Genomic DNA, 72,089 nt, shown 5'->3' on the forward strand with positions numbered 1-72,089 from the left:
CAGCCAGTGGCGTTTTTATATGTACAAAAGTGGTGGGGCACAAAAAACTTAGATGTCTATATATAAGCTTCTGCAGTGACGTGCAGTGAGGTTCATGGCTGGTGAGGCACTGGCACTGACTCTTCAGGTTTACAAATATTATATTTTGACCTAAACCAAAATATAATATTATTTTCAAAAGCTTTTTTTGTCTGATGCTTCGATTAATTTTAAACAGACAGTTCAACAAAAGGATACCCAAAAAATGTAATTTTATCATTTAAATATTGAATTGTTCTCTCTTAGTAAGATCCCATTTTCAATAAAATGGCGGTCTTACCTTGACTTGAAGATGAAGTCCATTTTCCTATCCTTCTGGACAAACATTTCTATTACTTTTTTGTAAAAGTCCTCCTTTCTTTGTAGTTTCAAAAGTCTATCATAAATCTAATCCATAGATTTATGATAAAAAATTATAAAAGTAGGGTAGACATGTGGATGTTATCCGGCTAATCAAAACGTGCATTTATCTAACAGGTACGTTTCCCACAGATCTTATTTGAGCTATTTTCTAAAATCCTCTGGAGAAATCTCATTGCTTTTTTGTGCTTACTTCCTGGTTTTAGGACGCGCCACTGCAGCTCTCTCGTCTCCTCTTCACACAGCACACTTTTCGCGGCACACGTACTTACAGCCAATCAGCTCTGAATGATTTGAGATGACGTATGGTGGGGATGGTAGCTCCGTGCCCCTCTGGTCATTATTTTTTTGCCACACACATTACATTACAAATACTCTGAGCATGCGCAGTGTGTTGTTTACAGTCACGTTCACTTCACAGCGAGAGGAAGGGGCATAATCAGGTTTTTGTCCACATGGCTCTAAACAGCTCAATAGGCACACCCACTGTGACTGTAGACACACTAATTAGAAGAACAACGACTAAAACAGCAATGTACAGACGAATCAAGATGATTAACCTGATCTTAAAATATATTTTATATATATATCTTTTTTTTTTTTGCATTGTTGTAATCATTATTTGGTAATACTTTTCTGCTGACACTAGGTGGGGCTGTGCCCCACCTGCCCTAATGACCAGTCGCCCACTGTCCCCAGCCATGGTCTCTGTTTCCACTCCTATGCCGACGACACCCAACTGTACATCAGCACAAAACCTTCTGCCCATCTCCCCCCTCAGTCACTAATCAACTGCCCTACACAAAATTAAAACCTGGATGATCACCAACCTACTCAAACTAAACAGGTGATAAAACTGAGCTCATGGTTGTGGCCCCCAAGGGCAACTGCTCGGGAAGGTTGGAGATCTGCTCCTCAACATCGAAGGTTTCCATCATCTCCCCATCCCCTCAGGTCCGCAACCTTGGTGTTGTCTTGGATTCAACCCTCTCATTTCAAAACCACATCAAATCCGTTTCAAAATCAACCTTCTTCCACCTCAGAAATATTTCAAGACTCCGGCCATCACTGTCCGACTCTGTTGCAGAGAAGCTGATACATTGTTTCATTACCTCACGCCTGGACTATTGTAACGGACTCCTGTCCGGGGTTCCCAGCAAAACCCTGAACAGGCTCCAGTACATACAGAACTCAGCTGCCAGGGTTCTCACACGCACCAAGCCCTGGCAGAACATCACCCCACTCTCTTCAACCCTCCACTGGCTCCCGGTCTAAGTCCCGCATCACTTACAAACTCCTCCCTCCTCACCTACAAATCCCACCATGCCCTCTCCCCTCAGTCACCTCACAGATCTCCTCCACCCATACATCCCGTCCCGCACCCTCGATCCTCATGACTCTGGCCTGCTCTACATTCCCCCATTCACGCCTCCGCACCTTCGGGGACCGTGCCTTCAGTGTCGCTGCCCACACCCTCTGGAACTCCCTCCCTCCAGAAATCCGCAACGCCCCCTTCTCTCAACATCTTCCCAAATCAACCGCTTAACCTGTTAAGCACCAAGCCTGTTTTCATGTTTCAGGCTCGAAAATGACATGCCCCAAAACAAATGAACTTACAACTAACTTCTAAAAGGGTATATGAATAATTTATTTTATCAAAGCAAGGTTACATCTGTGAGTTGGATGTAGAAGTGTCAGAATCAATATTTTTTTTTTTTTTATTTTAAAGAAAATTCAGATTTTACATAGTAAAAAAACTGTAAATTATAGTGTCCGTCCAAAAATTATTTTTTACAGATAGTGAAAACTGGAAATTGGATGATGGGTAAGTAGACTAAAAGCTTTAGGAATCCAAAGTACAACATATAATAAGTACCCTATATCAAGATTGATGCAAAACAAGTGACATTTGACCTTTTTAGAGAGGTTTAGCCAAAACCACCCCACCTCTGAGGTGATTTGGGTGAAAATGTTTTTTTTCCATATCTCTGGCCCCCCTTGGTCGATTTGGATGGTTGACACCTCTTTCTGACCGTTAGAGCCAATAGAATCGAAGGGGGAGGCCCACACACACACTCATTGTGAAGAGAAAAGGTGGGGGCTGCGCACATGTAAATGTCCAGCAGAGTGAAGCTATTTCTAGCTCTGGCATTTGGAAACGAAAAAGCAGTTTTATTGCTTATGGATTATCAGAAATAATTTCAAAGAGGACACAGACACATTGGATTAACCTATGGATTAACTGCAGCATCGTTTTTTATCGTTTTAATGCCATTGAAGACCAGTTTTGACCAAGGTAAGCCATGTTAGCGTTTTCTAGCTACTTAGCTCACATGTTATGATGTACGCTTTCGTTTTATAGCGTCGCAAATGTGTTGTTGAGGTGGGCACCCCTAGATTCAGTGTCTCCAGGACACCAAAAACGAGTGGTTGGCTGTGCATCTAGGTTAAGTAATAAGGGAGTTATTGTGAGTTTAAGTGCCGTTTTAGGTTACATTTTTTCGCTCGTGGCTAATTCAGAGGCTGAGAGTGTTAGCATTGTGGGTTTTTTTTGGAGAAAAAAAAATTAAAAAGATCAGTTAGCTGAGTTTCTTCCCGTTACATGGATATAAAACATTCATAGTTTATTAAATACTAAGATTCCTTTAGACGTGTTTCCTGCAAATGACGCGTTTATCCGCCCGGTACCGGGCGGATGGTGCGTAACAGGTTAAGCCCCGAGCCTGTTTTTCAGTGATAAACATTTGCGACGCTATAAACGAAAACGTACATCAAAACATGTGGCGCTAGGTAGCTACAAATGCTAACATGGCTTTATCTTGGTCAAAACTGGTCTTCAATGGCATTAAAACGATAAAAAAAAACGATGCTGCAGTTAATCCATAGGTTAATCCAATGTGTCTGTGTCCTCTTTGAAATGATTTCTGATAATCCATAAGCAATAAAACTGCTTTTTCGTTTCCAAATGTCAGAGTGAGAGATTGCTTCACTCTGGTGCAAACCTGCATGCGGGGAAGCCCCCACCGTTTGTTTTCACAACGAGTGTGTGTGGGGGACTCCCCCTTCGATTCTATTGGCTCTAACGGTCAGAAAGAGGTGTCAACCATCCAAATCGACCAAGGGGGGCCAGAGATATGAAAAACATTCATTAAACCTCTCTAAAAAGGTCCAATGGCACTTGTTTTGCATCAATCTTGATACAGGGTACTTATTATATGTTGTACTTTGGATTCCTGAAGCTTTTAGTCTACTAACCCATCATCCAAGGGTAGTTTTCACGATAAGTAAAAAAGAATCTTTGGACGGACACTATAATTTACAGTTTTTTACTAAGTAAAATCTGAATTTTCTTTAAAATAAAAAACATCTATATTAATTCTGACACTTCTACATCCAACTCAAAGATGTAACCTTGCTTTGATAAAATAAATTATTCATATAACCCCTTTAGAAGTTAAGTTGTAGTCATTTGTTTTGGGCATGTCATTTTCGAGCCTGAAACATGAAAAACAGGCTTGGTGCTTAACAGGTTAACAGGTAAATTGGGGGGGTCCGGATCGGTTCGGGTGAAATGCCCATTGGACGAATGGCAAGTGGACAAAGTTGCTCGAAGTGGATACCAGCGGTGTGGATGTAGCGCCTCCAACACTCGGATGTCAGACGGCGCGCACGCCATGGCACTGCCGAGTTAGCGAAGTGTACGTTGCTTGTCCATCGCTAGTTTGTACACTGCCAAAGATTTTACCATTCTACCAGCGTCCATGAGGTGGGAGGTTCCCTTCCTGCAGGTCCCTAAGTCAATGCAAACTAACCGTATTATTTCAAGGCTTGGGGGTATACCGTTGAAACACTGGCAACTTCAATCCTTGGGACAGACCTCTTGATGTACCAAGTTTTAAGCAAATCGCAAGAACTCTAATTTATCAGTTAAAACCGTTTGGTGGGCTGAAAGCTTGTAGATCATCTTGTTTGTCACCAGTGAAGTCCCTATTTTAGACAATGGCATAGTCCAAATCCATGCAGCGAAGGCATTGTGAAGATATGACCCTATCAATGTACTTCTCTATGACCTCCTCAAACTCCTTCCGTTTTTGCTTTGGTAGTAACTGCAGCCCTTCTGACACCACACTCCATGTGTACAGTTTTACGACTTCCCATGGCCCACCAAGACTCAAAGGTTCAGGCCTCTAGAGTTTGATTAATGTGTTTACATGGGAGGAGCTCTTTCTTTGGAGATTTTAGATCCACAGAGGGTACATTGTGTGTTAAAAATATCCCAACGATTCAAACAGATCAAGGTCCAGTTTCTGTTTCTCTGTGTTTGACGGACCACAAGATAATAAAGAAGAATCCACAGAGCGGAGCTGTTCACTTTCTGAGGTGCAGGTTACTTTACATGTAACATTTTCAAACAGGTTGTATGTTTTCATATCTTAATTCATGTATACTGTTAACATAATCTGCCTTGTTTTATACAAACTATTAATGGCTGGTGAATATAATGTGACATATATAACTCTTGATGGGCATGTGGAAGTGCAGAGATATAGATATCTTTATTTTGTGATCATGTTTACTGCATATGTTCTGATCATCTGCAGTAATTCCACTATTGTGTGCATCATTGTTTTACACAGAAACCTCCATGAGCCCATGTACATGTTCATTGCAGCTTTGTTGATTAACTCTGTTCTGTTCAGCTCTGCTATCTATCCAAAGCTTCTGATTGACTTTTTATCAGAGAAACAGATCATATCTCATTCAGCCTGTCTGTTTCAGTGGTTTATTTACTACTCTCTATGCTGTTCAGAATTCCTCCTGTTGGCAGCAATGGCCTATGACAGATATGTGTCTATATGTAAACCTCTGCAATATCCAAATATCATGAGAAAAACAACTGTTAAAATGTTCCTGATCCTAGCTTGGCTTCTGCCTGCTTGTCAGGTTTCAGTACCGATGATAGTGTTTGCTAACAAAAAACTCTGTAAATTGAATTTGAAGGAATAATTTGCAACAGCACAGTTCAAAAACTGTATTGTGTGACATCAAGACTGCTGAATATATACGGCTTGGCTGTTCTCGTAACTGCAGTAATTTGTCCCGTGCTCTTCATTCTTTTCACATACATCAGGATAGTTATAGTTTGCTATAGAAGCAGTCAGGAGGTCAGGAGGAAAGCTGCACAGACCTGTTTACCCCATCTGCTGGTTCTCATTAACTTCACTTGTTTGGGTGCTTATGATGTACTTTTACTTCGACTTGAAACTGATTTTCCTAAAACTGTACGTTTAATAATGTCTTTACAAACATTGTTGTATCATCCTCTCTTTAATCCCATCATATATGGTCTGAAAATGAAGGAAATTTATAAACAGCTGAAGAGATTGTTCTGCAAACGTGTCTAATGCGTCACAACTGATAACTGAGTTCAGTGATGCTGTTGTGTCATAATAATGCAGGGATGTGATTTATTTGATCATTGCACATTAGTTAATGTGAGGATTTGTTTCAGTAATGCAGATGCACACTTTAGAGCAAACTTAACTTCATCAAGGTAATAAAAGATAACGGAGCAATATTTAAGTTTTCAAAACTCCTGATGAGGTCAACACTCCAGCAGCTGTAACTAAATCATGCTTTTCTGCTTCTCTGTCCTTACTCACACCATAGCACACCTTATTTATTCTTTTGTTCACTGTGAAATTGTAGAAATGGAACCCTGTTCTTTCATATTTGAAATCTTATTTTCTGCCTTTATTGTCACATAATAAATGTCATCGTAACCTCTTAAAAGCAAGACGGTGTGCTTTAAACTTTAATTTAGTGCCCTGCCAGACAAAGCGGATTCAAATTGTTTCTAAATAAATCAATAAACAACAAAGATCATAGTGTTGTTGCCGTCAAATGACTGTTGTTTGCATGTGTTTCTATCATGCTCACATTAAGTATAGTTCACAATCTGTAAGTTATTTAAAGAGGATGATCATACTCATCGGCCTCAAGGTTTCAATCAACATTTGAAATATGTCTCTCGTTTCTATATTTGTTGTATTTTATCCGTATGTTTAAAAAACAGAAAAAAGTCTTGAACACTTAATTTCCAGCATTCATTTGTATGCATCAAAAGTCTTGCCAACTTTAAATGTAAAACAAAAAATGTAGGCAAAAGTTGACAGTTTCAACTATAACAATATAACAGAAATGTGGTTAGGCTCTTATATGTCCTCTTATGCTATCCAGCTATATTCATTTAAAACATTTGACTACTTGTGCATGTACGCATAGCTTGGTCCGCTTTTGGTAGTTTCTCCTATAATCTCTTGCAGGTAATGGGGGGATTCCTTTGCAAGGTGTAATTATCAACACCGCTCTCTTGTGTTCACTGTTTAGTATTGACACTGGACACCAGGCCTGGAAACATTCCCTTTCCCACTGCTTTAACTCGCAGTATGGTCACCGGCATGGTGTCACTTTGTGTGGAAAGGAGGTGGGGACACTTCTTTTCAGATAAAAACCAACTAGTGTATTGCGTGCTTATGGTGCATAGGCTTACTATTTGTTAGCAACACCATTATGAATCCTGAATACCTGTCTTCCCTCTTTAATGTTGCAAACCCGACTCAACTGATTGTTATGTACAAAGAGAGAACATGTAAAACTTGGACAAGAAGAGACTGTGTCAAGAGTTTGTTAACGTTTCTGATCAGCACATCATGTTTTGGGGTCATTTTGGAATAAGTAGGCTAAGGGGCAATTCTTTTGAGTTTACATTAATCTTTTGATGACTAGTGCAGTGCCTGTGCTCTACTGCTGCAAAGCTGAAGCAATGTTTGCTCTTTCTGTTTTCTATATCTCTGCAGATTACACCACTTTGGTCCCCAGAAATACAGCGACAGTGAGTGAATGGACGAACCGCTCTCCAGACTGTACATGTTCTCTTGTGCAAATGAACCACTGCTGTCTTCTCCAGTGTTCTGTGTCAGTTCATGGCAATGTTGTCTTGTTAAAGTTTCCATCAAAGTTACTCGTTAACGTTTCATGTACTAGCGATCCTTCGGTTCCCAGGCCAAGTCCCTAAAGACTGAGCTACTGATGCCCCCATGTTTCCCATATGTGTTTTCTGGATTATTTTTCAGCATTCCCTGAGGATTTGCTGCCTGATTCGCTCTGGCCAACTCCTATTACTCCCGTCCAGTCTGTGATCTGGGCTGACACCTGCTGCTGAAATATAAAAGGAATATGTTGACCAAGTTAGATTGTGTTTCCTATGTTTGTGAAGATTACAATTAGGATTGTGTAGTGTGGAAGGTGTTCGGGGACGTCACACATTGCCTGTATGACTCTGATATCATTAGAGACAATATTAAGAATTATGTTGGTAAATACAATCTTAAAGGGGACCTATCATGCAAAATGCACTTTTGTACGTCTTTTATACATGAATATGTGTCCCCGGTGTTCCAGGGAACTCACCAAGTGTCAGAAAACACAACCCTCTCTATTTTCCTCCATACCCAAATCTCTAGATTTGAACACTGTCCTGACGTCAGGACGGTGGCGCTACGGCTATTGGGCCAACTCCACCAATCAGGAGGAGACAGACACGGCCATTGCCATTCGAAAGCGCTGGAGACGCTGTAGTACATATGCCAGGCCTGTAAGTGGCGCTGTAGTCTGCCACAAAAGCAGCGAAGAAGACTTCCCGCCCATAGTTACCATGGTTACCCTTCTGTTTATTCTCCGCTGTGGCTTTCTTTCTCCCTCCCCGAGGCAACGTTTGCTCCCGCTGCTTTAATTCAATGCAATCCCTCCCCGTCGAGGCAAGCACTGTAATTCTCTCCGGTTAGTCCATCAGCAGATGACAAACACCCACCTCTCCGCCTCTTCCAAGGAACGAGGGGACCGTGCGGCAGAGATTCAGTTTCAGTTTGTTTCGCCGGTCAAGATGTCCGTTAAAGTTTAAATCTTCCGGACAAAATTAGAAAAGTGCCGGTCAAAGGTCTTCTTTGTTATTTATTGAGCTTTAAAACAAATGAATAACGACTATATAATAAAACACGGAGGACGGAGATCTCTTTTTCTCCCCCTCTTCTGACAGCCCAGCAGCTGATCAGAGCACGGCTCACCTCTCCTGCAGGGGGGCGTGGTCAGCAGAATCAGACCCGTAGACAGCAAACAGCACATAGAGCGAAATGAGGCATGGCTAAAATGCAGGATCTGTTTGGTATTTTGAAAACAGAAACGTATAAATATACCTTATATAGGTATGGCCCTACAATATATCATTTAAAGTGGACCTATCATGCTATATTTGAATAATATAGTGTAGGACCCTACCTATATAAGGCATATTTATACTTTTTTCTTTTCAAAATACCAAACAGATCATGCATTTTAGCCATGCCTCATTTCGCTCAATTTGCACTTTTTTTTAGCTCTGCTCTGCAAGGGCAGATTCAGTGAGAACAGCACCATCTACAGGCCTGGCATATGTACTACAGCGTCTCCAGCGCTTTCGAACGGCAATGGCCGTGGCTGTCTCCTCCTGATTGGTGGAGTTGGCCCAATAGCCGTAGCGCCACCGTCCTGATGTCAGGACAGTGTTCAAATCTGGATCAGTTTTTATCAGATCTGTTGCAGCCCCTTTTTTAGAGATTTGGGTATGGAGGAAAATAGAGAGGGTTGTGTTTTCTGACACTTGGTGAGTTCCCTGGAACACCGGGGACACATATTCATGTATAAAAGACGTACAAAAGTGCATTTTGCATGATAGGTCCCCTTTAAATATAGCATGATAGGTCCACTTTAAGTAAAAGCTATACAAGAACATCTGAACACAGAGAGGCAGGATTTTGTAATGTTGGCCTGTATATGTTTCTGCATTGAATAAAATCCCACTTTGGCTGCACTTGATCCACCTGTCTTCTTTCTTCTTGATCTGAGAGTTTTGTGTTTGGCCCCTCAATACAATTGTAATGTTTTACCATTTGCTGTTCTTACTGTATTAATTATGTGTTTTAAAAGTGTGCTGTGAACCATGTATCCTTTGTAACTATAAGAAAAATATAATGATGATATAAGACAGGGGTGTCCAAAGTGTTGGGCCCCCCACTAGAGGTGAGGTATATTGCCTCATAAGTTAAGTTATAAATTAGCTAAATCAATCAAATGTAGGTAAATTATGCTCGATAGTTTAATATGCTTTAAGAAAACAAGCAGTCTCATTTACTCAGCTCTCCAGAGGGTTTACTTTATTGTGTTGGTAGCTCATCCCTTAAAACAGAAGCCTCAGATTGCTGATAATAAGTCAAGTCAAGTTTGAAAGTGAGAAAAGGAAGGATCCCAATATGAAGCCCTGAGGCACCCCACAGCTCATAATAAGGGGAGATATGAAGGGTCTATTTCAAGCTTGTTCTGCAAATCAGTTATTGGGCTTTTTTTTCATCAACTAAGATTAGTTTGAAAATGTTTTCAACTTTAATTGACTGAATTTATTTGAAAATGTGGCTTATTAACACATGTAATATATTTAAGATGTAAAATATAAAACAAGCACAAGTTTCAGGTGGGGTCCAGATTCCATTATACTTTTAGAATTTGCTGCGGGCCAATACAAAATGGACTATGGGCCGCATTTGGCCCCCGGGCCGTAGTTTGTACACCCCTGCTTTAAGATATTCAATGGACAACACAGTCTACTGCCATGTGAGTCTTTGCTTTTTCAATATGTAATGAAATATCATCATGCTTACAATTTCAATCATCACCTACTGCCTGAATGTTCTGTTGTCCTGTACATAAACAAAGAGATTGTCACTGTAAATGAATGCATTAAGGCAACAATAATACAACAATAAACATAAACAAAGGCTGGTGAGATGTTTATCTCATGAGGGTTAGTTTATCTCATGAGACGGATGAGGAGTCCTCGTACAATTGCTAGCTACGTTTTGTAAGTGATATGTTAAGTGGGGATTATTACTCATTAAAATAATAATAATAATTTGACCACAAGGACAATATTGTTTATGTTGTTTATTTGTTTTCTTCAATAAAATGTAATCGACTCAGGGCACCAAATTACAATTAACATGTTCATTTTTGACCAATATTAAATGAAGACATAAACGAGAGACACAAAAACAAGTACATTTCAGAATGACCATATAATAAATAAGGTGTGTTATGTTGGTCAGGTCTGTTTACCCCATAAGTGACACCATGCATTTACATGTTCTCTCTTTGTACATAACAATCAGTTGAGTCGGGTTTGCAACATTAAAGAGGGAAGACAGGTATTCAGGATTCATAATGGTGTTGCTAACAAATAGTAAGCCTATGCACCATAAGCACGCAATACACTAGTTGTTTTTTATCTGAAAAGAAGTGTCCCCACCTCCTTTCCACACAAAGTGACACCATGCCGGTGACCATACTGCGAGTTAAAGCAGTGGGAAAGAGAATGTTTCCAGGCCTGGTGTCCAGTGTCAATACTAAACAGTGAACACAAGAGAGCAGTGTTGATAATTACACCTTGCAAAGGAATCCCCCCATTACCTGCAAGAGATTATAGGAGAAACTACCAAAAGCGGACCAAGCTATGCGTACATGCACAAGTAGTCAAATGTTTTAAATGAATATAGCTGGATAGCATAAGAGGACATATAAGAGCCTAACCACATTTCTGTTATATTGTTATAGTTGAAACTGTCAACTTTTGCCTACATATTTTGTTTTACATTTAAAGTTGGCAAGACTTTTGATGCATATATATGAATGCTGGAAATTAAGTTGTTTATTGATTTATTTAGAAACAATTTGAATCCGCTTTGTCTGGCAGGGCACTAAATTAAAGTTTAAAGCACACCGTCTTGCTTTTAAGAGGTTACGATGACATTTATTATGTGACAATAAAGGCAGAAAATAAGATTTAAAATATGAAAGAACAGGGTTCCATTTCTGCAATTTCACAGTGAACAAAAGAATACATAAGGTGTGCTATGTTGTGAGTAAGGACAGAAGCAGAAAAGCATGATTTAGTTACTGCTGCTGGAGTGTTGACCTCATCAGGAGTTTTGAAAAACTTAAATATTGCTCCGTTATCTTTTATTACCTTGATGAAGTTAAGTTTGCTCTAAAGTGTGCATCTGCATTACTGAAACAAATCCTCACATTAACTAATGTGCAATGATCAAATAAATCACATCCCTGCATTATTATGACACAACAGCATCACTGAACTCAGTTATCAGTTGTGACGCATTAGACACGTTTGCAGAACAATCTCTTCAGCTGTTTATAAATTTCCTTCATTTTCAGACCATATATGATGGGATTAAAGAGAGGATGATACAACAATGTTTGTAAAAACATGATTAAACGTACAGTTTTGGGAAAATCAGTTTCAAGTCGAAGTAAAAGTACATCATAAGCACACAAACAAGTAAAGTTAATGAGAACCAGCAGATGGGGTAAACAGGTCTGTGCAGCTTTCCTCCTGACCTCCTGACTGCTTCTATAGCAAACTATAACTATCCTGATGTATGTGAAAAGAATGAAAAGTACGGGACAAATTAATGTAGTTACGAGAACAGCCAAGCCGTATATATTCAGCAGTCTTGATGTCACACAGAGAAGTTTTTGAACCATGCTGTTGCAAATGATTCCTTTCAAATGAAAGTGACAGAGTTTTTTGTTAGCACTCACTAAAATAGGTACTGAAGACTGACAAGCAGGCAGAAGCCAAGTTAGGATCAGGAGTATTTTAACAGTTCTTTTTCTCATGATATTTGGATATTGCAGAGGTTTACATATAGACACATATCTGTCATAGGCCATTGCTGCCAACAGGAGGAATTCTGAACCGCCTAAAGAGTAATAAAGAAACCACTGAAACAGACAGGCTTGATAAGATATGATCTGTTTCTCTGATAAAAAGTCAATCAGAAGCTTTGGATAGATAGCAGAGCTGAACAGAACAGAGTTAATCAATAAAGCTGTAATGAATATGTACATAGGCTCATGGAGGTTTCTGTGTAAAACAATGATGCACACAATAGTGGAATTACTGCAGATGATCAGAACATATGCAGTAAACATGATCACAAAATAAAGATATCTATATCTCTGCACTTCCACATGCCCATCAAGAGTTATATATGTCACATTATATTCACCAGCCATTAATAGTTTGTATAAAACAAGGCAGATTATGTTAACAGTATACATGAATTAAGATATGAAAACATACAACCTGTTTGAAATGTTACATGTAAAGTAACCTGCACCTCAGAAAGTGAACAGCTCCGCTCTGTGGATTCTTCTTTATCAGATTCTTCACCCTCGACAGATCTCACTAAAACTTTTCACAAAGATCTGACCAACTTGTAAACAAATGAATGAAACTCTAGAGGCACGTGGACACCAACAGGGAGGGCGGGGGGGGGGGGGGGGGGGGGGGGGGGGGGGGGTTGTTTTTTGCGGGGTGGCAAAACAAATGCAGGTATGGAAGAATAAAATGCTAAAAGCAGTTAGAGATCAAGATTTTTATTATTTTATTTGTTACTTTTCACTTTATTTTTTCTGAGCAAATTTTCTGGAGACCCAAAGCTGTATCTACAAACGTTCCGTCTTCATACAGGTCAAAACTTATACAGCTAAATATTTCTGTGCATCTTTGATTTACACAAGATTTTTCCTTTTATATTTTCACACAACCCTCAAATTATTTTGCACATTTGTACACAGAGCTACCAGACTTCAAGTCACCTCCGCTAAGCTAGCCCCACACACATGGACTGGAACAGTGGCGGCCGCCCCACCTCTTCCCACATTCTAGTCATTAAAAAATACTTTAATTTTATTTAATTGCATACATTTTGAAGGTACATATCATGTAGTTGGTGTCAGTAAAATGTATAATCTACGATCAAATATAGATTACAATTGTTTTACGATGTCTAAAGTTACTTATGAGTGTTTCCTGCTTGGGGCGCAGAAATCTTTGCCCATTGACTCTCGTTATAAGTGGTGCATGCGCAGTCCGTACCTCTTCAATGCAACAGATAGGAGCAGCTCTTCAATGCAACAGATAGGAGCAGCTCTTCAATGCAACAGATAGGAGCAGCTCTTCAATGCAACAGATAGGAGCAGCTCTTCAGTACAACAGATAGGAGCAGCTCTTCAGTACAACAGATAGGAGCAGCTCTTCAACAGATAGGAGCAGCTCTTCAGTACAACAGATAGGAGCAGCTCTTCAACAGATAGGAGCAGCTCTTCAACAGATAGGAGCAGCTCTTCAACAGATAGGAGCAGCTCTTCAGTACAACAGATAGGAGCAGCTCTTCAACAGATAGGAGCAGCTCTTCAATGCAACAGATAGGAGCAGCTCTTCAATGCAACAGATAGGCTTCAGAAAGCAACATAGCACCATCACTGCCACAATGAAAGTGGTGAATGATGTGGCGAGCATTTTAGATAATAAGCAGAGTTGTGCAGCTCTATTTATTGACCTGTCCAAAGCGTTTGATACTGTCGATCATCGCATCTTAAAGCAGAGGCTACTCAGTATTGGCATATCCAGCCATGCAGTGGGGTGGTTTGTGAACTACCTCTCTGAAAGGTCCCAATGTGTTCATTTTGATGGGCTGTCTTCAGAGTGGTTAAACATTACTAATGGTGTTCCTCAAGGTTCGGTTTTAGGTCCACTTTTATTCTCCATCTACATCAATAGTTTAGGTGAAAATGTCGATGGAGCAACCTTACATTTTTATGCGGACGATACCGTGATGTACTGTGCAGGTCCCTCGATTAAGGAGGCTGTTGTTGAATTGCAAGCTGTTTTTAACATTATTCAGACTCAGCTCTCTGAACTAAAGCTTCTTTTAAATGTTGATAAAACCAAGGTAATGCTCTTTTCAAAAGCTAAAAAGACTCCAGAGACTGTTTTAGATATTGTAACTACGCAAGGAATAAAACTTGAAGTGGTTACCTGTTACAAATACCTTGGTATCTGGCTTGATGAATGTCTCACTTTTAAACGTCATGTCAATAACCTGCTTAAAAAACTGAGGGTTAGGCTAGGTTTCTTCTACAGGAACAAATCCTGTTTCTCGCTCGAGGCCAGGACAAGGCTAGTCACTGTGACCTTTTGACCTGTGCTGGACTATGGTGATTTGATTTATATGAATGCACCTGCCAATTGCCTGGTCAAGTTAGATGCTGCGTATCACAGTGCACTGAGATTTGTGACAAACTGTAAAGTATTAACCCATCACTGTACCCTGTATGCAAGGGCTGGTTTGCCTTCGCTAACTGTACGGAGGCTCAGTCACTGGTACATTTTTATATACAAAGCCATGTTAGGGAAACTTCCATCCTACATCTGCTCCCTGATCTCACGGCGAATTGTAAGTGGCTACTGCCTGAGATCGCATGCTGTGGTTTTATTAAATGTGCCAACTGCTAGGATTGTCTTAGGGAAGATAGCTTTTAGATGCGCAGCTCCACTGTCTTGGAATAGTCTGCAATTGAAATGGAAACTGAGCAATCTGGTGCCACTAAATGTTTTTAAAGCTCGGTTGGATGCTACTCAATCGGAAGCTGTTGGTACCTGTTCATGTGGATAGGTATTGTAAATTGTAATCCCTGTAATGATGCTGTATGATGTCCTTTTTGTTGTTCTGTTTATGTTTTAATGTTTCATGTGGAACCTACTTGAGCAGGTCTCCCTTGAAAAAGAGATCAATGATTTCAATGGGATACACCTGGATAAATAAAGGTTTGAAATGAAATGAGGAGCAGCTCTTCAGTACAACAGATAGGAGCAGCTCTTCAACAGATAGGAGCAGCTCTTCAATGCAACAGATAGGAGCAGCTCTTCAACAGATAGGAGCAGCTCTTCAATGCAACAGATAGGAGCAGCTCTTCAACAGATAGGAGCAGCCCTTCAATGCAACAGATAGGAGCAGCTCTTCAATACAACAGATAGGGGGCAGCAGGAGCGCCAGAGTGAGTGATTGACGTTTGAATGAGAGAGAGTTAGACGGAGACGGAGTGTAAACAAAACTAGATAGCGAATATGGAGAAGGTAAATGATGTTTAATCACTTAAAGAAACACCCTTTGAGAGGAGGACACTGGAGGGAAAGCTGAGAGTAAAAGAGCTCAGACCTGATCAGCCGGACATAGGCAGGAGTTAAGGACAGAGGAAGGCAGTGTACGTGCTCTTTTTACCTTTCTCTTTTACCTAGAGCAACACCAGTGCTATGTTTAGCTTCCCCTGACTCCCTTTTCAAACGTCAGGATCAGACCAGTCTATGGACCAGACCCAGCATGGATCCAGACAGATGTGAGTGACTTAAAGCACATATCAGAAAAACTAAAACTAGAGTCACATGTATGTGACTAGCCATGTTTAGGAAAGTAAACACAGCTGTCCAATGAAGGCTACAGGATAGGGATCAGTAAGCATAATAAGGAGGTTGACAAAAACAGGCACTCAAATAATAGACTGTATCAAGTGCTGTGTGCCTTTGAGCTAGCCCTGCGTTGTAATATGACATAGGCCTACTGTATTTTTTGAGTTTGTGTATACGTTTGCTTACATTTTGGTAGAGGCCCCCCTGGAGAAAGATGCACCAGCCGCCACTGGACTGGAATACCCCTGATGTGCAATAAATGAAGTTAATTTGTTAACCTAGGTTCAGGAGCATGGCCACGCCTGAACCCCATCTCTAATCACGGTAAACTCTATTTATACCCAGCCAAACATCCGGCCATCGCCTGTCTCTATTCTCTCAGAGACAGACAGGCAGCCCGCGATTCACGCCTCGCGTCGTCACGGTTCAACATTCTCTAAACGCTACGACTAAAGCTTTAAACTCACCATGGATCCCGAGTTGCTGGTCAACCTGCCGGAGTCAGATGAAGATCTATGAAACGATCTTTTCGAAACCGGCCATCCGCCATCTACGGCACAGCAGTCGGCTCACAGCCAAGCTTCCGAACGGAGCCGCTCACGCTCAGAAGTGAGTATCCCAAACACCAGCCGTCACTTCCCCTCAAGCGCCCCCAACGAAATATCTCCAACTCCATATATATCCCAGGCCTCGTCTCCTCCGCCAAAGATCGGGCCCACAACAGGCATAGCCAGCACCAATCCTCCCACCTCCGGCAGCCTGCCTCATTCACCTCGGCACACTCAACGCGCCTCTCGGACGAATCTGCGTTCTGAAACGGAGCTCGAAATCAGGAAGTGGAAAGTCATCCAACTTCAACATTTCCTGAAAGAACACGGCATTAATTTCCATCGAAACGACAACAAGGCAAGACTGTTTCATCTCGATAAAGCCTTGAGCAGCACACAGGCAACAACAACAAGGCCTACAGCTCTTCCTGCTTCAGAGCCAATCAGTCAACTCGTGACCTCTCCCGCTTATCCGTGGTCGGGTCGCGGAGGTATCAGTTCCAGCAGAGAGCCCCAAACTTTCCTTTCCCTGGCCACATCAACCAGCTCTGACTGGGGGATCCCAGGGTGCTCCCAGGCCAGCAAAGAGATATAATCTCTCCACCTGGTCCTAGGTCTACCCCTTGGTCTCTTCCCAGCTGGACGTGCCTGGAACACCTCCCTAGGGAGGCGCCCAGGTGGCATCCTTACTAGTTGCCCGAACCACCTCAACTGGCTCCTTTCGACGCGAAGGAGGAGCGGTTCAACTCCGAGTCCCTCCCGGATGACTGAACCTCTCACCTTATCCCTAAGGGAGACACCAGCCACCCTGCGGAGAAAACCGATCTCGGCCGCTTGTATCCGCGATCTCGTTCTTTCGGTCATGACCCATCCTTCATGACCATAGGTGAGGTAAGCGAATTGTGCCTCCCATGTACAAGGTTAACATTGAAAGTGATGATGATATGTCAAAATGCGTCTCAATGTACATGTTACTCCAGCTGCATATCAGTTTACTCCACTCAAATGGCGCAAAACTCGCGTTCCATAGACAGACGTGTAATACACTCAAATTACAATAGATGGAGCTCTAGACTAATTTATAACATTTGTAAAAATGTTGTTAAGTCTGAAAAACACACTATTATGGATGATAAATAGGTTAATATGGTAAACAAGGGTGCACAACCCCCAAACTTCGTGGGTGTGTTCCAACGGGTACAAAGTGTAAATATACCAAGTTTGATGGACCTGTGATGTCTGTAAATATTTGAATTAAAACAGTTCAATCGAGTTTGAGCACTAATATTCCCATGTTTTTAACTCTTTAGCGGGGTAAACATGTTATCTTTTCACTCTGGGTGTGTGAGACGAGTGAACCAACACTTAAAACCTCCGGAATTAAAACAGTTTAATCGAGTTTGAGCACTAATATACCCATGTTTTTAACACTTTAGCGGGGTAAACATGTTATCTTTTCACCCTGGGTCTATGTGTCGCTGAGACCCTTCTAATAGCAGTGACTCTGCTGCCTGCATTTAAACAGATTCACCCGTTTATAACATTACTTTAGCCCTGATCAGAGCCATGTTTTCTGGGTAACACAGCGAGGTGCTGTACCCTGGTTCTCTCGGTCTATGGGTCTCTGAGACCCTGCTAACAGCAGTGACTCTGCTGCCTGCATTTAAAAAGATTCACCAGTTTATAACATTAATTTAGCCTTGATCAGAGCCATGTTTTCTGGGTAACACAGCGAGGTGCTGTACCCTGGGTCTCTGGGTCTATGGGTATCTGATACCCTGCTAAAAGCAGTGATTCTGCTGTTTTTAGCTTCTTGTACATTGAACAACATAAATATGATTAATATGTACATTTTCTTGTCTATACTTTTCATTTAATTTAATTTCAAACATTGATTTAACCAGATGGTCCCATTGAGATCATCAATCTCTTTTTCAAAGGAGACCTGCAGATACTGACACGTTTATGTCCATAACGCCGTATGTTTATGTCGTCCAATGTACTCTGTTTAAAAACAACTATTATGACTGAATTAAAAGAGTTTGACAGTATTTTAACACTCATGTAGCCATGTTTGCAGCCCTGTTCACTGGGTAAGAAGTGAATTACCCTCTCCTGTTGAATTAAAACATTTCCCACGACTCTGACCACTAATGTACCCATGATTCAGACACTTTTTCCTGGGTAAATATGGTATCTTTTCGCCCTGGGTGTGTGATACAAGTGAAGCCACACTTAAAACCTCCTGAATTAGAACATTTCCCACGACTTTAAACACTAATGTACCCATGTTTTGCACACTTATTCCTGGGTAAATATGTTATCTTTTCACCCTGGGTGTGTGTATTTCTGCCTGTGAGTGTGATATCCTGCTTAAAGCAGTGATTCTGCTGTTTTTAGCTTCTTGTACATTTAACAACTTAAATATGATTAATATCTCCATTTTCCTGTCTATACTGACACATTTATGTCCATAACTCCGTATGTTTATGTCGTCCAATGTACACTGTCTAGAAACTACTATTATGACTGAATTAAAAGAGTTTGACAGTATTGTTACACTCATGTAGCCATGTTTGCAGCCCTATTCACTGGGTAAGAAGTGAATTACCCTCTCCTGTTGAATTAAAACATTTCCCACGACTCTGACCACTAATGTACCCATGTTTTGCACACCTATTCCTGGGTAAATATGTTATCTTTTCACCCTGGGTGTGTGTATTTCTGCCTGTGAGTGTGATATCCTGCTTAAAGCAGTGATTCTGCTGTTTTTAGCTTCTTGTACATTTAACAACTTAAATATGATTAATATGTCCATTTTCCTGTCTATACTGACACATTTATGTCCATAACTCCGTATGTTTATGTCGTCCAATGTACACTGTCTAGAAACTACAATTATGACTGAATTAAAAGAGTTTGACAGTATTTTAACACTCATGTAGCCATGTTTGCAGCCCTGTTCACTGAGTAAGAAGTGAATTACCCTCTCCTGTTGAATTAAAACATTTCCCACGACTCTGACCACTAATGTACCCATGATTCAGACACTTATTCCTGGGTAAATATGTTATCTTTTCACCCTGGGTGTGTGATACAAGTGAAGCCACACTTAAAACCTCCTGAATTAAAACATTTCCCACGACTTTAAACACTAATGTATCCATGTTTTACACACTTATTCCTGGGTAAATATGTTATCTTTTCACCCTGGGTGTGTGATACAAGTGAAGCCACACTTAAAACCTCCAGAATTAAAACATTTCCCATGACTTTAAACACTAATGTACCCATGTTTTGCACACTTATTCCTGGGTAAATATGTTATCTTTTCACCCTGGGTGTGTGTATTTCTGCCTGTGAGTGTGATATCCTGCTTAAAGCAGTTATTCTGCTGTTTTTAGCTTCTTGTACATTTAACAACATAAATATGATTAATATATACATTTTCCTGTCTATACTGACACGTTTATGTCCATAACTCCGTATGTTTATGTCGTCCAATGTACACTATGTACACTATGTCGTCCAATGTACACTGTCTAAAAGCTAACAGCAGTGACTCTGCTGCCTGCATTTAAACAGATTCACCAGTTTATAACATTACTTTAGCCCTGATCAGAGCCATGTTTTCTGGGTAACACAGCGAGGTGCTGTACCCTGGGTCTCTGGGTCTATGGGTATCTGATACCCTGCTAAAAGCAGTGATTCTGCTGTTTTTAGCTTCTTGTACATTTAACAACATAAATATGATTAATATGTACATTTTCTTGTCTATACTTTTCATTTCATTTCATTTCAAACCTTGATTTAAACAGATGGTCCCATTGAGATCATAGATCTCTTTTTCAAGGGAGACCTGCAGATACTGACACGTTTATGTCCATAACTCCGTATGTTTATGTCGTCCAATGTACTCTGTTTAAAAACGACTATTATGACTGAATTAAAAGAGTTTAACAGTATTTTAACACTCATGTAGCCATTTTTGCAGCCCTGTTCACTGGGTAAGAAGTGAATTACCCTCTCCTGTTGAATTAAAACATTTCCCACGACTCTGACCACTAATGTACCCATGATTCAGACACTTATTCCTGGGTAAATATGTTATCTTTTCGCCCTGGGTGTGTGATACAAGTGAAGCCACACTTAAAACCTCCTGAATTAAAACATTTCCCACTACTTTAAACACTAATGTACCCATGTTTTGCACACTTATTCCTGGGTAAATATGTTATCTTTTCACCCTGGGTGTGTGATACAAGTGAAGCCACACTTAAAACCTCCTGACTTAGAACATTTCCCACGACTTTAAACACTAATGTACCCATGTTTTGCACACTTATTCCTGGGTAAATATGTTATCTTTTCACCTTGGGTATGTGTATTTCTGCCTGTGAGTGTGATATCCTGCTTAAAGCAGTGATTCTGCTGTTTTTAGCTTCTTGTACATTTAACAACATAAATATGATTAATATGTACATTTTCCTGTCTATACTGACAGGTTTATGTCCATAACTCCGTATGTTTATGTCGTCCAATGTACACTGCCTAAAAACGACTATTATGACTGAATTAAAAGAGTTTGACAGTATTTTAACACTCATGTAGCCATGTTTGCAGCCCTGTTCACTGGGTAAGAAGTGAATTACCCTCTCCTGTTGAATTAAAACATTTCCCACGACTCTGACCACTAATGTACCCATGTTTTGAACACCTATTCCTGGGTAAATATGTTATCTTTTCACCCTGGGTGTGTGATACAAGTGAAGCCACACTTAAAACCTCCTGAATTAGAACATTTCCCACGACTTTAAACACTAATGTACCCATGTTTTGCACACTTATTCCTGGGTAAATATGTTATCTTTTCACCCTGGGTGTGTGTATTTCTGCCTGTGAGTGTGATATCCTGCTTAAAGCAATGATTTAGCTGTTTTTAGCTTTTTGTACATTTAACAACATAAATATGATTAATATGTACATTTTCCTGTCTATACTGACACGTTTATGTCCATAACTCTGTATGTTTATGTCGTCCAATGTACACTGCCTAAAAACGACTATTATGACTGAATTAAAAGAGTTTGACAGTATTTTAACACTCATGTAGCCATGTTTGCAGCCCTGTTCACTGGGTAAGAAGTGAATTACCCTCTCCTGTTGAATTAAAACATTTCCCACGACTCTGACCACTAATGTACCCATGATTCAGACACTTATTCCTGGGTAAATATGTTATCTTTTTGCCCTGGGTGTGTGATACAAGTGAAGCCACACTTAAACCTCCTGAATTAAAACATTTCCCACGACTTTAAACACTAATGTATCCATGTTTTACACACTTATTCCTGGGTAAATATGTTATCTTTTCGCCCTGGGTGTGTGATACAAGTGAAGCCACACTTAAAACCTCCTGAATTAAAACATTTCCCACGACTTTAAACACTAATGTACCCATGTTTTGCACACTTATTCCTGGGTAAATATGTTATCTTTTCACCCTGGGTGTGTGTATTTCTGCCTGTGAATGTGATATCCTGCTTAAAGCAGTGATTCTGCTGTTTTTAGCTTCTTGTACATTTAACAACATAAATATGATTAATATATACATTTTCCTGTCTATACTGACACGTTTATGTCCATAACTCCGTATGTTTATGTCGTCCAATGTACACTATGTACACTATGTCGTCCAATGTACACTGTCTAAAAGCTAACAGCAGTGACTCTGCTGCCTGCATTTAAACAGATTCACCAGTTTATAACATTACTTTAGCCCTGATCAGAGCCATGTTTTCTGGGTAACACAGCGAGGTGCTGTACCCTGGGTCTCTGGGTCTATGGGTATCTGATACCCTGCTAAAAGCAGTGACTCTGCTGTTTTTAGCTTCTTGTACATTTAACAACATAAATATGATTAATATGTACATTTTCTTGTCTATACTTTTCAATTCATTTCATTTCAAACCTTGATTTAACCAGATGGTCCCATTTAGATCATAGATCTCTTTTTCAAGGGAGACCTGTAGATACTGACACGTTTATGTCCATAACTCCGTATGTTTATGTCGTCCAATGTACTCTGTTTAAAAACGACTATTATGACTGAATTAAAAGAGTTTGACAGTATTTTAACACTCATGTAGCCATGTTTTGCAGCCCTGTTCACTGGGTAAGAAGTGAATTACCCTCTCCTGTTGAATTAAAACATTTCCCACGACTCTGACCACTAATGTACCCATGTTTTGAACACCTATTCCTGGGTAAATATGTTATCTTTTCACCCTGGGTGTGTGATACAAGTGAAGCCACACTTAAAACCTCCTGAATTAGAACATTTCCCACGACTTTAAACACTAATGTACCCATGTTTTGCACACTTATTCCTGGGTAAATATGTTATCTTTTCACCCTGGGTGTGTGTATTTCTGCCTGTGAGTGTGATATCCTGCTTAAAGCAATGATTTAGCTGTTTTTAGCTTTTTGTACATTTAACAACATAAATATGATTAATATGTACATTTTCCTGTCTATACTGACACGTTTATGTCCATAACTCCGTATGTTTATGTCGTCCAATGTACACTGCCTAAAAACGACTATTATGACTGAATTAAAAGAGTTTGACAGTATTTTAACACTCATGTAGCCATGTTTGCAGCCCTGTTCACTGGGTAAGAAGTGAATTACCCTCTCCTGTTGAATTAAAACATTTCCCACGACTCTGACCACTAATGTACCCATGATTCAGACACTTATTCCTGGGTAAATATGTTATCTTTTCGCCCTGGGTGTGTGATACAAGTGAAGCCACACTTAAAACCTCCTGAATTAAAACATTTCCCACGACTTTAAACACTAATGTACCCATGTTTTGCACACTTATTCCTGGGTAAATATGTTATCTTTTCACCCTGGGTGTGTGATACAAGTGAAGCCACACTTAAAACCTCCTGAATTAAAACATTTCCCACGACTTTAAACACTAATGTACCCATGTTTTGCACACTTATTCCTGGGTAAATATGTTATCTTTTCACCCTGGGTATGTGTATTTCTGCCTGTGAATGTGATATCCTGCTTAAAGCAGTGATTCTGCTGTTTTTAGCTTCTTGTACATTTAACAACATAAATATGATTAATATATACATTTTCCTGTCTATACTGACACGTGTATGTCCATAACTCCGTATGTTTATGTCGTCCAATGTACACTATGTACACTATGTCGTCCAATGTACACTGTCTAAAAGCTAACAGCAGTGACTCTGCTGCCTGCATTTAAACAGATTCACCAGTTTATAACATTACTTTAGCCCTGATCAGAGCCATGTTTTCTGGGTAACACAGCGAGGTGCTGTACCCTGGGTCTATGGGTCTCTGAGACCCTGCTAAAAGCAGTGACTCTGCTGTTTTTAGCTTCTTGTACATTTAACAACATAAATATGATTAATATGTACATTTTCTTGTCTATACTTTTCAATTCATTTCATTTCAAACCTTGATTTAACCAGATGGTCCCATTTAGATCATAGATCTCTTTTTCAAGGGAGACCTGCAGATACTGACACGTTTATGTCCATAACTCTGTATGTTTATGTCGTCCAATGTACTCTGTTTAAAAACGACTATTATGACTGAATTAAAAGAGTTTGACAGTATTTTAACACTCATGTAGCCATGTTTGCAGCCCTGTTCACTGGGTAAGAAGTGAATTACCCTCTCCTGTTGAATTAAAACATTTCCCACAACTCTGACCACTAATGTACCCATGTTTTGAACACCTATTCCTGGGTAAATATGTTATCTTTTCACCCTGGGTGTGTGATACAAGTGAAGCCACACTTAAAACCTCCTGAATTAGAACATTTCCCACGACTTTAAACACTAATGTACCCATGTTTTGCACACTTATTCCTGGGTAAATATGTTATCTTTTCACCCTGGGTGTGTGTATTTCTGCCTGTGAGTGTGATATCCTGCTTAAAGCAATGATTTAGCTGTTTTTAGCTTTTTGTACATTTAACAACATAAATATGATTAATATGTACATTTTCCTGTCTATACTGACACGTTTATGTCCATAACTCCGTATGTTTATGTCGTCCAATGTACACTGCCTAAAAACGACTATTATGACTGAATTAAAGAGTTTGACAGTATTTTAACACTCATGTAGCCATGTTTGCAGCCCTGTTCACTGGGTAAGAAGTGAATTACCCTCTCCTGTTGAATTAAAACATTTCCCACGACTCTGACCACTAATGTACCCATGATTCAGACACTTATTCCTGGGTAAATATGTTATCTTTTCGCCCTGGGTGTGTGATACAAGTGAAGCCACACTTAAAACCTCCTGAATTAAAACATTTCCCACGACTTTAAACACTAATGTACCCATGTTTTGCACACTTATTCCTGGGTAAATATGTTATCTTTTCACCCTGGGTATGTGTATTTCTGCCTGTGAATGTGATATCCTGCTTAAAGCAGTGATTCTGCTGTTTTTAGCTTCTTGTACATTTAACAACATAAATATGATTAATATATACATTTTCCTGTCTATACTGACACGTGTATGTCCATAACTCCGTATGTTTATGTCGTCCAATGTACACTATGTACACTATGTCGTCCAATGTACACTGTCTAAAAGCTAACAGCAGTGACTCTGCTGCCTGCATTTAAACAGATTCACCAGTTTATAACATTACTTTAGCCCTGATCAGAGCCATGTTTTCTGGGTAACACAGCGAGGTGCTGTACCCTGGGTCTATGGGTCTCTGAGACCCTGCTAACAGCAGTGACTCTGCTGCCTGCATTTAAACAGATTCACCAGTTTATAACATTACTTTAGCCCTGATCAGAGCCATGTTTTCTGGGTAACACAGCGAGGTGCTGTACCCTGGGTCTATGGGTCTCTGAGACCCTGCTAACAGCAGTGACTCTGCTGCCTGCCTTTAAACAGATTCACCAGTTTATAACATTACTTTAGCCCTGATCAGAGCCATGTTTTCTGGGTAACACAGTGAGGTGCTGTACCCTGGGTCTCTGGGTCTATGGGTCTCTGAGACCCTGCTAACAGCAGTGACTCTGCTGCCTGCATTTAAACAGATTCACCAGTTTAAGACTGCATGATAACATGCATTGTAGTTCTGGCACATGTTTAGATTCTGCTATTTCTGCTGAAATAGCACATTGTGAACTACCAGTTTTCATTAAATGACTGTCTCCTGAATTAAAACATTTCCCACGACTTTGACCACTAATGTACCCATGATTCAGACACTTATTCCTGGGTAAATATGTTATCTGTTCACCCTGGGTGTGTGTGACACAAGTGAACTGTGTCAGCCTGCTAACAACCACCAGTCTGCTGTCATTTGAAACATGCTCCCCGACTTTTTAACACACTTTTACCCATGATTCAGACACTTATTCCTGGGTAAATATCTTATCTTTTCACCCTGGGTGTGTGTGACACCATCTGGTGGAACATTTGTGAATTACACTAAAATCCAAAACTTTAATGTTTTTTTAGCTTAGCGAAATAATGGTTTAATGACCCCAATGTAATGATCATTTATGATTCTGCAGACGTTGTCTACACGTGTATTACAACGGCTTATTTGTTTTAGAAAACTCGTTTAGTAAGGTTTTTTTTTGTCAATATGAGATGCACTGTTTGTATGTCCCATGTACATGTCTGTACATATGGCCTCACACACTACTAATGGAGGGTTAGTAGACTAAAAGCTTTAGGAATCCAAAGTACAACATATAATAAGTACCCTGTATCAAGATTGATGCAAAACAAGTGACATTTGACCTTTTTAGAGAGGTTTAGCACAAAAAAAACACTTCTGGGGTCATTTGGGTGGATTTGACCTATCTTTGGCCCCCCTTGGTCGATTTTGCTGATTGACATCTCTTTTTAACCGCTAGAGCCAATGGAATCGAGGGAAAGTTCCACATACACTCACACGTTACCAAATAAGGAGTGAGAGAGACGCGTAGCAAAACCGGAAGCTGCGCTAACCTCTGGTGGCTACCATTAGCAGCTAATTTTTCTTCTCCGATTTATGCATAAAAATGGAATTATGTATTATCAATAATTTGTTCAAAGTGACAGACACATTGGTATAACCTATGGATTAATCTTCTGCCGCGTTTTTTCTCATTTTAACCTGTTACGCACGGCCCCCCCGGTACCGGGCGGATAAACGCGTCATTTGCAGGAAACAACGTCTAAGGAATCTTAATATTTAATAAAACTATGAATGTTTTATATCCATGTAACGGGAAGAAACTCAGCTAACTGATCTTTTTAATTTTTTTTTCCAAAAAAAAACCCACCATGCTAGCACTCAGCCTCTGAATTAGCCACGAGCGAAAAAAATTAACCTAAAACGGCACTTAAACTCACAATAACTCCCTTATTACTTATCCTAGATGCACAGCCAACCACTCGTTTTTGGTGTCCTGGAGACACAGAATCTGTGTAAAAAACCTCAACACTCAGTGATAAACATTTGCGACGCTATAAACGAAAGCGTACATCATAACATGTGGAGCTAAGTAGCTAGAAACGCTAACATGGCTTACCTTGGTCAAAACTGGTCTTCAATGGCATTAAAACGATAAAAAAACGATGCTGCAGTTAATCCATAGGTTCATCCAATGTATCTGTGCCCTCTTTGAAATTATTTCTGATAATCCATAAGCAATAAAACTGCTTTTTAGTTTCCAAATGCCAGAGCTAGAATGTCCCTCCACTCTGCTGCACATTTACATGCGCGCAGCCCCCACCTTTTCTCTTCACAACGTCTGTGTGTGGGAGCCTCCCTCTTCGATTCTATTGGCTCTAACGGTCAGAAAGAGGTGTCAACCATCAAAATTGAGCAAGGGGGGCCAGAGATATGAAAAAAAAAACATTTTCACCCAAATCACCTCAGAGGTGGGGTGGTTTTGGCTAAACCTCTTTAAAAAGGTCAAATGTCACTTGTTTTGCATCAATCTTGATACAGGGTACTTATTATATGTTGTACTTTGGATTCCTAAAGCGTTTAGTCTACTAACCCATCATTCAAGGGTAGTTTTCACTATCTGTAAAAAATAATTTTTGGACGGACACTATAATTTACAGTTTTTTACTATGTAAAATCTGAATTTTCTTTAAAATAAAAAACATTTATATTGATTCTGACACTTCTACATTCAACTCACAGATGTAACCTTGCTTTGATAAAATAAATTATTCATATAACCCTTTTAGAAGTTAGGTTATAGTCATTTGTTTTGGGCATGTCATTTTCGAGCCTGAAACATGAAAAACAGGCTTGGTGCTTAACAGGTTAATACCATTGAACACGACTTTTGATCAGAATAACAGCTAAGGTGAGCATATCTCCGTGTTTTGCTACCTAAAGCTACTCGTGTGTTGTCTGTATTTGCTTCCCCTGTCACGAGTTCTGATAGCTCATTGATGATCCTTATATTTCTATAATATGTGGACTCTCAGGATGTTATCTAAGCTTGTTTGTGCAGATCCAATAAGTATATCGATTGGTATGGCTAGAGTTCTGTAATAACGGCCTTAAGATCTTTTCGCTCGTGGCTAATTCAGAGGCTCGGCGTTAGCTTTGTGTTTTTTTTTTGCAAAAAAAAAAAAAAAAGATCAGTGAGCAGAGTTTCTTCCCGTTACATGGATATAAAACATTCATAGTTTATTACATCTTAAGAAGCCCTCAGACACTTTTGCTTGCAGATTTTGTGGTTTCGGCCCCTTCGGCGGGTCCGTGGGGCTTAAGAGGTTTTTAACCCCTGTGATCACTGGCCTTAGCGTCTTGCGGGCCAGTGAAGCTCTAGGTAGCGTCTTGCGCCTAAGCTTACAGAGGCCGAAGAGAGCGTGTGGCTGTCCTGCCGGCTCAGGCGTTTTGTAAATAATGTACATTTGTATATATTTCGTTTGTAGCACGGGCTTGGGCCCATTGGGTTGTGTATGTGGTTGGAGCACTGGTGATGGTTATCTGCCAGCCAGAGGTGAGCTGTTGAAAAGTGCATTGTATCTAGAGTAAGCCAGCTGTTAGTGAAAATCCCTGAAAGTTGTCTTTTTTAATCAAAATAATAAAACTGGGACAACAGAAGCAATTTCCATATTTAATTTCGTGGAAGGCAATATATTTTTGAAAATAAACATTTTTACCCAAGACCACAAGAAAAACTGTCAAGTTTAGTCCTAAAAGTGAATGTCAGCTCTCAGGTTTCAGGCCCCCTTTTTGTTATATTATATTTGGTTATTTAGTGTTTATTCTACTTCTATCTAACATTAAAATTGTTAATGCAAAACACTTTCTTTTAAAAACAGCACATTCACACTAAACCTGCTTGGAAAGGAAATCAGTGCTGCGATAGATTACCTCTACGGGGTTTAATTATTAGGTCGGTCACAACATTTGCAGAAACATGCAGGAACCAGCAGATGGCAGCAGAACCAAACAGTTGTTGGGGGGGGGGGGCGGTTGCTTTAACTGCACACACCTCCACCAGAAGGCTTTAGTGCAGGGTTAAAGCATTACAAACAAAATGGACTATCACTGAGTTGTTGGTAGAAGCAGGTTCACTGAGTTTTCATCTTTTTTCTAGATACCTTTGATGAAAAACGATGTAAAGCATTACCAAGTGGACAACAGTCCTAAAAGGCTCCAGCTTGTGTCACCTAATTTAATAATTAATAAAAGAGGCCAAAAGGTACCAAAATAGTCTAATTTTGATTGAGCCTTCCCAAAGTGACCAATCTTAGTAACAAATATGTTCTTGGAAAAATATTTCCCCAAGGCAAACGTTTTGGACAAAGAACTGCCGATCTTAACATTAAACATTAAAGTTAAGGCAGGGGGGCCAAACATAGAAACTTGATAGTTTATTAATTCCCATAATCCTTAGCTGCACTGATAATTAGCTAATGTTAGCATGCTTCAAGGTTAAACTAACATGTTCCACATTGCAAACAATAGCATTTAATTTAAGTAAAGGTGAAAAAGCAGGGACTCACATGGCTGTAGACTGTTGTTTATTGAATATATTACATCATCATTACATTGTCATTATAGTTCCAAAGGGTGAATGCTTCACAACAAAATATTAAAACACAATGACAACAGTAAGTGGTTTAACATCACAATGCCTAACATACAGTACACCTGAAATTCAAGCCAAATCTGAGTTAAATCAAGCATATACAATATTGTTGTTGTGCTTTATGTTGATCTCTATCTATTCATATATCCCTTTAAATAATTATTATAGGAAACACAATCTAACATGGTCAACATATTCCTTTTATATTTCAGCAGCAGGACCCTTCTTCAGAAATCTTAATATGACTCCTTTGATTTGAGGCAGACCCAGGCCATAAACTATAGGGTTATTGAGGGGGGGAATGATCAGATACTCTAAAGACAAAATAACTGTGATGCTTGGATTCAGTTGATCAGCCTCAAATCGAGTCAGAGACAGCTCGCAGAATAGAGAGATGGAGTAGGTCATAAAGGTCACGATGTGAGGCAGGCAGGTTTGTAACGCCTTTCCTCTGAATTCAGACGATCTCCTCCTGCAGACCAGCAGAATCCGTAGATATGTGTACAGGACGAAGCATAGGGGGATTAGGATGCTGGTCACCGTGAGAAAGTGACCTGTGACTTTGTTTGGAGTGGTGTCCACACAGGAGAGCTGCACCACAGGCCAGTTAGAGCAGAAAATCCTGTTCAGTTTATTTCCACACAGCGGTAATTTAACAGTAAGATAGAGACAGAAGCCCATCATAAACACTGGGTAGAAAACAGCAACAAGCACAAGAAACTGTACCTTCTTAAACGTCATTTTACTGTGATAGTGTAAGGGCTGACAGCAGTGGCGTCGCCTGGCCTGGGCATCCGGGGCTTTAGCCCCGAATGTTTTTTCTGTAGCCCCGGACAATTCTCCCTCAATAATATAATACATTAACCGTGCTTTACGTGAACCTCATCATGACACAAGAGAGGACGGCAACACTGTAATTTCCCGTGTTCAGTGAATGCAACAGAGGCATGACACCAGACCAATCAGAGAGTTGCATGGAAATAAACGTGTGCTTGTGTCATTCAAGCTCGGCTCTGTGTGTGTGTGGCAATAGCGCATTTAGTGTGATAGAGAGAGAGAGAGAGGGAGAGAGGGGGAGGGAGGGACCGCTGCCAGCAGGGACCTGTTGTTAGCATCTGGTTAGCTAGCTGCACTAACGGACATAAGGAGCTGTTTGTTCCACAAGAAGCTGGAGGAGAGTCCTCTCCTCTCAGACTGAGAGACTCAGGTGAGCTAAAGGACTCTCTGAGTGTTTAGATACTTAACTTTAGTCTAAGTTATCTCAGTGGGTCTCAAACTGTTTGGTCACAAATTATTCAAAAGATTATTTCCGCGGCACACCTTCATATGATCATTATAGTTATAAAAAAAATAAGAGAATAAAGGAAAAACAGTTATGAAATACTATATGGCAGTAAAACAAGAATAGAGTTTAAAAGGGGAGTGATTAGTAAAATATCCATAAAGAAAAAGTACATCTGTTTACAGTTCTGTTTCATATGGGTGTTGAGAGAGGTATCCATAGATCTCTTCATTTTGCTCTCAAAGTGCACCAGATTGATGCTTTTAACTTCAATATTTAAAAAAAAATCTTCCCGGGGGAGCATCCCCCCGGACCCCCCTAGAGGAGGTGAGGTCTGCCCCCCACTCATAAAAGATACCACTTTACCCCTGCCTATATGCCGTGAGCTGATTATCGAGCCTTTATTGTAACAATCGCGGGTGTACTGTGTGTGTGCGTGTGGGGAGTGTTGCAGTAAAAAATGCCACTAGTGCCGCCGCCACTGTGGGCTAAGCCCCGAATGTTTTCAGGCCCAGGCGACGCCCCTGGCTGACAGATAGCAATGAATCTATCGTAGGCCATGATGGTGAGGATGGTCAGCTCACAGAAAGCATAGGTGTAAATAACATACATCTGAATAAAGCATAATGGACGTTAGGGGTGTTGAAAATAATCGTTTCTACGATGCATTGCGATGCGGACGTGGACGATTCAGTATCGATGCAGTGACGGAAGATAACCGATTATAGCGTAGTAACGTTGCTTCCTGATTTTCCGGCCGCGGCTTTACTATAACGTTTTTTTTTCTGTCACTTTAATATCAAATCGGTCGGTGACGCAGAGATCAGGGAACAGATGTGACAGCGGCACAGCGGCACCAAACACGGAGCAGTCTGCTTTATCCACCAACACAAGAACACCAGTCCAGAACCAACAGCAGAATGACCCGCTCTGAATCACTCCGTGTCGCTGCGGCTCAGAAACACAAGGATTTATGTTTTTCAAAAATAATCGCGTTACAATCATGTCAGGTTTTTGGTGGATTTAATTAAGTCTTGGATTGCCGAGTATGAATGTCCTCTAGCAATTTTCAGACGATATATATACGTGTGTAAAGTTTGTGAAGGCAGGAGGAAAAAAGCTTCCGCGATCACCGTCTCCTGTCCGTTCCTCCAAGCCCCGCCCCCTCCCTGAAAATAATGAGTGACAGGCTGATAGTGACCCAATAGAAACTTTATTATTCACTTAATCACTGATTGAGATATAATGAAGCTAACTTAATCTCATACATTCATGGGATTTATGTAACAGTAAGACAGAGAATGTAAGTGTGCACCCACATGCACTATTTTAGTTTGTATATGCTATTGTAAATACTCCTGTTGTCTGCTGTGTTCAGACTCAAGTCCGGTGTGTGATGCCACATTCAGGACATTCAGTGTCCTCTCTTTAACAGAAGACCGTTGCTAGAAGCTGCAGCTAGACTGCAGAAGCATTAGTTTTTGAGGATGGAACAACTTCACACACAGATATAGGGAGGCTAGACTTATACAATGAATTTATTTTGGTTTATAAATTAATGTCAAGACATTTATGTTATTGATTTCTGAAGCACTTTCTAAATAATAAAAAGAGAGTTCATATGTATTTACTGCATGTATGCATTGATGAAAAATAAGCCATGTGCAGTAATATAGAAAATTGAGGATGCAACGCATTGGTATGAATCGTGATGCATCGGGATATCGAATTGAATCGAATCGTTGACAGGATAATCGTAATCGAATCGAATCGTGAGACCAGTGAAGATGCACAGCCCTAATGGACGTGAGACCAAATGAGAGTCAGAGAGGATGTCCTGCAGGAACCTGGGGAAGAATCCAGCTGAGCCCAACAGAGAGTTTACACACAGACAGCTGATGAAAATATACATGGGCTGATGCAGAGACTTCTCCAGGAACACTGCCAGAATAATGACCATGTTAGCAGAGACTATAGTCACATAGATGAACAGACACAAGATGAAGAACAGGTATCTGAGGGGCCCAAAGTCTGCAAACAGAGTCAACTGAAAGTAGGGAGGGTTCAGGCTGCTGTTGCTCTTCATGTCTGCTCCAAAGAGAGGAACAATACAGGAACTGTTAATGAGAACTTCTTAGAAAATGTCAGATATTAATACAAAATCAGCCTGCGTGCATGCATGTGAATTGCAAAATCTCCAACAGTTGTATGTGACCATGTTAAATATGACATCTGGGAAAATCTCACCTCCACATACAGTAGTTCACAGACTTATTCAGGCTCTCTATATCTGCGAAGAAAGGGGGAATATAAATGCACAATAAAGGAAATGGAAAATGTCATAATTCAACACCTACAGTAATACAAAAACACAAGCGTGCGTGCATGTGAATTGCGACCTTCCTAACACTTGTACTTGACAATATTGAATTTAACTTCAGGTAGCTGGAGAAGAGAAGCACACACATTAAGGGCAGGAATAAAGTCTCATAAACTACATGAACCACCAACATGGTAATTCGCATTGATTTAAACATTATTTCACACTCTTACACATTGCCTCCTTCATGTTTGCAAGTTGGCCTAAACAGAGAACACATTCATAATAATATATTCTGTCCTTATGTTAAATACATATATGTGCACAAATACTTGCATGCAGAAGCAGTATACACATTTATACAGTATGATTATCTACCTGTGTCAAGGTACTAACAATAAAACAATGTATGTAACTCAGCTTGTTAGTGAGAGCTTTGACATGATGAGAGGAAGCCCCCCCCCCAGTTATGATCCACACTGAAGAAGCTAGACACTTTATGTTTGTCTGCTGCTAGGATGCAAATGTTGCATCATGTTAGTGAGAGGCACTGTGTATGTGTGCGTGTGTGTGTGTGTGTGTGTGTATGTGTGTGTGTGTGTGTGTGTGTGTGTGTGTGTATGTGGTGTGTGTGTGTGGTGTGTGTGCGTGTGTGTGTGTGTGTGTGTGTGTGTGTATGTATGTGTGTGTGTGTGTGTGTGTGTGTGTGTGTGGTGTGTGTGTGTGTGTGTGTGTGTGTGGTGTGTGTAGTGTGTGTGTGTGTGTGTGTGTGTGTGTGTGTGTGTGTGTGTGTGTGGGCCCACAAATGACCCTCATTACATCAGCTTCTGTGAACCCTGCTCTCATCTGAAAACAATGCATCATATTACTTAGAGAAACACACACATACACACACACACACACACACACACACACGCGCACACACACACACACACACACACACACACACACACACACACACACACACACACACACACACACACACACAGAGTTACATCACTTTAGGTCATTTCTGATAACGATGTCACCACATCTTGACCTCTTTGACCTTAGAGTATAAAAGTGAAGGCTCTTTATTACTCATGTTGATGATATGTCAACTCATTTGGTTGGTTTATCATCATTAACTCACACACATGTTATCGTGGAAAGGTCAACTTGAAGTTTTAGGGATGTTTGAGATGACCACACTTGGAAATGCTGTGCAGTGTTACAGACTAACTTCAATACAAAACTGCTCCCACGGTGATCATCTGTACCAAACAGGAAGTGGACCCTTTTAAAGCTCAGAGCTTTTCCTTTCTGACCAAGCTCTGATTTGAATTAAACTACCAAACAAGAGGCATATAGAAAACTCTGAGGGGCCGTACGGGCTGTAATTCATACTGGTCCTCTCACGCACATACTTTCTCCTTTTACATTCATACATTTTCACTGTCACACACATGTATATTTACACTCACACATTCATACATTTTGTTCTCATATTCATATATTTTAACGTTCATATTTATATTTTGCTCTCATGCACATTAATTCAATGCTTACATTTAATATTATAAATAATATATGCATTTCTGAAGACAACATATGTATGCAAGAGAAGAATGCATGTATGTGTGAGAGAAAGTATTGTGGAAACGGAAGGAGTATGGTTGAAACGGAAGGCAGGTCATTATCGCGCTGTGATTGGCTCAGAAGGTCGAGCGGGGCGGGCTCATGCTCAGAATTTCAGATTCAAATCAACATGATGGAGGGAGATGAATCCGTGGGCCTTTCTTATTTCTCTATATCTATATCCTGTGTTGGCCTAACTTGCTCATCTGTGTGCAACTTTGGGCTGAATGCCATGCATGAAAGCTGCTATATAAATTATTATCACTCTTTCACTCTGAGACTCACAAGGCAGTACTAGATTTAGTAATATTACCATGAATCTAGATATTTATTTACCATATTTTATTGGAAAACATCTCTGAAACTCTGAAAAAATCATATTGCTAGTTTACCATAAAAGGCCAATTCGACTGATTGGTTGAGCATATTTTCCAAGCGTACACACAAGGGAGGAAAACGTCAAGGCATCAACCAAGCGTTTGTTTCTAACGTCCACCAGGAGCCCGTGAGCACATCAAAAATCTGCCCCGAGGAGGTGAAAATAAATGTCTGCTGTAACGAAGTCCCAGTTGAACTGCTGCCCCCAACACATAAACACATAGGCCTCACGCCATAAGTGCGGTCCGTGCCCCCCTCGAGCGACGTCCTCCCTTGACGCAGGAACCACGCTCCGTTGAGCGCCCGTGTCACAGAGAAACCAGCTTCCCGAGACACTGTCTCTAACGAAGAGAAGCCTGCTCGTGCCGCCACCGCTCAGGGCCACTACCGAGCGCCGGCCCTCTCTTTTCCCGGAGGTTTGTAGCTGCAGGGAGCGATGCACTTCTTCGCCTTGGCCCCGAACCGGCCTGGAGCTGCCGCGGTCTGCTCCCCCCAAGCCCTCCTAACTGGCAAGGGGGCACTGAGCGTCGCAGCCAGCACATCTGCACCGGGCTGCTGGATCGCCAGGAAGAAACGCTCTGCCTCCTCAGCCAGGGTGCAGGGTTCAGTAATGGTCGTGTTGGCTAGCGCCGTCTGAACCCGGGGTGGCAAGTGGCGCAGGAACGTCTCCACAAACAAAATCCAGGGATCTTCCCCCCCCAGCAGATTCAGCATCTTCTCCATGAGCTGGGATGGCTTGCTGTCCCCCAGACCCTGCATCTCAAAAAGCTGGCGAGCCCTCTCCTTAGCAGATAAGCTAAATGTCTTAAGGAGAAGGGCTTTAATCGCCTCATATTTGCCATGGCGTGGGGGATCTGCGACAAATCCAACCAACCTGGATGACTTGGAGCTCCCCAGCGCCGCCACCACGTGAAAATACTTCAGGTCCTCATCACGGACCTGGCGGCAGGCAAAGTGCGCCTCCACGTGTGCGAACCACGCCGTGGTGGCATGTTCCCAAGACTCCGGCAGTTTAACATAAACATTTCGATCAGCCATGTTCAATAAGTCTTCGGAATCTATCTTGAAAACGTCAGGGTCACCAGTGTAGAGCCGATGAATGGGAGTCGGAGGCGGCGTGTTGAGTATGGAACTCCACACTTTATTTTCCATTAGTTTACAGAAAGGTAGGAACAACGTCATTACATGTTACTCAAGCTAGAATGATAACCAACCACAGGTGCGCTCCCTAAGAGGTCCTTGGCGCAACACACTCTCTATAACACAGTGAATTATGTCCTGTAATGTTCAACCACATTATAATATTAAATGTAAACATTGATTGAATGTGCATGAGAGCAAAATGTATAAATATGAGCGTTAAAATATATGAATATGAGAGCAAAATGTATGAATGCGTGAGTGAAAATATATACATGTGTGAGAGTGAAAATGTATGTATATAAAAGGAGAATGTATGTGCGTGAGAGGGCCAGTATGAATTACGGCCTGTACGGCCCCTCATATATGTGTGTGTGTGTGTGTGTGTGTGTGTGTGTGTGTGTGTGTGTGTGTGTGTGTGTGTGTGTGTGTGTGTGTGTGTGTGTGGTGTGTGTGTGTGTGTGTGTGTGTGTGTGTGTGTGTGTGTGTGTGTGTGTGTGTGTGTGTGTCTGTGTGGGCCCACTAAAGACAATCATTACAACAGCTTCTTTGGACACTGCTGTCATCTGAAAACATTGCATCATGTTACTGAGACACACTCAAACACATACAGACACAAACACACAACACACACACACACACACACACACACACACACACACACACACACACACACACACACACATACAAACACAAACACACACACAATATGGATTTTGGATGTTTGAGTGGATCACAGAAAACATAATTATGTCTCACTTTATTATTATTTATGTTAATCATTATAACGTGTTACATCATATTATTTTGTATTACTCTGTATATTATATAACCGTTTCTTATATTAAATGATTTTATAAAGTTGTTGTTAATGTGTTTGCTAACAGGCCAAAGTTTCTCTCCTCAGAGGACTAAGGAGAAACCGAGCTGTTGACCGCCTCGGACCAATTACTGAGATAATCACCTCAGCTACTCAGCAGCTCAGGTGAGTGTGTGTTGTGTTCGTGACAACAGAGAGCCCCCCCCCACCCCCCTGAGACTCACTGGGTCATAATTAGCTCTATGTACACTGGCTGTAGTCCGGAGAGGGGGGGGAGGGGCTCTAATGACCCTCATTACATCAGCTTCTGTGGACACGGCTGTGATCTGAACACATTGCATCATATTACTGAGAGGCCAACACACACACACACACACACACACACACACACACACACACACACACACACACACACACTTTCCAGTCTTACCTAGAGACACAACTAAAACTAGACATTTTTGTATTTGCTAAACGTTTATGTGTAAGAAAGAAAATATTTTTGCTGATTAATGATTTCGGGGAAGCCCTAAAGACCCTCATTACATCAGCTTCTGTGGACACTGCTGTCATCTGAATACATTGCATCATATTACTTAGGTGCAAACACACACACTCAGACACACACACACACACACACACACACACACACACACACACACACACACACACACACACACACACACACACAGAGTTACATCACTTTAGGTCATTTCTGATAACGATGTCACCACATCTTGACCTCTTTGACCTTAGAGTATAAAAGTGAAGGCTCTTTATTACTCATTTTGATGATATGTCAACTCATTTGGTTGGTTTATCATCATTAACTCACACACATGTTATCGTGGAAAGGTCAACTTGAAGTTTTAGGGATGTTTGAGATGACCACACTTGGAAATGCTGTGCAGTGTTACAGACTAACTTCAATACAAAACTGCTCCCACGGTGATCATCTGTACCAAACAGGAAGTGGACCCTTTTAAAGCTCAGAGCTTTTCCTTTCTGACCATGCTCTGATTTGAATTAAACTACCAAACAAGAGGCATATAGAAAACTCTGCCTCGTGTTCTTCCTGTCTTTGGAACACCTTCTGGTCTCTTTAAGGGCCACAAATACATCGTTTCTCTATGTTTACCAAAAGCTCAGGAACATTCAAGAAGATATTCTGCAGATTCATTGACCATTTTTAATCGAGGGGGAGACCCTCATTACATCAGCATCTGTGGACACTGCTGTCATCTGAATACATTGCATCATGTTACTGAGAGGCACGCACGCACGCACGCACGCACGCACGCACGCACGCACGCACGCACGCACGCACGCACGCACGCACGCACACACACACACACACACACACACACACACACACACACACACACCATATCTTGACCTCTTTGACCTCAAAGTGTAACACACAAAAGACTTCTGTTTGTGACTTCCAGATCTCTTCTGTCTGTATACTCTGTCTTGATGCAAAACAAGTGAAATTTGAACTTTTTAGAGAGGTTTAGCAAAAAACATTTGGGTGGATTTGCCGTTTCTCTTGAACCCATTGGTCGATCTTGGTGATTGACATCTCTTTTGAACCGTTAGAGCCAATAGAATTGAAGGGGAAGTTCCTAAATCCACCCACACGTTACCATTGAGGAGTGAGAGTGATGCGCACGCAGTTTGCCCAAACCGAAAGCTATGTTACGCTCTGAAAACTGAAAAACTGAAAACTAGGCTTATTGCTGATGGATTATCAGTAATAAGTTCAAAGTGACACAGACACATTGGATTAACCTTCAGCAGCGTTTTTATCGTTTTAATGCCATTGAACAGAACTTTTGATCAGAAAAACAGCAAAGGTAAGACTATTTGCCGTTTTTGCTCCGTAAAGCTACGTCTTGTGTTGTCTTGGTTTGCCTGAGCTGCCGCGAGTTTTGGTCGCATAGTGATGATACTTATACCTCTAGAATCTGTGGAATCTCAGCTATAATCTGATATCTTGTTTGTGCAGATCCGATAAGTACTAAAGTATTTATGCCATGAGTTCTGTGCTAAGTGCGTTAGCATTTTTCCGCTCAGGGCTCATTTAGACGCTTCTTGTGAGACTTGTGTTTTGTTTCGGTAAAAATGGTTCGTATCGTCAGTTAGCTGAGTTTCTTCCCGTTAAGTGGGTATGACATATTAATAGGTTGTTGAATGTTAAGAAGCCCTGAGACACAGTTTCGTGAAAAAAAGCCTGCAGCCCCCGCGGGTTAACAGGTTAACCAGGAAGGGAAGACGGACATGGATATGACCCATGTGATTGGCAATATCGCAATATATCGTTTCGCAATACTTAGCATATCGTAGAATCGCAATACTATCGTATCGTAGCTTAAGTATCGCGATAGTGTCGTATCGTGGGGAGCCTGGTGATTCCGACCCCTAATAGATAGATATATCAGCAGCAGTTTATGCAGGATTTAGGGGAGGATTACACCCCTCAGTTTATTGAGGAGCTGAAGCAAGTTGCTTACATGCTCCCTAGGCTGATAAAAGGACAGGCAGCCAGCAAGGCCATGGCTACACTGTGGTTGGTGAGGTGCCATTTGTGGTAGTCTCAGTCCAGGCTGCAGCAGGAGGACCGAGCCTGTCTTATGAAACTGCCGGTAGAGCCATCAGCCATGTTTGACCAGGAGGCCAGTGCCCTGCTGCAACGAGCTCAGGAGGCCCACCGTTGTGCTCGGGAGGTCTCTGGTACCTTTGGCTGCCGCTGGGGTGGGCGTAGGTCCTCAACCGCTCAGGCTGTATACCCTAGGCAACCCCCTGAGGACCTGAGGGACTACTTGGAAGACTCTAGGCGGGGCAGGCGAAGACAGGCAGGTCGGCGTGGTGGCAGGGCACGGGGCCATGGTTCCCGGGAGCCGCCGCCTTCCTCCTGACGCCAGCAAGGACCCAGCCTGCCCTTGCATCACCTCAGCCCGTCGCATGGTTTGGACAGCTCTGAGCACGGACCCCCTGGGTGGTCTTAACCATGACCCAGGGTTACCGGCTTCAGCGACGGTTTCGTCAGTGACGGACCCGCAGCACAGGGAGGCATTACAGGTGGAGGTTTCCACCCTCCTAGCAAAAGGGGCAGTCAGGGAGGTGTTGCCAGGGGATTGGCGGGCTGGGTTCTATTCCCACTATTTCCTCATACCCAAAAAGGATGGGAGACTAAGACCAATCCTGGACCTCAGGGGCCTCAACCGGTTTCTCCGGCCCCTGAAGTTCAAAATGTTGACAATTCCCAGGGTGAGGCAGGCAATCCAGGCAGGCGATTGGTTTGCCAACATAGACCAGCCGCTACATGGTCGGCTCCGTCTACATTTACCCGTTTCTACCGACACCAGTTGAGCGGTGACCTTCATCGGCGCCGTCCAGAAGGATAGCAGCTTTGGTCCCGGTTAGGACGGTGAATCCTGACCCAGTCCCCCACTGTGAAGGAGGGGACATGGAGCTCCCCACAGATGTCCAGTTGGATGTGCTCCCAAGGCGCGCGCGCCCACTGCAAGGGCTGCAGGGGCGATGGGGGTGGCGGGCCAGTTTTGCCACTGACCAGGCAGGCCGTGCCCTACTTCACCATTGTCTCTATATCTCGATCTATGCCCGGCCACCACACCAAATCCCTGCAGCGCTGTTTCACCTTTACGATACCCAGGTGGCCCTCATGCGCCATAGCCAAGACGCGTGCCCTGAGGTCGATGGGGACGAACGTGCAGAGGCCCCGGGCCACGCAGACACCGTTCCAGCAGGTCAGCTTGTCCTTGACCCGATGAAAAGACGCCAGCTCCTCCGGGACCTTCTCAGGCCATCCCTCCCGGATGTAAGTGCGGAGCCGGGAGAGCGTGGGGTCCTCCTCCGACGCGAGCCGAAGGTCCTCCAGGGACACCGCGGCCTGGAGCGGGGCGTGGAGTATGAGTATGAGCTCTGACTCTGTTGCGTCCGGGCCCGGGGTGGCGCGGGTGGCGCGGGAGAGCAGGTCAGCCACCACATTCTCCCTGCCGGGAGTAAACAGTGTGGTGAAGTCATACGGCTGGAGTTGGTGGCCATGATTTTTTTAAAACAGCTGGGGGCCGAGCTGAGGCCGAAGGGCATGCGGGTATAGCGAAACACTCCGACATGCGTCACGAAAGCTGTAAAGCTGCGGCTGTCAGGGTGCAGCGGAACCTGCAAGTGGCCTTGGCGAAGGTCTAGTTTTGCGAACACGGAAGAGCCGTAGAATTGTGCGGCTAGCTCCTCCACTGGTGGCAGCGGATACCTGTCAGGTATCACGACCTTGTTCACCGGCCTGAGATCGATGCACGGGCGCAGGCCCCCTGACTTTTTCTCAAAGCAGGACAGAAAAACCTAAAGACACCTCCTCCATACCAGTGTTTCCCCTAGGTTTACTGCCTTGGCAGGGTGCTGCTTCTCTCTGGAGCAGAGAGGAGCTGTGGATTATTTAGTGGGAATGCTGATACAGCATTCCAACTATATGTTCTTCTACGGACAAAATTATTATTATTCCGCCGGAACTTTGCACCTCTTCTCCTCCTGCATTCAACATCGCAGAAACTAACTGCTAACTGTTCATTCATACTTTCACTCAGAAACCTCATTCCAACTTTAAAATGTTAAACATCTTTCTGACATTATTCGTGTAACACAACTTTTAAATCTGATTCTTACTTTTAGAGATATTAAACATTGTTCAGACCTTGGTAAAGAGGCTTTCTTCAGATTTTAACATTAACTAGAGTGTGTGATGTCACAGCTAGAGGGTAGGAAATCTTGAAATTTGCCTTCATATTTTTTTTTTAAACTGCCATAATTCCCAAACCCTACATTCCTGAGACATAATTTTTCATGACAAACGTAGGAAAACATCTCGTAGCTTGAAAAATGACAAATAATTAAGCAAAAAATAATTAAACAAAATGCCTCTTGAGGGCATGAAGTGACAAAAACGTTCAACATGTCTCCATTAAAACCCATTGTAATTTCAGGCTGATATTTCCTCACAGCAGCAGCCGCACACCTTTAGTTAAACTGCCAAAAAGGCCACATTATTAACCCGAAAGTACACAAAAATTACACTTCAGATACTCAACTTCCTTGACCTGCTTCACGTTTTGAAATTTCACAGATATCTGTTATGGTTCTTCCACAAAACGTTCACATGTAAGAGCTTTATCTCTCATTCAGAACAATGCAAACCTTTGATCTCTACAGAGCTCGTTAACTCAACTATAAACACCTGTGTAATGGAACACGATGATGTCATCACTCCAACTGACAGCAGTCAGTTCTAACTGTTCATATCTCTATCTCTCTATCTCTCTATCTCTCTATCGCTCTATCTCTCTGTAAGTCCAATGGACACGGTCCAATCGTCCCCCAATCTTCCCTTGTATATCACCGGTCCATGCCTCAACAGCTCTACACCAAATCTGAAATCTCACCATATGTAATTTCCATGAAAACGCATCCCTCGTCATAAGACACGATGTTCCTTTAACTCCTATGAAAATGTTCAAAAAGTGCTAAAAATTCACATATGTGCTAACAGTCCAGCCGTGAAGACATATACGAGACAGTTTTGAGATTTCTTCAAATGCCGTTGCCATGGCAACACAATGCTCGCCATGAAACACGGTTTTCTCATAACTTCAGTGAAAATGTTCCTAACGGCCCAAAACTTCACAGGTTTGGTAACGATGCAGCCATCAACGCATCTGAGCGTATTATGGGGTGTCATCAAATGCCGTTGCCATGGCGACAGACCACTCGCCATGAAGCACGATGTAGCTGTAAGTCCAATGGAAACGGTCCGATCGTCCCCCAAACTTCGCTTGTATATCACCGGTCCAGCCCTCAACAGCTCTACGTCAATTATGGGGTTTCTTTAAATGCCGTTGCCATGGCAACACAATGCTCGCCATGAAACACGGTTTTCTCATAACTTCAGTGAAAATGTTCCAAACGGCCCAAAACTTCACAGGTTTGGTAACGATGCAGCCATCAACGCATCTAAGCGTATTATGGGGTGTCATCAAATGCCGTTGCCATGGCGACAGACCACTCGCCATGAAGCACGATGTCGCTGTAAGTCCAATGGAAACGGTCCGATCGTCCCCCAAACTTCGCTTGTATATCACCGGTCCAGCCCTCAACAGCTCTACGCCAAATCTGAAATCTCACCATATGCCATTTCCATGGAAACGCATCCCTCGTCATAAGACAAGATGTTCCTTTAACTCCTATGAAAATGTTCAAAAAGTGCTCAAAATGCACATGTGTACTAACAGTCCAGCCGTGAAGACATCTACGAGACAGTTTTGAGATTTCTTCAAATGCCGTTGCCATGGCAACACAATGCTCGCCATGAAACACGGTTTTCTCATAACTTCAGTGAAAATTTTCCAAACGGCCCAAAACTTCACAGGTTTGGTAACGATGCAGCCATCAACGCATCTAAGCGTATTATGGGGTGTCATCAAATGCCGTTGCCATGGCGACAGACCACTCGCCATGAAGCACGATGTCGCTGTAAGTCCAATGGAAATGGTCCGATCGTCCCCCAAACTTCGCTTGTATATCACCGGTCCAGCCCTCAACAGCTCTACGTCAATTATGGGGTTTCTTTAAATGCCGTTGCCATGGCAACACAATGCTCGCCATGAAACACGGTTTTCTTATAACTTCAGTGAAAATGTTCCGCAGCGCCCCGCCAAGACAATGGTAGGGGAAACACTGCATACCCATATTTGTGGAAACTGGACATGGCCTCTGATGTGCAGGACTGGACATATCCAGACATATTCTATGGCTATGGCATAAACACATTTTTGGGGCCTCAGTATATTTCTCCACCAAGTCACCTCCACCCCCCTGTGTACTGCTGTGAGGGAAGCGGGAAGAAACTGTCTCCTCTCTCTTATCAGTGACACCCATAAACCATAACAGGCCTTACACTCAACTTAACAAACCACTTGTGTTTTGTATAACTGTGAATATGGAACAACATGAAATATAATGCCTTTTCATTGTGGATTATACAAGAATATATTTGATTATATTTAATTATAATTAACTTTCGTTTGAAGTATTCAACCTAATAAGGAGACCTCAACAATGGGTAGCGCCACCATTTGAGTTAGTAGCATGGGTCTGGGGGGGATATAACTGGAGGAGGGAGCTAGCTGTGATGCTAAGGCTGTTGCTGACTCGAGCTGGAAAGCTATATCCACTGCTCTTGCTAAAGTTAGCTCGTCTGTCATCATTAACAACTTTTCTCTGAGCTTCGGGCTATTAGTGTGCTCAGCCAGCTGATCCCGTATCAGTTCATCTTCCAGGGCCCGAATTTACAGAGGCTGGCTAGTCCCCTAAGATCAGGCACAACATGGTGGACGGACTCACCCACCTGTTACCGTCGTTGCCGAAAAACGATCCGCCGGAGCATAACATTTTGTGGAGCAGCAAAGTGTCCAGTGAGCAGTGTAACACAGTCCCCATATTTCGGAGCGGGTCCGAGAGTCCGAAAAATCAGCTGTCCCTCACTGCCCAGCGTGTGGATCAGCAGGGCTTTCTTCCTTTCGTCGTTAGCATCAGCTAGCCCCGCGGCTACTATGAAAATTTCGAAGGACTAAAGCCAGCGAACCCACGGGATCGGCGGTTCGCCAGGCAGTGCGAGGAACGGGGAGAGAGGTGAGAGTAGAGAATCCATCATCCTCGTCGTCAATGTTGTGTTTAATAAGACTATGGACTACGACTTTTAGGTTGACCGTTTATTGAACAAGCTGCCATGGCAACACAACAACAACTAACTGTGTCCGGTTCACACATCCCCAAACTCAGTCACACCTAATGTGACGCATGCATAACATCTGGACCAACTCATAAGAGCAGGGAGAGCTTTTTTTTTAAATGTTCTCTCTTTGTACATAACAAACAGTTGAATTGAGTTTGCAACATTAAAGAGGGAAGACAGGTATTCAGGATTCATAAGGGTGTTGCTAGCAAATAGTAAGCCTATGCAGCATAAGCATGCAATACACTAGTCCGCCACAGAAGTGCTGGACAAAGTCTGGACCAACTCATAAGAGCAGGGGGAGCTTCACTCAAAGTAGGGGAAAAGGGACCAGGGAACCAAGAAGGGCTAGCTGGACATGAGTGGAGCAGTGTGCGGGCTGGGGTCAGTGCAGGAGGCCCATCAGACGGACTGAACCACAACAGAGACTGACCAAACTTTCTGGGCGAAGGAGGAGGATGGCGACAAAGGAGGGACACCTTTGGAGGGTGAAGGCCATGGTGGGACTACTCATGGAGGGTTCGCCTTCCACTGTCACCTCTCTCACCTTTACTCAGCCCCCGGCCATCAGCTCACAGACACCTCTCACATCAGCCCCTGTTTCTTCTCCCCCCCTTCCCCTCCACCCGCTGACGACACCTTGGCCGTTTCTCAATGTCGAGTAAACCTGCTGCAGAGCCACTATTTCAAGTATACTACGTCATTGAGTGGCGCCGAAGGACTGTTTAAATGCATGTTAAATGCCCAGCATTCGGCGCCACTCGATGACGTATTATACTTGAAATAGTGGCAGCAGGTATACTCGACATTGAGAAATGGCCAGAGTCCTTCACAACCAGCCAGGTGAGGAGGGAGCTGCAGAAGTGTAAAACGAGGAAAGCGGCGGGTCCAGATGGCATCAGCTTGCGGCTCCTCAAATCCTGTGCGGACCAGCTGTGGGATTGTGGAGCTTCTATTCAACCTGAGCCTGAAGCAAGGGAGGGTACCACAACTGTGTGGTACCTGTGCCAAAGACCCCTCACCCCAAGGACTTCAACAGCTACCGGCCGGTGGCTCTGACATCACAGCTGATGAAGACCCTGGAGAGGCTGGTCCTTGGACACCTTCGGCCCCTTGTGAGACCATCAATAGACCCGCTGCAGTTCGCCTACCAGCCTGACATCGGGATGGATGACGCCGTCATCTACCTGCTGCAGAGGTCCCTCTCCCTGGAGAAGGCTGGGGGGGCACTGTGAGGATCATGTTCTTTGATTTCTCCAGTGCCTTCAACACCATCCAGCCCCCACTCCTTGGGGACAAGCTGCAGCTCTCGGGGGTGGATCACCACCTCACCTCCTGGATCCTGGACTACCTCAGCAACCGTCCACAGTACGTGAGGACCAGGGAGTGTCAATCAGACACCATCATCAGCAGTAAGGGGTCCCCACAGGGGACGGTGCTGGCACCGTTTCTCTTCACCCTCTACACTGCAGACTTCACCCACAACACTGCAACCTGTCACCTGCAGAAGTTCGCTGACGACTCCGCCATAGTTGGACTCATCTCCAACGAGGACGACAGGGAGTACAGGGAGCTGACGCAGGACTTCACCCTCTGGTGCCAGAGGAACCACCTCCGGCTCAACGCAGCGAAGACCAAGGAGCTGGTGGTGGATTTCAGATGGCGCCAACACTCCCCCCGACACCAGTGAACATCCAGGGGGCGGACATTGAGATTGTGAAATCTTGCAAATACCTGGGCGTTCATCTGAACAATAAACTGGACTGGACTGATAATTCTGCTGCTCTGTACAAGAAGGAACAGAGCAGACTCTTTCTGCTGAGGAGACTGAGGTCTTTCAGGGTGCAGGGGGCACTCCTTCAGACATTTTATGACTCTGTTGTGGCATCAGCCATTTTCTATGGTGTGGCCTGCTGGGGCAGCAGCATCTCGGCTGCTGACAAGAAGAGACTGAACAGACTGGTAAGGAAGGCCAGCTCTGTCCTGGGGAGTCCTCTGGACACTGTGGAGGTGGTGGGAGACAGGAGAATGGCAGCCAAGCTGTCCTCCCTGCTGGACGATGTGTCCCACCCCCTCCAGGACACCCTGTCCTCACTGTGCAGCTCCTTCAGCGATAGGCTGCTGCATCCCCGCTGTCTCACGGAGAGATACCGCAGGTCTTTCCTTCCTTAACCCAGACTATACAACCAGCACAGCCCCTAGCTGACCCCCCCACACACACACACACCACAACACAGACTATATCACCCCTTGCTGCTAAATACCAACAAACTATGTGCAATATGTGCAATATATAAATGCCGTTAATAACTGTGTAATATATACCTGGCTGCTAAATCCTTAGAACTGTTACAAGGTGTGTATTTAGTATTTTGTAAATTGTGTAACTTGCTGCTGCCAGTTAAGCCCTGAGCCTGTTTTTCAGGTTTCAGGCTCGAAAATGACATGCCCAGAACAAATTACTATAACTTCACTTCTAAAAGGGTTAAATTAATAATCTTTTTTCTCAAAGCAAGGTTACATCTGTGAGTTGGATGTAGAAGTGTCAGAATCAATATAGATGTTTCTGTGTCAGAGTAAATTCAGATGGAACATTGTAAAAAAAGGTAAATTCTTACCTCCGCCTAAAAAAAACCCATTACTTATAGTGAAAACCACCCTTGGGTGATGGGATGGTAGACTAAAAGCTTTAAGAATCCAAACTACAACATATAATAAGTACCCTGTATCAAGATTGATGCAACACAAGTGACATTTGACCTCTTTAGAGAGATTTATAAAATAAAAATAATATGAAATCTCCGTTTTTTACATAAAAATGCAATGATGGATTATCAGTAATCCTTTCAAAGTGACACAGACACATTGGATTAACATATGGATTAACCTTCAGCGGCGTTTTTATCATTCTAATGCCATTGAACACGACTATTGATCAGAATAACAGCTAATTTGAGACGATTTCCCGTGAATGTTCCGTAATTCACGTGTTGTGACGTCTGTGTTTGCTTCCCCTGTCACGAGTTCTGATCGCTCAGTGATGATACTTATACCTATAGAATCTGTGGAATCTCAGCTTTAATTTGATATCTTGATTTTGCAGTTACGATAAGTAATAAGGGTATTTTTACCTTGAGTTCTGTGGTAAGTGTGTTAGCATTTTTTCGCTCAGGGCTCATTTAGACGCTTCTTGTGAGACTTGTGTTTTGTTTCGGTAAAAATGGTTCATATTGTCAGTTAGCTGAGTTTCTTCCCGTTAAATGGGTATGACACATTAATAGGTTTTTAAATATTAAGAAGCCCTGAGACACAGTTTCGTGAAAAAACACCCCACTGCCCCCTGTACAGGGGGCTCTAGGGCTTAACTAAATACCAACCACCTATGTGCAATATGTGCTAGATGTGCAATATATACAGATGCCGTTAATAAATGTGTAATATATACCTGGCTGCTAAATCCTAAGAACTGTTACAGGATGTGTATTTTTTTTTAATTATGTAACTTTTTCTTTTTTTATTCTTTTTTAAAAATTATATCATAACTTAGTACTTTTTTTTAAATGCATGTCACATATTCAACATATGTAACATTAAGCTGTCTGTGGCTCTTTTTCCTGCTGTAACTACAAAAATTTCCCGTCCGTGGGACTAATAAAGGTATTCTGATTCTGATTCTGAGTACATAATGCTAGCTCGTTTACATATCGACCCTCTGAGGCTGTTCTCTAATTACCCTAATACATTAATACACACGCTACTATAATAACCTTGCATTTTCTAAATATAATAAACCACGCACACTTGCTATTGATTGCCTGCGGACAACGCCGAATATGCTGTGGGGAAAACACAAAACTCTCAGATCAAGAAGAAAGAAGACAGGTGGATCAAGTGCAGCCAAAGTGGGATTTTATTCAATGCAGAAACATATACAGGCCAACATTACAAAATCCTGCCTCTCTGTGTTCAGATGTTCTTGTATAGACTTTACTTAAGAATTTATTTATTGATGTAATTCTTGATATTGTCTCTAATGATATCAGAGTCATACAGGCAATGTGTGACATCGCCCAAACACCTTCCGCAATACACAATCCTAATTATACTCTTCTAAAATGTCTCAAATCCTATCATATCTAATGTGTTCATGATTATTTAGCCACATTTTATTGCTCTTCAATATTCTTTAAGAAGCATAATATTGTATATTTTCTAACGTGTGCATTTACATTTAATTAATATAAATAGGCAAATTAGCATTTGAGAGAAAATTAAACACACAATCTGATTTTCAAAGATGTAGTTAAGCGTGTGAAATGTGAATTAAACCAAGCATATAGTATCTGATTGTTGTGCCCTATGTTGGTCTTCTTTAAGAGTAGATCAATTTAGATATCTCCTTGTATTAAATGCGATAGGAAACACAATCTAACTTGGTCAACATATTCCTTTTATATTTCAGCAGCAGGACCCTTCTTCAGAAATCTTAATATGACTCCTTTGATTTGAGGCAGACCCAGGCCATAAACTATAGGGTTATTGAGGGGGGGAATGATCAGATACTCTAAAGACAAAATAACTGCGATGCTTGGATTCAGTTGATCATTCTCAAATCGAGTCAGAGACAGCTCGCAGAAGAGAGAGATGGAGTAGGTCATAAAGGTCACGATGTGAGGCAGGCAGGTTTGTAACGCCTTTCCTCTGAATTCAGACGATCTCCTCCTGCAGACCAGCAGAATCCGTAGATATGTGTACAGGACGAAGAACATGGGGATGAAGATGCCGGTCACCGTGATAAACTGTCCAGCTATGTTGTTCGGAGTGGTGTCCACACAGGAGAGCTGCACCACAGGCCAGTTAGAGCAGAAAATCCTGTGCAGTTTATTTCCACACAGCGGTAATTTAACAGTAAGATAGACACCAAAGCCAATAGTAAACACTGGGTAGAAAACAGCAACGAGCACAAGAACCTGCACCCATTTGAAGGTCATTTTACTGTGATAGTGTAAGGGCTGACAGATAGCAATGAATCTATCGTAGGCCATGATGGTGAGGATGGTCAGCTCACAGGAAGCATAGGTGTAAATAACATACATCTGAATAAAGCATAATGGACGTGAGACCAAATGAGAGTCAGAGAGGATGTCCTGCAGGAACCTGGGGAAGAATCCAGCTGAGCCATACAGAGAGTTTACACACAGACAGCTGATGAAAATATACATGGGCTGATGCAGAGACTTCTCCAGGAACACTGCCAGAATAACGACCATGTTAGCAGAGACTATAGTCACATAGATGAACAGACACAAGATGAAGAACAGGTATCTGAGGGGCCCAAAGTCTGCAAACAGAGTCAACTGAAAGTAGGGAGGGTTCAGGCTGCTGTTGCTCGTCATGTCTGCTCCAAAGAGAGGAACAATACAGGAACTGTTAATGAGAACTTCTTAGCAAAATGTCAGATATTAATACAAAATCAGCCTGCGTGCATGCATGTGAATTGTAAAATCTCCTAGGGTTGTACGTGACAATATTGTGCTGGGAATATCTCACCTCCACATACACTACATGCAGCAAAAATCTGGCATGTCTCAGTTATTCAAACAGGAGTTCACAGACTTACTCAGGCTTTCTATATCTGGAAAAAAAGGAGGGAATATTAATGCAAAATGTCCTAATTCAACACATACAATAATAACAAACCACAATAATCTGTATGCATGTGAATAACAAACATTCACAGTTGGACCTGAAAATAGTGAATATAAATTCCAAGTAACTGAAGAAGTGATGTACACAAAATAAGACCTTCTCATAAACTACATGCACCACAATCCTGAAAAAAAGCAAAAAGAGAGATGCATTCAAAGATCAACCGGTAAAGGAAAGGAGAGGAAGACCTGAAAAAAAGGCTAAACTTGCCCTAGCCAGCATATAGTATCATCACATTGAAGGGTAATGTAAGTGAGAATAATCCATAGCATATACACTATGTTAATCAATGCTTGCAAAAGAATAACAGATTCAATTAATTCAACACTTTCAGTACATCAGTACATTTAAATACACTCATACAGAATCATTATTGACTTACTGATTCCATGCGTGAAAGTGTGCTGTAGGAACATTTACATATTTTATACTTATGTTCAGATCAGCACTATAACCTTGAAAGCTTTCAATATAATTAGGACAACTATTAAAGAGATCCACAGTCAGTAGTGTGTTTTACAATAGTTAGACAACTGAAACAAACAACACAATTAAGTTTTAAGATTCAACGTAGGTACTAACAATAAAACAACGTATGTTACTCAGCTTGTTAGTGAGAGCTTTGACATGATGAGATGAAGCCCCCCCCCCCTGTAATGATCCACTCTGAAGAAGCTGGACACTTTATGTTTGTCTGCTGCTAGGATGCAAACGTGCACAGGCAGGGCCCAACGGGATGTTAAAGCACTCACACCAGACTGCATACTTCTTCTTTAATGTATGCATCCTACTTGTTGTTCTATATGGAGTAAACCAATCAGAAGTGCAGCTGCAAAAGAAATGTTAAATCCCTCACACTTGTCTTCTGAATCAAAATAATGAAACTGGGACTCCAAAAGCCTTAGCGTCTTGTTTTTTCCCGCTATTATTGAATCATTTGGCAAATTAATAAAGTCCTAATGTCTGCTGTGAAATAAAAAAAAAAGCAAAAGATATGTTGCAAATAAGTCAAGTTTCATATTACCTAACTTCCATCTCAATCCAGTGGAAAAGTGACCAAGAAGGGGTAGCTGGACCCCAGTGGAGCAGGTGTAGGGGTAACACTTTATAACTAGAGAATGCAATTCCTGAAGAAATTGCTAGTGGGAATGCTTTATGCTGAAAAGCTGACGCTAAACTGCTATGCTGAAATGTAATGTGTAAGAAGAAAGTGAAGCATTTAGATTGAAATGATACCTGAACACTGGGGGCTTGAATCTTTGATGAGAGAAGAAAAGAAAGTAAAAAGGCTTGGAAAAGCAGAAGAATATTTGAACTGCAAACTATTGAACTAACTTGATGGCGAATGATCTGTCGCCATGGCAACGGTATTTGATGACACCCCATAATACGCTTAGATATGTTGATGGCTGCATCGTTACCAAACCTGTGAAGTTTTGGGCCGATTGGAGCATTTTCACTGAAGTTATGAGAAAACCGTGTTTCATGGCGAGCATTGTGTTGCCATAGCAATGGCATTTGAAGAAATCTCAAAACTGTCCCATGTCTTCATGGCTGGACTGTTAGCACACATGTGAAGTTTTAGCACTTTTTGACTATTTTCATAGGAGTTATAGCAATATCGTGTTTTATTGCAAGGGATGCGTTGCCATAGCAACAGCTTTTGAGGAAAACTCACTAATGGCACATAGACATGTTGAGGGCTGGACCATTAACTGTCATCTGAAGTCTGGTGGTGTTTTGACCATTTTCATATCAGTTACGACCAGAGATGGGGTCGTTACTAAAAAAAAGTAATATATTACATATTACATATTACTTTTAAAAAAAGTAATATATTACACTACTTCGTTACTCTCTACATAAAGTAACTCGTTACTTTACTCGTTACTTTACTCGTTACTTTACTCGTTACTTTACTCGTTACTTTACTCGCAGGGCCGGCCCGCCCCTCCCTACAGGCAGATCACGCAGACTGCTAAAGTTTCAAATGTTCTCTTTAGTTCAGTTTCCATTGTCGCATAAGACTGATCCAGATAGCTCTGACCATGGCTGTCCTCTTGTCTCCTGCTATCTGTATTTTGCGCAGTATATCTCTGAACGATGCGATGGTGATTCCACTGTGCAAATGGGCAACATTACCTCTACTATGAAGGATGCTACAAGCCTGTCCATCTCTGCTTTGGTTACCGGTCCTCCAAATTCTAATTTGTGCCGCTTCGGAGTCCGCGGCGGCGCACTCACAACATCCTCACTCTGGGTTCGGGGGTCCTTAGCTATTAGCTTCACCTTAGCATGTGTTCTTTGCAGGTGTTTGTTGAGGTTTGACGTGGTGTTTGCAGCAGTGGATAACAGCTTCTGGCCTGGGCACAGTTTGCACCTCACCGTCACATTCCTGTCTATTCTTCGGACGAACTCAAAATAATGGGCATACCTCCACCCCTCGAAAGTTATCGCTGACTCAGCCATGTTTATGCAGCACTGCACGTGGAGATGTGGACGCGCAAGTCGCAGGTGTAACGCGTTACTTTGTAACGCGTTACACCCAACTCTGGTAACGACAACATCTCTCCTAGCAGCTAATATGAAATATCCGTTATTGACATAAATATGATGATGGATTATCATTTCAAAGTGACACAGACACATTGGATTAACCTTCAGCAGCATTTGTATCGTTTTAATGCCATTGAACACAACTTTTGATCAGAAACAGCAAAAGGTAAAACATATTTCCCGTTTTTGCTCTGTAAAGCTACTTCGTGTGTTGTCTGGGTTTGTCTGGGTTTGCCCAACCAGTCGCTTCATCCGTCATCTTTTTACACCTATCGTGAGCTGGAACACTCACAGTGGCGCCTGAACAGGGACAATATGACGGAAGGAGAAAACCCCCAAAGCCCGCTGGGGCAGGCACTCCAGCGTCTCGCTGCCATGCAGGAGAGCACCACCACACTCCAGCGCCAGCAGGTCGAGGCTCTGCTAGAGATCTCTGCTGCCCAGCGCGTGGACCGTGCTCTCCTGCGGGATCTACTGCAGCGTCTGGCCACCCAGGAGGCCGATCCCGGGAGCAGCCCGGCACGGCCGCCGGTGATTGGCCTCCAGAAGATGTCCGCAGATGACGACCCAGAGTAAGGGAACATCTTAGGAGTTAGTGTAGTGAGTTTCAGAGCAGTGTAATAATGATTTGACCTAAAACTAAATGTTTTTATGAATGTCCTCTGAGGACGACATGGGGATTTGCTAACTTTTTATTTCACCCATTTTACACGACACAAATGGAGGCCACTATAGGCCAAAACTAACACGTAGGTTTCTGTAGGGTTCATGGCAGACGGATGCAGTTGCTCTCAGGAGGATATATAATAAAGGTGTGTTAACTGCTGAGCCTATTTACTGTGCAGACAACACACCTGGCACAGTTCATTCATTTCACACAGGTTACGCAATCCATAGCGCGTGCATGTCGTTGTCCAATCCCTTTGTCAATCCTTCTTAACCGCCATCGCTTCCGAATCAGCATTGCTATTGCATTTGACTGGTCGACGATCTGTATTTGTGTTTGCTTAAATAACTCAGACGAAGCTCATGTCTGAGGTCGGAAGGGAAACAGACGCCTCATACAGCAGGTGGGCGTGGCAGTATATGCGGGAGGTTCTTCTTCTTCTTCTCTCGTTTTTTTGGCGGATTGCAACTTTAAGGTGCATATCGCCACCTACTGTACTCGCCGTGAAGTTGTGTGTGGCCTGCCAGTAAACCAAAAGCAGAAGAAGAAGAAGTGACGTCAGCGGCTTCATTTGCCTAATCCACCCCCAGGAACTCATTTTGGTGTGAACGCGATCTGCTTTAGTTCATCAGAACTAAAAGAGTTCTCATGAACTGAGTTCTCATGAACTATTGTGGGAAAAGTACTTGGTGTGAACACGCCTAATGGCTCCCAGCTACACCCGAATGTAGCACTCACTCACCCACACTTTATTGTGATTAGGGACAGGCTGTATCGTGTGAGCCGTGACACACAAACAGGAGAGTTAAATACCCAGTTGTTGGTGCCAAAAAGCCGTCAGGAAATGGTTTTCCAGGCGGCTCATTATAACCCCATGTCAGGTCACCTAGGGTACGACAAAACACTGCACCGGTTCATGGCCTGATTTTATTCGCGCAGATGTGAAGCGGTGGTGCGCATCTTGCCGTGAATGTCAGCTGCTTAACCTGCAGGCCACCCCAAAAGCGCCTTTGCTTCTCAATTGAGGTGCCTTTTGAGAGTGTTGGTATAGACCTCATCGGGCCATTAGAGCGGAGTGCACGGGGATATCGCTTTGTACTGGTCCTAGTGGATTATGGAACACGGTATCCTGAGGCAGTGCCGCTGCGTAATATCTCTGCAAAGAGCGTTGTGCAGGCACTGTTTCATATCATCTCCCGAGTCGGGATCCCGAAAGAGATCCTGACTGACCAGGGCACAAAATGTATGTCACGCACACTACGCGAGCTGTATCCGGACTAGTGTTTACCATCGTCAGACCGACGGCCTGGTGGAGCGGTTTAACAAAACCCTAAAGAACATGGTTCGTAAGTTCGTTCACGAAGATAGTCGTAATTGGGATAAATAGCTAGAACCTCTGTTGTTTGCAGTGCGGGAGGTGCCTCAGTCCTCCACAGGATTTTTCTCACTTTGAACTGCTTTTTGGCAGGAAGCCACAGGGTGTTTTGGACCTATTTAAAGAAAACTGAGAGGAGGGTTCGAGCACAGGCAAAAATGTAATTCAGTATGTCATGGACCTGCGAGCAAAACTCCATTCACTGGGGCAGATATCAAGTGAGAATTTGCTCCAGGCTCAGGAACGTCAGCAGCACCTGTACAACAGAGGGTCGAAACTGAGACGAAGTGCTTGTGTTACTCCCATCCTCTAGCTCTAAACTACTCGCAAAGTGGCAAGGGCCCTTCGTGGTCACACGACGAGTGGGGGACGTAGATTATAATGTGGTGTGTTCTGACAGGGGGGGGAGCAACACAGATTTACCACTTGAACCTGAGAGGTGGCGTCTGCTTCTCTGGCCACCACGGTGATTGAGAGGGATGAGTTGGGACCGGAGGTCATTACAAACACCAAATTAGCCCCGGTCTGTTGTGACGACCATCTCTCACAGGGTCAGAGGCAGTTTGCCGATGTGTTCTCCCCGCTGCCAGGGCGCACTTCTCTCATACAACACCACATAGAAACACCCCCGGGCGTGGCCATTCGTTCAGGGCCCTATCGGCTGCCTGAACACAAAAGAAAAATTGTTCAGGCGGACCTTCAGGCCATGCTAGAGAAGGGAGTGATAGAAGAGTCCACCAGTGACTGGTGTTGCCCCGTCGTGCTGGTATGTAAATCCGACAGGTCAATCCGGTTCTGTGTGGACTACCGCAGGGTTAATGAGGTGTCCAAATTCGATGCTTACTGTTGGAAAAATACTGAATGTTCCTTCTATATCAGAGTAGCACATGATAACAGAGGCCCTACGTAGCTGTGTACGTAGCCGGATGTATGACTACATGGATGACGCTCCTGAGACACTGTGTTGAAGTTATGATAGCTATGTTCCTAAGATTGGCATGATGACACAGTCACTCGAGAGATAGACATATGACTGTCATGTTTATTGCTTACGCAGGCCTTAGCTAATCTTAAAGGTCCCATGTCATGCTTTTCTGGTTATTACCCGTCCCCTTGTGTGTTATGTAGCTTTTTATGCATGTAAACGGTCTGCAGAGTCACAAACCCTCAAAGTACACCCTGTAGCCAGTAAAACTCTAACACAGAAAATACCTGTCTATGCTGCTCCAGAACGCCTCGTTGGAGATTTCTCTTTTTCTTCCTGGGTACAATGACGTATTTGGGTATAGTGACGTAACGTAACGTCCGCGGAGCCGTTACGTTTTGAACAATCCGTGGACTTCCTCACACACACACACACGGCGGGACGTTGCGAGGCTCGCTGCTGCGAGGAGCGGACAGTGTGAGCTGGCTCACTGGTGTGGGGTCGGCGAGACAGCGAGACACCGCGGAACTCAGCCTGAGCACACACACAAACTCCCAGCCAGGCTGCGGGTGTGTGTGTGTTTCGGGCTGGGTTTCGCTGTGTCTCGCTGTCTCGCAGACGGCCACTGGGCTCACAGGGAGGGGGGGGGGGGGCAGGAGCTCCAACAAGCCGTTTAGGACAGAGAGTGAATACACATACTATACAGAGATGCTGTATGAGAAACCAATGTGAGTTTGGAAAATGGCACAATTTAAATCTATTTTAGTAGACCTCAACAATGGAATTATGATCAGTAGAAATGGCCATGACATGGGACCTTCAACTAATGTCAGAATACTGCTTTGAACCAGTATTCTTCCATCTTGTTGACTGTAACACCCTCTCTTGTATATAAGCATATGAAGGACTCTAATAAAGTTACTCTTGTGTCTCATGCAACCTGGTGTGTGATGACTACTTCCATTCTTGCAAGGATAATAAAGACATGTATCCTGATATTGAAGATCAAGCCGGTGACGAGTGATATTTTTCTAACACTTACCCAATGCCCCGGGACGACAAACTCCTGGATCGGCTAGGCACTGCTCGCTTTTACACGACACTGGATTTAACCAAGGGCTATTGGCAGATACCCCTATCACAAGAGTCTAAGGAAAAAACTGCCTTCTCCTCTCCGTATGGTTTGTACCAGTTTTTCACACTTCCTTTCGTGTTGTTCGGGGCTCCAGCCACCTTCCAGTGGCTCATGGACCGGGTCCTGCGTCCCCACTCTGCATATGCTGCTGCTTAATTGGATGATGTTATCATCCACAGTGAAACATGGGAGCAGCATATGCAGCAGGTGGGGGCAGTGCTCCAGTCCCTGAGGCAGACGGGGCTCACGGCCAACCCGAAGAAGTGTGCGGTTGGACGGAGGGAGGCATGGTATCTGGGGTACCACTTGGCAGATGTGACCAAAGATAGAAAAGACAGCCGCCATTTCCGGGGGGTCTACCGCCCCGTACTGTACATTAGCCGTAAGCTCACTCAGAGGGAGGTGAACTACAGTACGGTGGAAAAGGAGTGCCTCGCCACACGGTGGGCGGTCGGCGCCCTGCGTTACTACCTCCTGGCGCGCCCTTTCACCCTCTGGTCGGACCATGCCCCGCTCCAGTGGCTCAACCGCATGAAGGATGCCAACGCCCGGATCACTCGGTGGTATCTGGCGTTACAGCTTTTCAACTTCAAGGTGATCCACAGGCCGGGTAACCGGATGGTCGTGACAATAAAAAACCCTGAACTATCCACCTGACTCCTTCTCCTTCTGTTCCTTTTAACCTGGAATTGAGCGGAGATGCTCACATATATGAAGTCCTCCCCCCCTTAAAACATGTTCACATGGATAGGATAGAAAAAACATTTGCACACTTTTATATAGTAACCTAATATTGTATTTTTGTAAGTAAAGGGAACTTAATCTTTGGGTTCAGGCCTCCAGAGTTCGCTGTATCATCAACAACAAAACATTGTGTTGTTTATTGTCGCCTTTAGGACTCCAAACTGCATTTTAATGAAATTGTAAAGTGTAAGACGAAGAAAACTTGACATAGAGTGTATTATTTAGCAAGTGCACATGAGGTCAATGATTAGGGCCTCGCACCAACCCTGCAATAGTTCTCAATGCAAAGAAGTGAAGTGAACTCACACCCACGTAAACAAAGTTTGGCACCTTTGGGTTCAGGCCTCCAGAGTTTGATGAAGTTGTTCACATGGTAACTTTGAAGAGTTAATGAGATCCATGGAGGGTGAGGAAATGTGATCAAATACTTAGTCTGAGGGAAACAGTTCTTATCTCTGCATGAACACACATGAGGTGCAGTTTAAGGTTTGGTATCTGTTAATGAATCAAACATGCAATATGTTGTTAAGACTTCATGGTAAGACTTCTCTTTCTATTTTAATAATGTGTGCCTGTTATATAACCTGCCTCTCTCATGTATGAAAGTTTAAATTTGGATTCTTCATGGATGATGACTTAAATGTAACATACATTGCTCTTAGTGGGTATGTTGGAATGGGCACATTCAGGTTTTTGTATTTTTCTATTATGTTTGCTGTATATATCCTAACAATGTTCTTTAGTTCATCCATTATGTGCCTTATATGGAAGCATAAGAACCTCCATGAGCCTATGTACTTTTTTATCGCAGCGTTGCTTCTGAACTCCATTGTTTACAACACTGCTATGTACCCAAAGTTGTTAGGTAACTTTGTGTCTGAGAAACCGGTCATATCATATTCAGCCTGTCTCATTCAATTTTTCTTGTATTACTTCTTGTGTGCTTCAGATTTCTTCCTGTTGTCAGCCATGGCCTATGACAGATATGTGTCTATATGTAAGCCTCTGCAATATCATACTATAATGACAACAACTACAGTGAGTGTTATTCTCTGTTTGGCTTGGCTTGTGCCTGCGTGTGAGATTGCAGTTTCAATTATTCTGATTGTTAATACTAAATTCTGTCATTTTACTTTAAAATCATTTATATGCAACAATTCAATTTACAATCTCTTTTGCATTAGTTCAAAAATAATATCTTCATATGATCTGTATGTTCTGTTCAGCATGGCCCTTTTACCTTTGCTCTTCATACTTTTCACATACACCAGAATACTGATCATATCCTATCGAAGCGGTAAAAATGTCCGGAGAAAAGCTGCACAGACCTGTTTACCCCACCTCGTAGTTTTATTCTGCTTCTCCTGTTTGTGTGCATATGATGTTATAATAATTCAACTTGGATCTGATTTACATTCCATAATGACTTTACAGGCATTCTTGTATTACCCCCTCTTTAATCCAGTTATATATGGACTGAAAGTGAAAGAAATCTTTAAGCACCTGAAGAAGTTGTTCTGTCGAGCAAAGTTGAACTGACGTATTAACAGGGATGTTGCAGTAATTGTGATGTAAGTGATGCTAATGTGCAGGCATTTCTTCTGTAATAATATGCACATATGTGATGTTCTGATCTGTGGAAGGTATTTCATGTATAACCTCTTTACTACATGTCATGTACACAGTATGCTCAGTTTGAACAATGTTATGAATACTTAATATGCTTCACTTAATAAAAATCATGTTTTTTTAATTATGTGATCTGAAGTTTCCTTTAGTTTATCAAACCCACGTCTTGTACATGAAAAAGAGTCTAGTGAGGAATAAGCCCCAAGTACAAAAGCACACCGAATGAACTGATGATTGGGGTAGCAAGAACAAACTGAATTATCATATCATATTTATCGTCATTTCAGGCTCCTGATGGAAGTTTAATGTTGTTCTTCCAAATAGTGTCCAACCAAAAAGATTCCTAAAGGAAGCATTCATTAAATCTGAATCCTGTCAGGCCACTAAACGTGATACACAATGATCTGTGGTGTAAAGGAAAAGAGACACTGGGCTCCTACAGGGAAAACTCAAAGCTGTCCGTGCATAGATAATATAAAAATGAGGAGCCAGAAAATAAAGATATCTTAAAATGTCGTTTAACGTTCATCCTCTGTTGCTGCTCAAGTGGAAATTATTAGTTTCCAATGGGTGGATAAACCCAGTTTTTTACTCACAAGAATACACACCGTTTGAGAAAGCAAATGAGAATTGGAGAGACATTTTAAACTAAACATAACAACAATAGTCTTGTTGAAATAAACTTGTAATAAAGGATAACTGCATTTGATAAGGACTGAAAATACCAGATTATAGACATGTGTTGAGGCAAAAGAGGCAATTGTTTATAAATCCTGTACGTTTTGTAACTCGAGGATAGGATCAAGGGTAATACCAAGAATCATTCAGTTACTTGATTCAAGGGTTTCAGGGTCATTCTGCAACACAGGGTTGCACAACAAATTGAAGTTCTCTTCCCAAATGAGCTCAGGGATTATTCAGCATTTTACACGCCAAGTGCAGAATTTGATCAGTTGAACACAATGGAGTCATATCTCTGTGAAGATGTGGGCACAACAATCTCCAATCTACATTTTCTGGGTTAGCCTGAGTCTTACTTTCAATTGTGTTATTTTTCCATGAGTGGACAAGAGCATGCTGGTTGGTGGAACAGTTTTGAGTTCTATGGGTTAGCTTTGCTTTACAACCCTCAGTTGCCTTTGGTACAGCTGGTCCGGTGTATGGTTGTAAGATAATTTGGCCGGAGAACGTCTCAATGTTCCCTGTCCATAATTCAATATCCATGCGTCCATTGTTACGAGTGTATCTCTGAGATACATCCCATACTCAACGGAGAAAAAAACAAAAACAACAATTTAACAAAGTTCATGCGAGCTACCAGCTCTCACCAGTGGTGTAAAGTAACTAAGTACATTTACTATACTTGAGTATTTTCTACACTTTGGCAACAAATATTTAACTTTTTACTCAATAAATGTATTTGAAAACATTAGTTACTAATTTATTTTGGAGGTACATATTATTAATAAACTATTATTGATGGAGTTTTCTGCTAGTATCAAAAGTGATTCATGTTTCTCACCGTTGAACAGCTGCAAAATGAAATGAATGCATCATTAATTATACTCCAGTGATATAATATATATTTTTCCAAAAATGTCCACTTTGAGTAATGAGTACTTTCGCCTCGGTCCAGCGCGAGGACCGTGCTCTCCTGCGGGAGCTGCTGCAGCGTCCGGCCAACCGGGATGTCGATCCAGTGAGTGGAGTGGGGAGTGTGGCTGCTGCCCCTGCTATCCGGGGGAGCACAGTTAGCCGCACACAGCCTGCCAGCGTCTTCTCGGCATAATACCGTCAGCTGAGGGGGGCCATCCTGGACCGGCTGGGCAGTACACCAGAGGGACATCGGCGCCAGTTCAGAGCCCTCCCCTTCGAGGACGCTGGCCGCCCCTTCTCCTACGCGCAGCAGCTCCTGGATGGGGCAGATGCAATCTGCTGAGGACGTTGTGGAGCAGGTGGCGATGGAGCAGGTGGCGATGGAGCAGTTTGGCGCCAGCCTGCCATCGTCAATGGCGTATTGGGTCCAGTGCCACCGCCCGGCCAGCTTGGAGGCAGCCGTCGTCCTCGCGGAGGATCACCTCTCGCTTCCCCGGCGGAGTGTGAAGGAAGAGTCCCGACCACCTGCCGTTCCAGCGGGCCGACCTACCCCAGCCCCGAGGAGGAGATTCCTAGCACCTGCTACTCCTTCCCCATCTCACACACCCACACCCACACCTCGTCATGCACACACACCACAGCGGCAGCCCCCGACTAACTCTCCCCTTCTTTCTGTCTCTTCTCAGGGTCCAGTCTACGCGTCTGGTCGTCCGGCACCACAGGGGGCTCCTCAGACGCCAGGGCAGGGTTGCTGGCGGTGCGGACAGCCCGATCCCGAGGGGACGTATCGTATACCAGTATGTATACTGGGGGTACACACCAGGCTCTGATGGACACAGGCTGTAATCAGACGATGATCCATAAGCGCTTGGTTCGGCCTGGGGCATTGGTAGAAGCATCTTGGGTGAAGGTGAGGTGTGTGCATTTCCAGTACCCGGAGGTGGCGCTGGACATTTCTTTTAGGGGCAAAAAGCATAGAGTCAGGGCTGAGAGTTAGTACTCGCCTTACTGATCTTGGGGACGAATTGGCCGGGGTTTGCTAAGCTAGCGGGGGATATGGGGGTCACGTGCGTCAGGGAAGTGTGAGCTGTGTGCTGTGTTGAGTGGAGAGTCGGAGGCGGCTGACGGCGTCGAGGGGGAAACGGACACGGATGGGGCCGCGGAGGTCCCTCTAACATCGCTGGTGGTTCCGGTGGAGGATTTTCCCCTCGAGCAGTCAAGGGACGAGACCCTGCAACACCTTCGGCCAGGTGGTGAGTATCAATGGCTCCCAGCTGTGATTAGGGACAGGCTGTATCGTGTGAGCTGTGACACACAAACAAGAGAGTTAAATACCCAGTTGTTGGTGCCAAAATGCCGTCAGGAAATGGTTATCCAGGCGGCTCATTATAACCCCATGTCAGGTCACCTAGGGTACGACAAAACACTACACCGGATCATGGCCCGATTTTATTTATCTATATCTATACCAACACTCTCAAAAGGCACCTCAATTAAGGCGCAAAGGCGCTTTTGGGGTGGCCGGCGGGTTAACCAGCTGACATTCACGGCACACTGCGTACGTGCTACTTGGCCGTCGGCTGAAGTCTTTGCGGTGTGTTCCATTCGCGCAGATGTGAAGCGGTGGTGCGCATCTTGCCGTGAATGTCGCTGGTTAAGCCGCAAGCCACCCCAAAAGCGCCTTTGTGCCTTAATTGAGGTGCCTTTTGAGAGTGTTGGTATAGACCTCATCGGGCCATTAGAGCGGAGTGCACGGGGATATCGCTTTGTACTAGTTCTAGTGGATTATGCAACGCGTTATCCCGAGGCAGTGCCACGGCGTAATATCTCTGCAAAGAGCGTTGTGCAGGCACTGTTTCATATAATCTCCTGAGTCGGGATCCCGAAAGAGATCCTGACTGACCAGGGCACAAAATGTATGTCACGCACACTACGCGAGCTGTATGAGCTGTTGGGCGTCCACTTAATCCGGACTAGTGTTTACCATCGTCAGACCGACGGCCTGGTGGAGCGGTTTAACAAAACCCTAAAGAACATGGTTCGTAAATTCGTTCACGAAGATAGTCGTAATTGGGATAAATAGCTAGACCCTCTTGATTGGAGAGTAGTAAATTGGTCAGATTCGACCTGAAAACGACAGGAGGATTGAAGTTGTGTTATTCTTGGGTCAGTGCTTATATTTTTGTACAATTTCCATGAAAGGGACACTGACCTTTTTCTTTTTGCCGTCTTTTAAAAGATACTTTACAGGTTAACACAGCACCACCACAATATATTGGTTAAATCCTTTCTGAATGGAGATCGGACAGGCTAAGCTAAGCTAACCTGTAGCTGCTCCATCCACACTCACAACAACGTCTAAAGCCCCTGACACACCAAACTGACACCAAAGAACTGACACAGACGGATCCGACTGTTGTGTCGCCTCGCGTCTCCTACGTCTTGGCCAAAAAGTCGCACTGGAACACACCGCAAAGACTTCAGCTGACGGCCAAGTAGCACATACGCAGTGTGCATGCGTGAGTGGCAATAACTCTCCTTACCAGCAAGCGGCGGTAGTGTGTATTCGTCATTCAAAAGAGGCAACCGGAAGACAGACTGCGTGATATATACAAACAACAAATAGCGTGCGTTCCATTTTCACTCTCGTCCATCACAGACTGTTTCACAGTCTGCTTCACATGACGACTTATAATCAAAAACATGTTTAGTGCGGTACTGGAAAATGAAAAATAATAGCCGTCTGTGTGTGCCTTCTTCACTTCCGTTTCGCTTCTCATGCACTGATTCGCTAGCTGAACAGCCAATCAGAGTGATTTATTTGGCCGACAGCCTTTGGCCGACAGCCTACCGGCACGGCCGAAAAGACACGACGGTGCGGGACACACCAATCTGAGTAGGGCGACAGGACGCTCATCGACGGCCAGACATCCATCGACGGCCAAAATCGGCTTGGTGTGTCCGGGCCTATACAGACAGAAAAAAAGACTGTATTCACCACAGTCTGTAAACACTGATTTTTGTCCAGTTTCTGAACAGATGCTGTGAGCTCTGTATGCTAAGTAAGGGATAATGTGCAGCGACGCGGTCATTATGGGGAAAAGAACACAGACAGGCTGATCAGGAGCCCGACGCGAAGTGGAGGGATCTAGATCAGCATGAAGGTGTTATTTTCCTGGGGGTGCTTTCGACAGGGAACTCCTTGGCCTCTGGTTGGCGGTTCGCCACTTCCGTTTCCTGCTGGAAGGCCGTGAGTTTACGGCGTTCGTGGATCACAAGCCACTCACATTCTGCATGTCCAAGGTGGCTGAGCCGTGGTCCGCCCACCAGCAACGCCAGCTCTCGTACACATCCGAGTACACCACGGACATCCGACACGAAACGTGGCGGCGCACTGCCTCTCCAGAGCGGTCATCGGAGCTGTACAGCTGGGCCTCGATTACCTCCGCATGGGCACGGACCAGGCCTCTGACCACGGGGTCCAGACCCTCAAGGCCTCGGACACAGGATTACGCCTGGAGGAGGTGACGGTCGGTGACTCGGGTGTGAAGCTGTGGAGTGACATATCCACGGGCCAGGCTCGACCGCTGGTATCTGCGAAGTGGTGCGGACCCGTTTTTGAGGCGATTCACAACCTTTCCCACCCCGGCAGGAAACCGTCCGTGAAGTTGGTGTCGCAGAAGTTTGTGTGGCAAGGGCTTAAAAAGGACGCGAAGTCCTAGGTCGACTCATGCGTGGCCTGTCAACGGGCTAAAGTGCACTCCCATATTCCCAATAAAATACCCAATATTAACGGTGTGTGTGTCTGCCCAAGGACAATTTAAAGGGGACCTATCATGCAAAATGCACTTTTGTACGTCTTTTATACATGAATATGTGTCCCCGGTGTTCCAGGGAACTCACCAAGTGTCAGAAAACACAACCCTCTCTATTTTCCTCCATACCCAAATCTCTAAAAAAGGGGCTGCAACGGATCTGATAAAAACTGGTCCAGATTTGAACACTGTCCTGACATCAGGACGGTGGCGCTACGGCTATTGGGCCAACTCCACCAATCAGGAGGAGACAGCCACGGCCATTGCCGTTCGAAAGCGCTGGAGACGCTGTAGTACATATGCCAGGCCAGTAGATGGTGCTGTTCTCACAGAATCAGCCCTTGCAAAAACAGAGCTAACATTTTTCAAATTGAGCGAAATGAGGCATGACTAAAATGCATGATCTGTTTGGTATTTTGAAAAAAAAAAAGTATAAATATGCCTTATATAGGTATGGCCCTACACTATATTATTCAAATATAGCATGATAGGTCCACTTTAAAGTAAAACCTAATAGAGGTGTCATACATAATAACCTAATAAAAGTAAATGTAACAACTACTACAGTGCAACAAAACAGGAAGATTACATTTGGTCTCTTAAACATAAGATCTCTAGCATCTAAAGCAATATTGGTAAATGATTATCAGATTATAATATTGATATATGCTGTCTCACTGAAACTTGGTTGAGACATGAAGAATATGTCAGCATAAATGAAGCCACTCCACCCAGCCATATCAATACTCATATTGCGCGAGGCACAGGCCGAGGAGGTGGAGTTGCAGCCATCTTTGACTCAAGTTGACTTATCTGTCTTAGGTGCCTTACAAACAATGGACGTCCACTCTCGGGAGCGTCGGAGTGGTGCGGTCACCCTAAGTGACAGACCTAAAGTATCCGGGATTCAGGCACCTTCCCTGGCTTGTACATTTTTGGTGATGCGCCCTGGAGGTATCAGACTATTTTAAACAACTTTTCCCCGCCTTTCAAACACTTATTCCGGGGTTTTAGTCAGTCATTTTGCACGATATCATTTAACATTGAGGCTCTCCTGAAAATGCACATATTCTGTGCATTTTCAGGAGAGCGTCAGTGTTAAATGATATCGTGCAAAATGACTGGCTAAAACTCTCTTCCATACATTTAAAAATACTTTCCCCGACCATTTAAACATTATTTCTGGCTTGTAAAGTGCAGTTATGCGCCCTGGAGGTATTACACTGTCTCCTGGATCAATGTGTCCTCTTTCCCCCCCCTGGGTGTGTGTGAGACAAGTGAAGTGAGTCAGCCTGCCAACAAGCAGCACTCTGCTGTCATTTGAAACATGTTCCCCACTGTTCAACAAACCTTTACCCACGTTTTGAGCACTATTTCCTGGGTCAATGTGTCCTCTTTCACCCCCCCTGGGTGTGTGTGAGACAAGTGAAGTGGGTCAGCCTGCCAACAAGCAGCACTCTGCTGTCATTTTGAAACATGTTCCCCACTGTTCAACACACCTTTACCCACGTTTTGAGCACTATTTCCTGGGTCAATGTGTCCTCTTTCACCCCCCCTGGGTGTGTGTGAGACAAGTGAAGTGAGTCAGCCTGCCAACAAGCAGCACTCTGCTGTCATTTGAAACATGTTCCCCACTGTTCAACACACCTTTACCCACGTTTTGAGCACTATTTCCTGGGTCAATGTGTCCTCTTTCACCCCCCCTGGGTGTGTGTGAGACAAGTGAAGTGAGTCAGCCTGCCAACAAGCAGCACTCTGCTGTCATTTGAAACATGTTCCCCCACTGTTCAACACACCTTTACCCACGTTTTTGAGCACTATTTCCTGGGTCAATGTGTCCTCTTTCACCCCCCCTGGGTGTGTGTGAGACAAGTGAAGTGAGTCAGCCTGCCAACAAGCAGCACTCTGCTGTCATTTGAAACATGTTCCCCCACTGTTCAACACACCTTTACCCACGTTTTGAGCACTATTTCCTGGGTCAATGTGTCCTCTTTCACCCCCCCCCTGGGTGTGTGTGAGACAAGTGAACTGAGTCAGCCTGCCAACAAGCAGCACTCTGCTGTCATTTTAAACATGTTCCCCCACTGTTCAACACACCTTTACCCACGTTTTGAGCACTATTTCCTGGGTCAATGTGTCCTCTTTCGCCCCCCCTGGGTGTGTGTGAGACAAGTGAAGTGAGTCAGCCTGCCAACAAGCAGCATTCTGCTGTCATTTGAAACATGTTCCCCCACTTTTCAACACACCTTTTACCCATGTTATGCGCCCTGGAGGTATCAGACTATTTTAAACAACTTTTTCCCGCCTTTCAAACACTTATTCCGGGGTTTTAGTCAGTCATTTTGTGCGATATCATTTAACATTGAGGCTCTCCTGAAAATGCACATATTCTGTGCATTTTCAGGAGAGCGTCAATGTTAAATGATATCGTGCAAAATGACTGGCTAAAACTCTCTTCCAGACATTTAAAAATACTTTCCCCGACCATTTAAACATTATTTCTGGCTTGTAAAGTGCAGTTATACTACTTTTCCCCGCCTTTCAAACACTTATTCCTGGGTACAAGTGTTATCTTTCCCCCCCTGGGTGTGTGTGAGACAAGTGAACTGAGTCAGCCTGCCAACAAGCAGCAGTCTGCTGTCATTTGAAACATGTTCACCCACTTTTCAACACACTTTTACCCACGTTTTGAGCACTATTTCCTGTGTTGAAAAGACATGTGCTTTAGCCTGGTTCTCTCCCAGTACTGGGTACTAGTTAATGCCACTATCACCACCACATTTAAACCAGATGAACTGGTAGTTATCCGGGGTGCTGCAGAGTCATTTTCAGGCTCCTCTCCACAATTGTCCCCCTAAAATGATTTTAAATCATTATTTTTGCATTTAAATGCATTTATTCTATCATTTATATGGTTCCCCAACACAATGCACATAGTCTGGAGCTCACTGGGGCCCTGCATATAATTTAATCAGGCGTTTTAACACTTTTTCCATGAAAATGATTTTTAATCACTATCATGGGGCTATGAAAATCAAATTCCGGGTAATGCAGAGCACAATTGCACCTTTTACTATTTAAATGTATTTGTATTATATATTTTTGGGCTAGAAAGGTGACCTCTCTGGGTGATTTAGTCAGTTTATGGAGCTTAGCCCACAAATCCTGGATGATCCAGGCCGAATTTGGGTGCTCATAGGCGGCCTGCCAGGCGCCCCCACCCGTGGAAAGCAAAGAAAAGTGAAGAAAATGGTTAATTATATCTTAAAATAATCAAAAATGAAGTTTTGAAAAATTGTCAAAAGAATGACAGAGTGCCAACGGGAGAAGGGGCCAACTGTTTGGCGCTTCGAGCCGTTTTTTCCCCTTCTCCGATGGTTGGTGCAACGGAGAAGGGGAAAAAGTCCCTGGGCTTCATTTCCCCTTCCCTGTGAAAAAGATTCATCCATACTTTTCAAACTACCGTCTGCACGAAATCGGAAACCCAGTTTTTGGGTGCACTCAGAAAAAAAACGGCTGTTGCAAATCATGGAAGAATGTATCCGCTCACCAAGCACTCTGAGTGGGCCTTATTTTGTCCCTCAAGACCCCCCAGCCTGGTTCTCCAAATACTTTAAGTTCGACATGGAGGAATGCAAGGGCACTTTGCAGGTGACTCTACCCGATTTTGAAGCACTATTTTGGGGCATAATTTTTACATTTTCACCCTATTCCCTGGTTCTCCAAATACTTTAAGTTTGACATTTTGACCCATGGGGGAATGCAAAGGCACTTTGCAGGTGACTCAACCCGATTTTGAAGCACTATTTTGGGGCATAATTTTTACATTTTGACCCCTTTGCCTGGTTCTCACAAAAGTTGAGTTTGATTATTGTGACCCTGGAGGAATGCAAGGGCAGTCGACAGGGGACTCCTGCGGGGTCATGAGGCACTATTTTGGGGTACAATTTTTTCATTTTGACCCCTTTTCCTGGTTCTCACAAAAGTTGAGTTTGATCATTTCGCCCATGGAGGAAAGCCAGGGGAGTCGACAGGGGACTCCTGCGGGGTCATGAGGTACTATTTCCGGGTACTTTTTTTCATTTTCACCCAAATTTCCCTGGATGAAATATTTTCTTGAGATGAAGTGAATGAAAGTATGTTTTGTGTTTAAGGTTTTCAACCTGAATGAAGCATCAGAAGGCTATCAAGAGGCTAAATGAAGCAGAAATAATTCTGCAATAACTCGAAATAAAGAGGAGAATGATGCAAATCTGAGTTGTCCCATGTGTCCTTTTGGAGTGAATCGGGCCGTTTTCAAGTTTGGGCAGGAGTCAATCATGAAGACCAGATCATAACTTGACAGTTGAAAACCATTGCCAAGCAATAAGGACTAAAGGATCAAGAACCTGGAAAATTCAGAAGGAACCAAACTGTCTGCAGTAACCACACACCTCAACAAAATGGCGGAGGAAGCCTATGGGAAAAGTGTCAAGCAGCTCAAGCAGGAGAGGACAATGGCTAAAGGTGCATTCACAAAAGTAGCTAACTTTCTTAGCAGAGGAGCACAAGGCATGACTGAAACTGAGCTTCGGGATGGGAAGAAATGTCAGTGAAGCAAATGATGACTTTCGGAGTGGCCTACTCGCAGACATAGAAGCCAACACTGCTGAAGATGTGGAAGAGGCGCTTAGCGAGCAACAAGAGGCTGACATGGAAAAAACTATCGATGAATGTGAAATTAGAATGAATGATGTGAAAATAATTGTTCAAACAAACCTGTGGTCTCGTTATGGGCAAAAGGAGCTGGAAACCTCAATCCAGGAAGCAGAAACGGCTTGTGATAATGCTGCTGAAACGCCTGTATCTGCACTCAATCGTGATGGTTATGAGATGCAGTTGGTTTTCATGGAGAAGCTAGTCAAGGAAGCTAGTAAAAGCCTAGCATCTTGGGAACTGTGGATTCCAGAGACTGAAAAAGCTAATCTAGAAGGCAGGGTCAAAGGCTTAAAGTCAATGAATAACAAGCTTGAAGCAAGGAGAGCAGAGTTTGTGTTTGCACAAAGAAATTCAGAAGAAGAGAAGAGTGCAGATCTGCGGACTTTAACGGCTGCTTCATCAACCCCACATGCAGCAAACACCACGCCCTTGGTGAGAATTAAACCAATTAGTCTGCCCAAATTTCATGGCTGTAAAAGAGATTTCCACAGATGGAAGAGAGACTGGGAGAGCCTGTAAAGACAGGGAGAACCAACAGGCTAGAGTGAAGTCAAAAAGATTCAGCTTTTGGACAGCATGGATGAGAAAATCTCAAGAAACCTCAGACTTTCAACATACAACACAGCAGAAAACATCTTTAGAGTGCTTGAAAATAGATATGGGAATAAGTCTACAATTGCAATAGAAATAATTGAAGATCTTGAGAAAATTCCTGTTTTAAGAGCAGATCAACCAAGAAGAGTCATCGACTTAATCCAAACTGTGGAGAAAGCACTGGCAGACCTGACAGAGCTTGGAAGGACAGATGCTATCAAGAACCCACTGGTCACTAGGTCCATAGAGAGCAAGCTGCCGGATCCTGTAAAGAAGGATTGGCTCGTCTTCATGGTAAATCCCAGCAATAGAGTCACCCCTGAGAACCATTTTGACAGTCTCCTCGAGTTTCTGAAGACACAAGAAGAGATCTTGGAAAAACTGGAGCAGCTTGGAGTAACTGAAAAGTCAGAGAAACCTGAAAGGAAGTTTGAACGAAAATATTCCTCAACACGTTCCACCAGGAGAGACGGACGTTGTATTGTCTGTGGAGAAGAAAGGCATGAAGATAAACTATTCTTTTGCAAGCAGTTCAAGAGCCTAAATCTGGTCGAAAAGTTAGATGCTGTGAAGAGAGTGGGAGCTTGTAAGAGGTGTTTGAGATGTCATGAAGAAGGACATGAATGTATAAACACCTACCTTTGCAGGAAAAGAGAATGCAAGAAGGGGAGCTCTTCAGACCACCACTTTTTGACCACCACGTGAGCTGGACAAAGGTGGGAAAGACTTGAAGAAAAGACCCAAACTCACAGAAGAGCAAGTGAAATTCATTGCTGAACTCTCTCCCGAAATGGCAGAAAAATGCAAGAACGCCTTTACCAATATGACTGCAATAACAAACTGTAATGAAAAGGACAGGTCTGTGCTGATGGAAGGAAATAGACTGGACGAGATACCAGTTATCATGATGCTGCTGGAAGTTACTGCAAATTCAGGTCAGAAAGTTGGAACCCTGATAGATTTAGCATCAGACACCAACTACATAACCCACAGAGCCGCCAACAGGTTAAACCTGGAAAGTGAAAAAATCACATTGGTTGTCCATGGAGTTGGAGGAATGACAATGAGAGTGAACAGCAGAAGATATTTCCTCAGAGTTAGAGTCAAGACACCCAGAGGTACAGAGAAAGTGCACCAACTTGTTTGTTATGGCCTCAATGAAATAGCCAACGTGCAAAGAGTCATCGAACCGGAAAAGCTGAAGAAGTTCTTTCCAGAAGTCAGACTTGAGGATTTAAAAAGACCAGAAAACATTGAGCTACTTATCAGCCACCGAGGAGGTAGACTGCTCCCACAGAGGGTGAAGATTGTCGGAGACCTCGTTTTGTGGGACAGCCCACTGGGTAAAACTGTGGCTGGAGCTCACCCTGATCTCTTTGAGGAAGTGGAGATGACAACACATAAGTCTGAGACACACTTCGCTTGCTCCATGCGTATGGCCGCAGTGAAATACGAGGAAATCATCGGAGCTGAAGAGATTCAGGCTGAAACTAAAAGCACAGCTGTTGACAGAGAGTTTCTGGATTGGTGGAAGTGGGACAGTATTGGAGCAGCCTGTGAACCAAAATGTGGAGGATGTCGATGTGGTCATTGTCAGCCTGGAGGAAAGGAAATGACATTAATTGAGGAAAAAGAGCTGGAGATCATAAAACAAGGCCTTACCTATGTTACAGCGGATGCCCACAGTAGTGCTCCACACTGGGATACAAAGTACCCTTGGATCGAGGACCCAATCTCTCTTCCCAACAATAGGACTGCAGTGGAAGCAACTTTTCTG

At 43.1% G+C, this 72,089-nt stretch overlaps 4 protein-coding genes and 1 pseudogene across 4 annotated transcripts; 2 read left to right on the forward strand and 3 right to left on the reverse strand.

Moving 5' to 3' along the window:
- Positions 1 to 4,884: 4,884 nt before the first annotated feature.
- LOC117498292 lies at positions 4,885 to 5,804 on the forward strand (annotated as a pseudogene).
- Positions 5,805 to 11,661: 5,857 nt separating this feature from the next.
- LOC117498295 (olfactory receptor 11A1-like) lies at positions 11,662 to 12,582 on the reverse strand. Its single transcript, XM_034150307.1, has one exon. The coding sequence runs from the start codon at positions 12,580 to 12,582 to the stop codon at positions 11,662 to 11,664; it is 921 nt and encodes a 306-aa protein (XP_034006198.1).
- A 17,127-nt stretch (positions 12,583 to 29,709) lies between these two features.
- Positions 29,710 to 32,876, reverse strand: LOC117498285 (olfactory receptor 51L1-like). Its single transcript, XM_034150298.1, has 3 exons — positions 32,599 to 32,876; positions 31,328 to 31,424; positions 29,710 to 30,279 (listed from the first exon to the last, which is right to left on the reverse strand). The coding sequence occupies exons 1-3, from the start codon at positions 32,874 to 32,876 to the stop codon at positions 29,710 to 29,712; spliced, it is 945 nt and encodes a 314-aa protein (XP_034006189.1).
- A 16,444-nt stretch (positions 32,877 to 49,320) lies between these two features.
- LOC117498286 (olfactory receptor 51L1-like) lies at positions 49,321 to 50,265 on the reverse strand. Its single transcript, XM_034150299.1, has one exon. It carries the CDS (start codon positions 50,263 to 50,265, stop codon positions 49,321 to 49,323), a length of 945 nt encoding a protein of 314 aa, XP_034006190.1.
- An 8,339-nt stretch (positions 50,266 to 58,604) lies between these two features.
- LOC117498287 (olfactory receptor-like protein OLF4) lies at positions 58,605 to 59,519 on the forward strand. The gene has a single exon (XM_034150300.1). The coding sequence runs from the start codon at positions 58,605 to 58,607 to the stop codon at positions 59,517 to 59,519; it is 915 nt and encodes a 304-aa protein (XP_034006191.1).
- The last annotated feature ends 12,570 nt before the right edge of the window (positions 59,520 to 72,089 follow it).

This window comes from Trematomus bernacchii, unplaced genomic scaffold (assembly GCF_902827165.1).
Source record: "Trematomus bernacchii unplaced genomic scaffold, fTreBer1.1, whole genome shotgun sequence".
NCBI lineage: Eukaryota > Metazoa > Chordata > Actinopteri > Perciformes > Nototheniidae > Trematomus > Trematomus bernacchii.

Bases quoted from the DNA above. Each gene is read 5' to 3' on its own strand.
- LOC117498295 (XM_034150307.1), bottom strand. From the start codon at position 12,582: ATGGCTGGTGAATATAATGTGACATATATAACTCTTGATGGGCATGTG.
- LOC117498285 (XM_034150298.1), bottom strand. From the start codon at position 32,876: ATGAAGAGCAACAGCAGCCTGAACCCTCCCTACTTTCAGTTGACTCTG. The intron at 31,425-32,598 runs ACGTCCATTAGG...TCAACACCCCTA, and splicing joins TCTGACTCTCATTTGGTCTC to ACGTCCATTATGCTTTATTC. The intron at 30,280-31,327 runs ATCTGTCAGCCA...AGGCGACGCCAC, and splicing joins CCTACGATAGATTCATTGCT to TGCTGTCAGCCCTTACACTA.
- LOC117498286 (XM_034150299.1), bottom strand. From the start codon at position 50,265: ATGACGAGCAACAGCAGCCTGAACCCTCCCTACTTTCAGTTGACTCTG.
- LOC117498287 (XM_034150300.1), top strand. From the start codon at position 58,605: ATGGATGATGACTTAAATGTAACATACATTGCTCTTAGTGGGTATGTT.